The 72,089-nt window shown below is 36.4% G+C and overlaps 1 protein-coding gene and 1 pseudogene across 1 annotated transcript; one reads left to right on the top strand and one right to left on the bottom strand.

Moving 5' to 3' along the window:
• The first annotated feature begins 46,389 nt into the window (after positions 1-46,389).
• Positions 46,390-47,340, top strand: LOC143680767 (olfactory receptor 4C12-like). The gene has a single exon (XM_077157258.1). It carries the CDS (start codon positions 46,390-46,392, stop codon positions 47,338-47,340), a length of 951 nt encoding a protein of 316 aa, XP_077013373.1.
• Positions 47,341-60,018: 12,678 nt separating this feature from the next.
• On the bottom strand, positions 60,019-60,170 carry LOC143653516 (U1 spliceosomal RNA; annotated as a pseudogene).
• Between the last annotated feature and the right edge of the window lie 11,919 nt (positions 60,171-72,089).

Below are 72,089 nucleotides of genomic sequence, written 5' to 3'. Positions count from 1 at the left end.
TTTCCAAATATTGTCTCCCATTGTGTAGGCTGTCTTTCTACTTTCTTGATGAAGTTCTTTGATGCACAAAAGTGTTTAATTTTGAGGAGCTCCCATTTATTTATTTATTTCTTCAGTGCTCTTGCTTTAGGTTTAAGGTCCATAAAAAAGCCTCCAGCTGTAAGATTTATAAGATATTTCCCAACATTTTCCTCTAACTGTTTTATGGTCTTAGACCAAATGTTTATATCTTTGATCCATTTTGAGTTAACTTTTGTATAGGGTGTGAGACATGGGTCTTCTTTCATTCTTTTGCATATGGATATCCAGTTCTCTAGGCACCATTTATTGAAGAGACTGTTCTGTCCCAAGTGAGTTGGCTCGACTGCCTTATCAAAGATCAAATGTCCATAGATGAGAGGGTCTATATCTGAGCACTCTATTCGATTCCATTGGTCAATATATCTATCTTTATGCCAATACCATGCTGTTTTGACCACTGTGGCTTCATAATATGACTTAAAGTCAGGCAGCGCAAGACCTCCAGCTTCGTTTTTTTTCCTCAAGATACTTTTAGCAATTCCGGGCACCCTGCCCTTCCAGATCAATTTGCTTATTGGTTTTTCTATTTCTGAAAAATAAGTTGTTGGGATTTTGATTGGTATTGCATTGAATCTGTAAATCAATTTAGGTAGGATTGACATCTTAACTATATTTAGTCTTCCAATCCATGAACACGGTATGCCCTTCCATCTATTTAGGTCTTCTGTGATTTCTTTTTACAGTTTTTTGTAGCTTTCTTTATATAGGTTTTTTGTCTCTTTGGTTAAATTTATTCCTAGGTATTTTATTCTTTTAGTTGCAATTGTAAATGGGATTCGTTTCTTGATTTCCCCCTCAGCTTGTTCATTACTAGTGTATAGAAATGCTACAGATTTTTGAATGTTGATCTTGTAACCTGCTACTTTGCTGTACTCATTTATTAGCTCTAGTAGTTTTGTTGTGGATTTTTCCGGGTTTTCGACATATAGTATCATATCGTCTGCAAACAGTGATAGTTTTATTTCTTCCTTTCCAGTTTTGATGCCTTGTATTTCTTTTTCTTGTCTAATTGCTCTGGCAAGAACCTCCAGCACAATGTTGAATAATAGTGGTGATAGTGGACATCCTTGTCTTGTTCCTGATCTTAGGGGGAAAGTTTTCAATTTTTCCCCATTGAGGATGATATTAGCTGTGGGTTTTTCATATATTCCCTCTATCATTTTAAGGAAGTTCCCTTGTATTCCTATCTTTTGAAGTGTTTTCAACAGGAAAGGATGTTGAATCTTGTTGAATGCCTTCTCTGCATCAATTGAGATGATCATGTGATTTTTCTGCTTTGATTTGTTGATATGGTGTATTACATTAATTGATTTTCTTATGTTGAAACATCCTTGTATACCTGGGATGAATCCTACTTGGTCATGATGTATAATTCTTTTAATATGCTGTTGGATTAGATTTGCTAGAATTTTGTTGAGGATTTTTGCATGTATATTCATTAGAGAGATTGGTGTGTAGTTTTCTTTTTTTGTAATATCTTTGCCTGGTTTTGGTATGAGGGTGATGTTGGCTTCATAGAATGAATTAGGTTGTTTTCCCTCCACTTCGATTTTTTTGAAGAGTTTGAGGAGAGTTGGTACTAATTCTTTCTGGAATGTTTGGTAGAATTCACATGTGAAGCCATCTGGTCCTGGACTTTTCTTTTTAGGAAGCTTTTGAATGACTAATTCAATTTCTTTACTTGTGATTGGTTTGTTGAGGTCATCTATGTCTTCTTGAGTCAAAGTTGGTTGTTCCTGTCTTTCCAGGAACCCGTCCATTTCCTCTAAATTGTTGTATTTATTCGCATAAAGTTGTTCATAGTATCCTGTTATTACCTCCTTTATTTCTGTGATGTCAGTGGTTATGACTCCTCTTCCATTTCTGATCTTATTTATTTGCATTCTCTCTCTTCTTCTTTTTGTCAATCTTGCTAAGGGCCCATCAATCTTATTGATTTTCTCATAGAACCAACTTCTGGTTTTATTGATTTTCTCTATTGTTTTCATGTTCTCAATTTCATTTATTTCTGCTCTAATCTTTGTTATTTCTTTCCTTTTGCTTGCTTTGGGGTTAGTTTGCTGTTCTTTCTCCCGTTCTTCCAAGTGGACAGTTAATTCCTGCATTTTTGCCTTTTCTTCTTTTCTGATATAGGCATTTAGGGCAATAAATTTCCCTCTTAGCACTGCCTTTTCTACATCCCATAGGTTTTGATATGTTGTGTTTTCATTTTCATTCACCTCGAGGTATTTACTAATTTCTCTTGCAATTTCTTCTTTGACCCACTCGTTGTTTAAGAGTGTGTTGTTGAGCCTCCACGTATTTGTGAATTTTCTGGCACTCCGTCTATTATTGATTTCCAACTTCATTCCTTTATGATCGAGGGAGTGTTGTGTATGATTTCAATCTTTTTAAATTTGTTAAGACTTGCTTTGTGACCCAGCGTATGGTCTATCTTTGAGAATGATCCATGAGCACTTGAGAAAAAGGTGTATCCTGCTGTTGTGGGATGTAATGTCCTATAAATGTCTGTTAAGTCTAGCTCCTTTATAGTAATATTCAGATTCTCTATTTCTTTATTGATCCTCTGTCTAGATGTTCTGTCCATTGATGAGAGTGGGGGATTGAAGTCTCCAACTATTATGGTAGATGTGTCTATTTCCCTTTTCAGTGTTTTCAGTGAATTCCTCACGTATTTTGGGGTATTCTGGTTCAGTGCATAAATATTTATGATTGTTATGTCTTCTTGTTTAATTGTTCCTTTTATTAGTAGATAGTGTCCTTCTTTTTCTCTTTTAACTGTTTTACATTTGAAGTCTAATTTGTTGGATATTAGTATAGCCACTCCTGCTCTTTTCTGGTTGTTATTTGCATGAAATATCGTATCGCAACCTTCCACTTTCAACCTATGTTTATCTTTGGGTCTAAGATGTGTTTCCTGTAGACAGCATATAGAAGGATCCTGTTTTTTAATTTTTAATCCATTCTGCCAATCTATGTCTTTTGATTGGGGAATTCAATCCACTAACATTTAGTGTTATTACTGTTTGGATAATATTTTCCTCTATCATTTTGCCTTTTGTATTTTATATAGCATATCTGATTTTCCTTCTTTCTACACTCTTCTCCATACCTCTCTCTTCTGTCTTTTCATATCTGACTCTAGTGCTCCCTTTAGTATTTCTTGTAGAGCTGGTCTCTTGGTCACAAATTCTCTCAGTGACTTTTTGTCTGAGAATGTTTTAATATCTCCCTCATTTTTGAAGGACAATTTTGCTGGATATAGGAGTCTTGGTTGGCAGTTTTTCTCTTTTAGTAATTTAAATATATCATCCCACTGTCTTCTAGCTTCCATGGTTTCTGCTGAGAAATCTACACATAGTCTTATTGGGTTTCCCTTGTATGTGATGGATTGTTTTTCTCTTACTGCTTTCAAGATCCTCTCTTTCTCTTTGACCTCTGACATTCTAACTAGTAAGTGTCTTGGAGAATGCCTATTTGGGTCTAATTTCTTTGGGGTGCGCTGCACTTCTTGGATCTGTAATTTTAGGTCTTTCATAAGAGTTGGGAAATTTTCAGTGATAATTTCTTCCATTAGTTTTTCTCCTCCTTTTCCCTTCTCTTCTCCTTCTGGGACACCCACAACACATATATTTGTGCGCTTCATATTGTCATTCAATTCCCTGAGCCCCTGCTCAAATTTTTCTGTTCTTTACCCTATAGTTTCTGTTTCTTTTTGGAATTCAGATTTTCCGTCCTCCAATTCACTAATTCTAGCTTCTGTCTCTTTAAATCTACCATTGTAGGTATCCATTTTTTTTCCAGCTTTTCTACTTTGTCCTTCACTCCCATTAGTTCCGTGATTTGTTTTTTCAGCTTTTCTATTTCTTCTTTTTGTTCAGCCCATGTCTTCTTCATGTCCTCCCTCAATTTATCGATTTTGTTTTTGAAGAGGTTTTCCATTTCTGTTCGTATATTCAGCATTCGTTTTCTCAGCTCCTGTATCTCATTTGAACTATTGGTTTGTTCCTTTGACTGGGCCATATTTTCAATTTTCTGAGCGTGATCTGTTATCTTCTGCTGGCATCTGGGCGTTTAATCAGATTTCCCTGGGTGTAAGACCCCGCTATGTCTGAAAGATTTTTCTGTGAAATCTCTGGGCTCTGTTTTTATTATCCTGCCCAGTAGGTGGCGCTCGTGGTGCTCATCTGTCTGCGTGTCCCACCAGTAAAAGATGCTGTGGCTCCTTTAACTTTGGAAAACTCTCACTGTGGGGGGGGGGGGGTCGCCAGCGAAGCGACTTGGGGGAATGCCAATTCGAATCTCCCAGCCAACCCAGGGATCTGCATGTGGGGAGGGTCGCCGGCCTCTGTGGCTTGGGGGAGCGCCTGTCAAAATTTCCCAGCCAGCCTGGGGTGCCAAGCATGGTGGGGAGACGCCAGCTGCTGTGGCTTGGGGGAGTGTCTATCCACCATTCCCAGCTGGACCGGGAAGCCACGTGTTTGAAAGGGACCCCTGTCGCCATTCTCCATGGCTTGGGGATCTCCGATCCAATTCTCCCAGCTGGTCCAGGGGGCCGTGCATGAGGGGGGGCTCCAGCCGCTGCGGCTTGAGTGGACCACCTGTACAATTCTCCCAGCCGGCCCAGGAAGGAGGGAGGGAGGGACTCCGGCCGCCTGCCGCCCTGGCCCAGGGAAGCCCGCGCCCCTCGGCAATCTCACCGGAGCGGGTTCTCCCAGCCAGTCAGCTGTTCCAGAATGGGGTACGCTGTCTTCTTGGTCTGTGTCGTGGCTCCAGGAGCTGTTCTGTATCGTTTCTACTTCTCTAGTAGCTGTTCTGGAGGAGGAACTTGCTTTAAGAAGGCCAACGACGTTCAACGTTTCTCTCTCAGCTGGAAGGGCACATGGCGAACATGGGGTATATACTGGCTTTCATGTGGCTCTACAAAAAGGGCTTTCCACTACTATTACTTCAACAGCCTTTGGCCTGTCTTGATTGTGTTTCTTTATTCAGACTTAAGAACTGATTTTAAAAAAATTTTTATTAATAAAACCCATCAACATACCCATGCACATTCTTAACATATAAACATATGTGCAATTAATGGCTCACAATATCATCACATAATTGTGTATTCATCACCATGATCATTTCTCAGAACATTTATATCACTCCAGAAAAAGAAATAAAAAGAAAAAAGAAAAACTCATACATACCATACCCCTTACCGCTCCCTCTCATTGACCACGAGTATTTCCTTCTACCCAATTTATTCTAATATTTGTTCCCCCTATTATTTATTTTTAATCCATATTTTTTTACTCATCTGTACATACTGTAGATAAAAGGAGCATCAGAACAAGTTTTTCACAATCACACAGTCACCTTGCAAAAGCTATATCATTATACAATCATCTTAAAGAAACATGGCTACTGGAATACAACTCTACAGTTTCAGGCACTTCCCTCTAGCTTCTCAAATACACTTTAAACTAAAATAGTGATATTTAAATAATGTGTAAGAATAACTTTCAGGATAACCTCTTGACTCTATTTGAAATCTCTCAGCCAATGACACTTTTTTTTGTCTCATTTCTTTCTTCCCCCTTTCAGTTGAGAAGGTTTTCTTAATCCCTTGATGCTGAGTCTCTGCTCATTCTAGGATTTCTGTCCCACATTGCCAGGGAGGTTTACACCCCTGGGAGTCATGTCCCATGTAGAGAGGGAGAGGGTGATGAGTTTGCTTGTCATGTTGGCTTAGAGATAGGCCACATCTGAGCAACAAAAAAGTTTCTCTGGGGTTGGCCCTTAGGCCTAATTTTATGTAGGGTTAGTCTATTCTTTTGGGGGATAAGTTTCATATGAACGAACCCCAAGATTGAGGGTTTGAACTATTGATTTTGTTGCTCTCACTACTTGTGAGAATATCAGGCCTTCTCCAAATGGGGAGATTGAATTTTCCCTCTTTCTCACCATTCATCCAAGGGGACTTTGCAAATACTTTTGTATTCCCTGTTCAAATCACTCTGGGATTTATTAGAGCATCCGTATGGACATCCTACAAATTCTCATGCCCTATTCAAGGTTCCATGTACATATGGTGTTCAATTAAACTGTCCATATAAGTTATATTAGGAGATGCACTATTCAAAATATAAATTTGTACTAAACATTTTTTGCTTTAGTCTCACACATAAGTTAAAGTTTTAAAATATGAATTACCATCTATTTTCAACACCTGCAACATTGACAGTCCTTTGTTCTTTCTTATGCAAAAACATTTTTTAATTTCTACGTTTAGTCACTATCATTGTACACTCTAGGAATTCTAGATTATACCATCTTCGTCTTTATTGTATTTCTTTCCTTCTGATTTCATTTGTACCCACAGCCCTCCTCCCTCTATCATTCTCACATTCAGCCTCATTCAGTGCACTAACATTATTGCACTGCAGTCAGGTAGTATTGTGCTATCCATTTCTGAATTTTTACAATCAGTTCTCTTGCACAATCTATATCCCTTCAGCTCCAATTACACAATATCCACCCTATTTCTGTCTCCTGATGGTCTCTGTTCTTAACTGAATTTCTCCAAGTTCATTCATTAATGTTAGTTCTTATCAGTGAAACCATACAGTATTCGTCCTTTTGTTCTGGCTAATCTCACTCAGCATAATGTCCTTAAGGTCCATCCATGTTGTTACATACTTTATATCTTTATTCTGTCTTACAGCTGCATAATATTCCATCATATGAATGTACCCACCAGCTTGTTTAGACACTTGTCTGTTGATGGACATTTGGGCTGTTTCCATCTCTTGGTAATTGTAAATAATGCTGCTATAAATATCGGTATGCAAGTGTCCATTTGTATCCTTGCCCTCATCTCCTATGAGTAGATACCAAGCAATGGTTTTACCAGATCATATGGCAATTCTGTACTTAGCTTCCTGAGGAACTGCCAAACTGCCTTCCACAGCAGTTGTACCATTTCACGTTCTCACCAACATTTGATAAGTGTACCTCTTTCTCCACATCCTCTCCAGCACTTGTCATTTTCTGTTTTATTGATAATGGCCATTCTGGTGGGTGTGAGATGTTATCTCATTGTGGTTTCAATTTACATTTCCCTAATGACCAGGGAAGTTGAGCATCTTTTCATGTGCCTCTGTCCATTTGCATTTCTTCTTCTGAGAAGTGTCTGCTCATGTCTTTTGCCCATTTTGTAATTGGGTTGCCTTTTTGTTGTTGAGTTGAGCAATATCTTTATATATTCTGGATACTAGATCCTTATCAGATATATCATTTCCAAAGATTGTCTCCCATTGAGTAGGCTGTCTTTTAACTTTGTTGACAAAGCTCATTGATGCACAAAAGTGTTTAATGTTGAGGAGTTCCCATTTATCTATTTCTTCAATGCTTGTACTTTAGGCATAAGATCTAGGAAACCACCTCCTACTGTAAGATTTATGAGATATTTCCCTACATTTTCTTCTAAAATTTTTATGGTCTTAATCTAATGTTAGGTGTTTGATCCATTTTGAGTTAATTTTATATAAGGTGTAAGATATGGATCCTCTTTCATTCTTTTGCATGTGAATATCCAGTTCTCTAGACACTATTTATTGACGAGATTGCTCTGTCCCAGATGAGTTGGCTTGAATGCCTCATCAAAGATCAGATGAGAGGGTCTGTCCTATATCTGAACACTCTATTCAATTCCGTTGGTCAGTATATCTATCTTTATGCCAGTACCATGCTCTTTTGACCACTGTAGCTTCGTAATACACTTAAAATCAGGTAGTGTGAGACCTCTGACTGCATTTTTCTTTCTCAGGATATTTTCAGTTATTCAGGGCACCCTGCCCTTAAGATAAATTTGGTTATTGGTTTTTATATTTCTGAAAAATAAGTTTTTCAGATTTTAATTGGTATTGCATTGAATTTATAAATGAATTTAGGTAGAATTGACATTATAACTATATTTAGTCTTCCAACCCATGAACATTTACTTAGTAATGTTCCATTTACTTAAGTTTTCTATGATTTCTTTTAGCAATTTCTTGTAGTTTTTTTTTGTATAGGTCTTTTGTATCCTTAGTTAAATTTACTCCTAAATATTTCATTCTTTTGGTTGCAATTGTAAATGGAATTTTTTTCATGATTTCCCTCTCAGTTGTTCAGTACTGGTGCATAGAAACACTACAGATTTTTGAGTGTTGATCTTGTAACCTGTCACTTTGCTATACTCATTTATTAGCTTTAATAGTTTTGCCATGGATTTTTCAGGGTTTTCGACCTATATTATCATATCATCTGCAAACAGTGAGAGTTTTACTCCTTCCTTTCCAATTTTGATGCCTTGTATTTCTTTTTCTTGTCTAATTGCTCTGGCTAGAACTTCCAACACAATGTTGAATAACAGTAGTCATAGTGGACATCCTTGTCTTATTCCTGATCATAGGGAGAAAGTTTTCAGTTTTTCCCCATTGAGGATGATGTTACCTGTGGGTTTTCATATATTCCCTTTTTGATGTTGAGGAAGTTCCCTTCTATTCATGTCTTTCAAAGTGTTTGCAACAAGAAAGGATGTTGAATATTGACAAACGCTTTTCTATATCAATCGGGATGATTATGTGGTTTTTCTCCTTTGATTTTTTGATATGGTGCATTACATTAATTGATTTTCTTATGTTGAACCAACCTTGCATACCTGGGACGAATCTTACTTCATTATGGTGTATAATTCCTTCAGTGCAGTGTTGGATTCGATTTGCAAGAATTTTGTTGAAGATTGTTGCATGTATATTCATTAGAGATTGGTCTGCAATTTTTGTGTAGTATGCTTGTCTGGCTTGCTATAAGGGTGATTATGGCTTCATAGAATGAGTTAGGTAGCCTTTTCTCCTCTTCAGTTTTTTTGAAGAGATTGAGCGGGACTGGTACTAATTCTTTCTTGAATGTTTGGTAGAATTCACATGTGAAGCCATCTGGTTTTGGACTTTTCTTTTTTGGGAGCTTCTTAATGACTAATTCAATTTCTTTACTTGTGATTGGTTTGTTGAGGTCATCTATTTCTTCTTAAGTCAATGTTGATTGTTCATGCCTTTCTAAGAAGTTGTCCATTTCATCTACATTGTCTAGTTTACTAGCATAACATTGTTCATAGTATACTTTCATTACCTCCCTTATTTTTGTGGGCTCAGTGGTTTTGTCTGCTCTTTCCATTTCTGATTTTATTTATTTGCATCCTCTCTTTTCTTCTTTTTCTCACCCTCGCTAAGCGTCCATCAATCTTATTGATTATCTCATAGAACCAACTTCTAGTTTTGTTGATTTTCTCTTCTGTTTTCATGCTCTCAATTTCATTTATTTCTGCTCTAATCTTTGTTATTTCTTTCCTCTTGCTTGCTTTGGGGTTAGTTTGCTTTTCTTTCTCTCATTCTTCCAAGTGAACAGTTAACTCTTTGATTTTTGCTTTTCTTCTTTTTTAATATGGGCATTTAGGCCAATAAATTTCTCTCTTAGCACTGCCTTTGCTGCATCCCACAAATTTTGATATGTTGTGTTTTCATTTTCATTCACCTCGAGATATTTACTGATTTCTCTTGTAATTTCTTCCTTGACTGAGTGGTTGCTTAAGAGTGTGCTGTTAAGCCTCCAAATATTTGTGAATTTTCTAGACTTCTGCCTATTATTGATTTCCAACTTCACGAAGTTGGTATAAGGGTGATTATGGCTTCATAGAATGAATTACATAGCCTTCCCTCATTTTCAAATTTTTTGAAGAATTTGAGCAGGTTTGGTACTAATTTTTTCTTGAATGTTTGGTAGAATTCACATGTGAAGCCATCTGGTTCTTCATGAAGTTGGAAATGATCTGAGAAAGTGTTTTGTATGATTTCAATCTTTTTAAATGTATTGTGACTTGCTTTGTGACCCAGCATATATTCTATCCTTGAGAATGATCCATGAGCACTTGGGAAAAAGGTGTATCCTGCTGTTGTGGGGTGTAAAGTTCTATAAATGTCCGTTAAGTCTAGTTCATTTATTGTATTATTCAAATTCTCTGTTTCTTTATTGATCATCTCTCTTGATGTTCTGTCCATTAATGACAGTGGAGAATTGAAGTCTCCAACAGTTATGGTAGATGTGTCTATTTTTCTTTTCAGTGTTTGCCTCATCTATTTTGGAGCCCTCTGGCTGGTGCATAAATATTTATGATTGTTATGTCTTCCTGTTGATGTATTCCTTTTGTTAATACTTAGTGTCCTTTATTTCTGTTTTCATTGTTTTACATTTGAAGTCTAATTTGTTGCCTATTAGTATAGTTACTCATGCTCTTTTCTGATTGTTGTCATGAAATACTTTTTCCAAACTTCCACTTTCAACCTATGTTTATACTTGGATCTAAAATATATCTCCTATAGACAGCATATAGATAAGCCCTGTTTTTTAATCGATTCTGCCAGTCTATATCTCTTTATTGGGGAGTATAATCCATGAACACTTAGTGTTATCACTGTAAAAGAAGTGCTTTCTTCTACCATTTTGCCTTTGGATTTTATGCCATATCTAATTTTTCTTCTTCTTACCTTTACTGATAGTTTTCAATTCTACACTCTTCTCCACACCTCTCTCTTCTGTCTTTTCCTACCTGTCTCTATTGTTCCCTTTAGTATTTCTTACAGAGCCACTCTCTTGGTCACAAATTATCTCAGTGATTTTTTTCTGAAAATGTTTTAATTTCCCCCTCATTTTTGATGGGCAATTTTGCTGGATATAGAACCCTTGGTTAGCAGTTTTTCTCTTTTACTATCTTAAATATATCATCCCACTGTCCATGGGATGGTTTCTGCTGAGAAATCTCTGCATTGTCTTATTAGGCTTCCCTTTTAAGTGAGGGGTTCCATTTTTCTTGCTGCTTTCAAAATTCTCTCTCTCTCTTTGACATCTGGCATTTTGTTTGGTAAGTGTCTCGGACTATGTCTATTTGGAGCTATTCTGTTTGGGGTATGCTGCACTTCTTGGATCTGTAATTTCAAGTCTTTCATAAAAATTGGGAAATTTTCAATGATAATTTCCTCCATTAGTTTTCCTCCTCCTTTTCCCTTCTCTTCTCCTTCTGGGACACCCACAAAATGTATATTCATAAGCTTCATGTTGTCATTCAATTCCCTGAGTCTCTGCTTCTATTTTTCCATTTTTTTGCCCTATATTTTCTTTTGCTTGTCACGTTTCAGATGTCTCATCCTCCAGTTCACTAATCCTATCTTCTGCCTCTTGAACTCTAACATTATAGGTTTCCATTGTTTTTTTTTTATCTGTTCTACTGTGCCTTTCATTCCCATAATTTCTGTGATTTGCTTTTTCAGACTTTCAGTTTCTTCTTTTTGTTCAGCCCTTGCCTTCTTTTTTGTATCCTCCCCCAATTCATTCATTTGATTTTGATGAGGTTTTCCATGCCTGTCCAAACATCCTGAATTAATTGTTTCAACTCCTGTATCTCATTTGAATTGTTGGTTTGTTCCTTTGACTCAGCCATATCTTCAATTTTCCTAGTATGATTCATTATTTTTTGCTGGCATGTAGGCATTTAATCTCCTTAATTAATTTATTCTGGAGATTGTTTTCACTTTTTTTTTTTTTACCTGTGACTTTCTTGCTGGGTGACTTTGTTGTCTATCTGTTCTTTTACATTCAGTGCAGCTTATTCTAGACTTCTAGCTTAGGTTTTGTTTAGCACTTCAGAATTTTTCAGTTCTTCTTTTCTTGTTTCTTGCCCTGCCTGTATGGTGTCTTTTTCCCCCTGAGGAGGGTTTACTTAGGTATTATAGACCCCAGTCAGATTATCCCAAACCAAACTGGCCTCCTCTCTGGAGGAAAGAATCACCTGCATCAGTTTTTCCTGAGGGTGAGACCCAGCAGGTTGCAAGACCTTCCTATTAAGCTTCTAAACACTGCATTTTTCCTATCCTCCCAGAATGTGGTGCAGGTCTGCCTGCAGATCCCACTAGCATAAGGTGGCATGGTACTTCTAACTCCAGCAGTCTCTCCTTGCTGGGAGTGTGGTCGAGGCAGAGGAGAAGCTGTAGTATGGCTTTAATCACTTCAGTTTTCCAGTCCCTAGTGTCTGAATTTCTTGAAAGAGGGATTCCGCCTGAGCTGGGCCCCACCCCTTTCCTTGGGATGGTACAGCCTTCAGACAAGCGCTCTCAGACAAGCTTAATTCTGCTTTTGCCTGGGGCAGTTGCAACCTGAGAAGCCTTGCAGTTGTATCCAAAGAGCAATCAAGCTGTAGAAATAGCCACAAAAAAGAAAGGAAAAAAAAATTCTTTCCAGAGCAGGACCCCAACTCCTCAGGTTTTCCAATCAAGAGCTTAAGTTGGAATGATGCTTTGTGTCTCTCCAGGTCCTATGTGCCCCCTCCTTTCCTTCAGGGCCCAGACCCTTTCAAGCACTTTGTGCCGTCTCATCCAAAAACCTTTTTTTTCCCTTTTTCCATCAGCCCTGCCCCCTCTGCTCTGGGGCAAAACCCAGCAACCTCAGCTTTTACTTGAGATTTAGCTGAGTTGGGGGCCTACTTTTACTAGTCAGGATTTGTTAATTAATTCCACAGTTGGAGCTTGGTGGAGCTCAGTCTCTTGCTGCTAGTAAAGCCTCTTTCCTTTCCCCTCTGAGAAGCAGCTTGTGGGGGAGGGGCACCAACCTCCACAGCTTGGGGGACTCACAGTTCTGGGTGGGATTGCAGCTGGTCCAGCTTGTCCAGACTGATGTAGGCTGTCTGTCCAGTCACTATTGTATTGGATCCAGCAGTTGTTCTGTACTGTTCTTGGCTATCTACTTGCTGTTCTGGAGGATGAACTTAAACCCATGCCTCTCTGAGCTGCCATCTTGGACCCCAGAGCTAATTTTGATAAGTGAAGCTAAATCCTCCTACATGAGTTGTTACATTATGAGCATGATTTAGCTTTTTCCAGTTTCCTTTTTATAAGGAATAATTGTTCATTACCTTTAAAATGGGAACCACTGTCACTTTGGATTCATAAAATGGGATCTGTAATAATAACTAAAGTTTTACAAGTATTTCTTTAGGTGGCACATTGGTATGCACTGGCAACAAGCACTCCAGAGTTGGTGTAATTAACTTCCATATTTGAGCAGGAGTGTTCCTCTTGCCAATTTCCCTGTCACTATTTTTGGGATTATTTGTAAAGCAACTTTTTTTTACAAATTTCACATTAATTTTCAATCTGATTTAAACAGAAGAAGGTAAATCAGTCCCTCAGGTTTGTGCCCACCTGTGCATAGCTTGTGTTCTTAAATGTTCTCATTGCTGATACAGCCATTGTGCGAGAGCAGAGTCTTCTCCAGTAATGGTATTCACAGCAATCTTTTCCAAGGCATCTGTGGTGGTAATATACTCACATTCAGGTGAATTTAGGAGCAAGTAGGCATCTACATGAAGAATAGATACATTAGTACATTGAACAATTTCCCATATTTCTTTTTCCATAATGTTTTTTCCAATAGTTTTATCTTCCATGTATTTCTTAATTATTCTGTTTCTAGATAGGCATTCAAATAGTTAATTCATTAGCCACTGTTTATGAGTCAGTAAATCCTTTTCAAACAGTGTGATGATTTATTTTTCTTAGACATCTAAGGACATGATAAAGTTTACATTAAGTACAAGAAGTTATTCTGATGAAACAGAGTCTTTGTTTTTCCTACTGATTATTTAGGAAAGACTTTTATAACTTTTCACTAGACCAGGCCAACAGTCTAAGAAAATTTTGTCACTTTAACAGAAAGAAAATCAAGTTTTAGTCTTGCATCAGTATATTATTTAATATTAAAGATTTTCAAAAAAATTATAGTTAAAGCCATTAAATATTTCCTCATTTTGACCATAATTTCCTTTTCCACAAACGTTCAGCAACTTACCATATCTTTTCAGGCTTTGTCTTATACTTTCCTTATTCTGTAACAATCATTTATTTTATCTTAGGACAAAACTACCCTCTTTTTCCTTTTAATGAAAACACATCCTTTATGTCCTTCATAAATAAGTCTTTACTTTTCACCACGTATGATTACCATCAAAATCAAATTTGTCAGAATAATGTTAAATACTTAAAATGCTTTAGTCAATGCATATTTGAAACATTAATATACCTTTTTTAATAAGAAATAATGGCACATATCAAGACAGTGGTTTTTCAAAGTCAACTGATTTTTTAACTTAAAAGTAAAGAAAAACTGTAAGGGTAAAACTTGTGAGCAAAGAGTTTCTCAATATTAAACAGCTTCACAAATTCAAAAATATGAAATACAAAACCAAAAGGGAGGGTGGGCCATGGTGTCTCAGCAGGTAGTGTTCTTGCCTGCCATGCTGGACACTTGGGTTTGATTCCTGGTGCGTGTTCATGCAAAAATAAAAAATAAAAAACCAAAGGGGGGCCACAAATTTGGGGTCACAGATAATGGGATTTGGCCTAATTCCTTTGTCTTAATGAAAGGGACTAATTTAGGGTACAGAGGTGCTGATGGAGCTGGATGCAGGTCTTCTACCTTGCCAGGAGTAGGAGCATTATTAGTATTCACTTTACAGTTATAACTTGGTTTACAGTTTTCTTCATATATTCTCTTTATCTTATTATTTGGCAGACCATTAATACTTTCTTGGTTGACTCCAGCTTCTGGCAGTACTTGGACCATGTCTCTGCAGGAAATGCTGTTACTGGTTTGGGGAACTGACTCCTGTTATATCTCTTGGTATCTCCTTCTCCTGTATTCCAGTCTCCCATGTCTCCCAGCTCTGACATTTTGTCTAAGATTTTGCTAAGTGGATTACCTATTTCTCCTAACAATAGAAACATTATCAAGTGTTTATATGCTGGAGGTGCTATCTTAATGATAACATTTCTTTTTGAAACATTGACAGGGAAGAGGTGGTATGTGTCCACTTCTCCTAGTATGATTGCTGACTTCATTACTTCCTCTTTCAGTCTCTGCATATTATCTTGCAAAGTGTACCGGGACTGATCACTTCAAGGCCACATAGTTTCAATAGGGTATTGTTCTTTTATAGTGATTTTGAGAGTAGTTTAATTGCCCCATTTCTCTTCTTTTTGTCTTTATATTGGGCGAGTTCCTATTTCTGGAGAATATTTACACTTTTTTTCTGACAAAACCTCTCATCTAAAATATTCTCATCTTTTTCATCATCTTCATCATCATTATCATCTGAATCATCCCACGCATCACTATCCCTTTTATCAGGGTCCAAATCAGCAGTGGTAGTGGCTAGTACCATATGCACTTTCTTTTTGTTCACTTTACCATCTCTTTTAATATGTATTTTGGGCCAAATAGACTGCAAATTTTTCAGCTACTGACTGATAATTACAAACTTGATTTTCCAAAATAAAATTTTGATTCTGCAGGATAAATAGTTTTCCCCATAATTCTTCCAATTCCTTTCCACAATTAATTTTTTCAGAAATTGCCTGGTCTCTCTGTTCACACATTTTCCATATGTTGTTTACAAAGCCCATTCTCTTTGACACACTCCAACCATTTCTTTCCCTGTTTTGAGTGGAATGTTTTCTAGACACAGAGCAGCTTGAGTAGGTTCTCCCTATTTAATTCTGTTCCCGCAATCTTCACAGGGTACCATGCATTTTGCCCACTCCTTTGCAAGCAAGGAGTAAGGTGAATCATCCCATCCTGGGATTTCTTGGTTCTTTGCCTTGGGCTTAGAGGACTTTTTCAAAAATAACATTATCTTTTAGTCAATTTCAAAGCTTATGGCCCTCTATTAATTTATCTCAAGTAAATCTTGAAGAAGGGTTACTGACTTAAAAATTTCCAAATAGCATTAGAAATACAAACCAGTGAAACAAAATGTTCAAATCCAAAACAATATTCTGCATATAAAAAAGACAACGAACTGGCAAATTCAAATCTACCAAAAATGGCCCTGAAAAGGCATTCCAATATTCAGAAGAGCACAGTCCATATTTTCTGCCCAGATTTTCTAAAGCTTGTCTTACTGACCTTCCATGCTGAAATGTGAATCCTGCTCATAGTACCAATTTTGTTGCAAGAAAGGCAACGTAATGTTTGTGGCCACTTAATGTATAGGTTCAGATTCACAGGTAATGCAGACCTCAGTGATATAAAAACAGATTTTATTAGGAAAGTAATTAAAAGAGCTCTCAAAAATAAGGCATCATTACATCACCAGATAAGATGACACCAACACCTGGAAAGGAACTGGGAAGTCTCAGAGAGAGCATTTCAAATCTCATTAGTAAAAATCTGCAACAATCTTGGAGACAGAATTCAGAGTCTCCTTAGTTAAAATCCACAGCAAAGCATTCTTTTCCCAGATAATAGTCTGATGAGATGCTCTCTCTTTCTCATAAGATTCTCCTCTTTCTTTCTTCTTCTACTCATAAGTTTCTCCTCTCTCTTTCTAATTGCTTGCATGCAGCTTTTATGATATCTTTACACAATAGTGGCCAGATTCCAATTAGCTTGTGTGACCAGACCCAGTTGGGTCCTCTGGAAACTGGCTAGCATCCAAGAGAAACTTTCTGGGACCTATATATCTTTATCAAAGTACACCTCCTTCTAGGAGGATAGCCAGTCCTCCAAGCTAGAGTGCACACTTCAACTGTTTCTTATCAAGGTCATATAATAGCAACATTAGTTGAACAGAACAGACTCTACAAATTTATCTTTCCTTTACAAACAGCATGCTCATTATCAATACTGAGAGAAAGCTTGTATCTTTATTTAGAAATTCTATTGACTATTTTAATCACTGTGGAATCAGATGCCTTTAAACTTGTGGTCAGGAGTGCTAGATGTGGGCTATGAGGAGGTGTTTATAAGAATTCTATCATGAGCTTAATTTATGGCAAGATATCATTGCAGTGTGGTTTTATTATTATTCTCTAATGCACAGGTACCAAGATAGTGAATTTATCTTCTCTGTGGTACAACACCTTAAGATGGAGCAGATAAAGGAAAAGTGTTATATTGTCCCTAAGTGATATGAGATGTTGCTACACAATGACATCTGAAAGGTGATATATGAAAAGAAAACTCAAGTGGGCCATGATGGGTCAGCATGCAGAGTTCTCACATGCCATGCCAGAGACCCAGGTTTGATTCCTGGTAGAAGAAAACTGATCTATGATATCTGAGGCATGGTATGTACAAAAACAAGAGAGAACCCATGACTTACTGCAAATGGTCTTTGAAGATGTTTCATTTTGGTAAAGATGCTGGAATGAAATACAATAGAAGCGGGTTGGCTTTTACAATGGGGATTTATTAACTTTCAAATTACAGTTCTTAGCTCATGAAAATGTCCAGCTCATGGCATCAACAGGATAATACCTGGATTCTGAAGACAGGCTACTAGTATACAGGACATCTCTGTCACATGGGAAAGCTATTGGCTGGCATCTGCTGGTCCTTCACTCCCGGGTTTCATTGTTTTCAGCTTTCAGGTTCCAGAGGCTTCTCTCTCAGCTCCTCTAAGGGCTTTTTCTCTGAGTTTTTATGTGTCTTTGCTTGCTTCTATGGAGCTTTTCTCTCTTTGTTTTCTCCACTTTTTCTATCCTTCATACTCTCATAAAGGGCTCTGGTAAAAAAAAATATTAAGACCTGACTTGAATGGGAGGTGTCACACATCAGTTGAAAAAACCTAGCCAAAATATCCCACCCACAACAGGTCTACACCCACGGGAATGGATTAAAAGAATATGGCCTTGAGTGGTGCAATGGTGGCTCAGCGGCAGAATTCTAGCCTGCCATGCCAGAGACCTAGGTTTATTTCCCAGTGCCTGTCCATGTTTAAAAAAAAGACTATGACCTTTTCTGTAGTATATAAAAGATTCAAGCCAGCACAGATGGCTAACCCAGTTAATAAGAATGTATGGTTCATGGGAAAATGTTTCTGTTGGGAAAGAGTAGAGAATGATCCTTTAGCTTTACTTGATATATGGTGTGTTGAACACTAATCTTCCTGGTATAGTTCTGTGGTACAGCCAAAGGTTTGTAAGTCCATTGATAGGAAGTATTTTGGCATGTTGATTTGATTTTCTAGAGATGTATGGAATATCATTTACCAAAAAGGATGTGAATTCACCTTAGAAAAATTAAACCTGCTGTTAATTGCTAGTATTAATATGAAACAAACATTTTAAATAGATATGGTAATAAAGGAAAAGCCTAAGTATTTTAAGAGATTATCAAAAGACTTATGTAAGGATATGGCCATATTATCATGTTTTTGTCTTGAAATTCATATTTTCTATTGAATCGGTTCAAATCTTGGTGGTAATGAGGTGTTGGTAGGCTTGTTTTTCTGTGTAGTTTATTGTTGAAAGAATTACAAGACAAATTGCAAAGGACATTGTGGCATGGAAGTATTGATCAGGATCAGAGGATAGACTGGGAAGGAAAGGATTAGCAACAGGTCAGAATCCGTTTTCTCCCTTTACTATGGGATGTCTTGGGAAAGAAAGTGAGATGACTCAGTTAAAGGCCTTTTTAAGAACGCCAGTAACAGATCTTCTGGCTAATACTTTGGATATTTTCCAGAGGTAGAATCCTTACTGATGAAATACTTAAAGCAGGATGTACTTCATCTGTCTAGGAGAGCTTACAGTGAACAAAAATTGCAATCTTTGGATTTATGGGACATAGCTTTCTGAAAAATCTCAAAGAGTGATGTTTATCAGAATATAAAATGTTATGTTGAAAAAGTTCCATTTTGTATATACAATTGCATTAGTTTGGGGCATCCTATGCTATGTATCAACAATGTTTAACCTAATGCAATAAGAAATGACCTGGGGTGTAGCATGGGTGACCTTGGAATTCTCTATGCTTTTCCTGTGTCTCATGATTACTTATATCCATTAAATTACTCGCAAATCTTAATACTAGATAAGATCATGTTTTTTGTAAGTCTGACTTGGCAATCTGGCTGTTTTAGTATTTTTAGTCAATAAAGCCACAGTTTGTCCTTTGAAAGAATTAATACATAAAATGGCTAAATATCCTCAAAACTGATTATAAATTAAAGAGGGAGAATAAATGATCCATACCAGTAATAGGAAGGAGAATACTTCCACAGATCATATTGACATTAAAAATGATGGATATTATACAATATTATGCCAATAAATTTGAATTTTTAGATTAAATAAATTAAAGCATTAAATTATTATCAAAATGACAAAATAAGAAATAAATTTTTGAAAACTTCTGCATCTTTTAAATTTGATTCTGTGATTAAAATCTTCCCTCTGGGGCAGGTCATAGTGGCTCAGCATGTAGAGAGGTAGAGTTCTTGCCTGCCATGCCAGAGAAAGGGGTTTGATTCCTTGTCCATGAACTTCCCCACCAAAAAGCAAACAAGCAAGCAAAACAAACAAACAAAAAACAGACAAAAATTAGGTAAATGGTGCTGCAATAATGGGATACTCACATGGAAAAATAACAAAATGTGACCCTGCCATGCAGCAAAAAAAAAAAAACTTCTCTCTCAAAAAAAAATTAGGCACAGATAGCTGCACTTGTGAATTCCACCAAAAATTTAAGGAAAAAATAATAGTCATAATACAAAAACTTTTTAAGGACATAAAAATTGAACTTTCAAACTCATTTTATGAGGGCTTCATAACCATGATACTAAAACCTAACATGGGCTTTTGAAGAAATAAGATGAAGGACATTTTTTACATAAAGATAGACTCAAAATTCATTATCAAGGTGTACATTGAACCCTGCAAAATGCAAGGGATAAAATACCTTAATCAAGTTTTGCTTGCTTAAATAATACAAGGTTTTTAAACCTTATAAAAGTAATAAATATAATTCACCATCTTAATAGAATAAAAGAGAAATTTCAGAAAGTCATATAAATAGAGGCAAAAATGTGATGAAATAAACACAGGCTTGTGATTAAAAATTTCCACAAATATTAATAGAAAATGAATTAATTATTGATAACGAATGTCTACAAAAATTCTGTAAATTACAATGTATTTCATGTAAAAAAAACTTACCCATTTCTCAGTGAGTTAGCAAAGAGGTTAAGAATGTTAACTGTTATCATTTTTATTTAGCATAATACTGGAGCTGTTATTAATTTCAATAAAACAGGAAAAGAAATGAACAATATTAAGATTGTACAAGAAGAAATAAAACTGTCATTATTTACAAACAATTTGATTTAATACGTATAAAATCTGGAAGTATGTATAAACCATTAAACAAGTGATTTTAACAAACAAGTGGGAGGTGAAATTAAAGCAAATACAATAGCCCTGAAAAACATTAATTTGGGGAATAAATCTAATGATTGATATGAATATGCAAGACTTCTTAATTGAAAACTATAAAACTTTGCTGAGGGAAATTAAAGATACTTTGAATGCATAAATCTGCATTGGAGTGGAGAGAAAAGTAAACAATAATGAAATGTGAAATTCTGGAAAGCAGATAAATAGGTTGTTATTTCTAACATGCTTATACTCAAGAGTGAAAACTAATTTATGCCACAGGAAGTTGCAGGAATTTGCAGCACCAGCTACCCTTGAAAGTGCAGGTGAAATTAGGCTAAAATGTGGAGGACTGTCTGAAAGCAAAGGGTTAATCTTAACTCCCTCCTCAGCTCCATATGCATGGGTAATGCTTATTTCCCACAATAGCAGAAGAGGTTAAAACAGAGGGCATCTGATCTGTACATACCTGGTGTATTTAAGGATGGGCATATTGGACAAAAATCAATATGATTAAATGAATTAATGCATTCCAGCCATCCTCATTCACTTGGTTGTGAGGATGTTGTCAGCCATGCATTCACCTTCTAGGCAGAACAACGGAAGGGTCTTCTCTGGGAAATTTAAACAGCCCAAAAGGAAAAATCAACAATAATATTTTCAGAGATATAAGAAAAATATAGGCAATCCAAGGATGATGATGCTATGGGTTGAATTGTGTTCCCCTAAAACATAAATTGAAGTCCTAATATCCAGTACCTTTGCATGTAAGCTTACTTGGAAATAGAATCATTAAAAATTGAATTAGGAGGGTTAAAATGAGGTCATACTGGTAAGGGTGGGTTCTTAATCCAATATGACAGTGTTCTTAGAGAGACAGGGATAGAAATAGAGGAAACAATGTCATAAATTGTGAGAAAACATTCAGAAGCTAGAAAAGACATAAAATAGATTCTTCTCCATGGAACTCTGTTAACTTAGGATCCTAATGACCCATCTTTTTAAAAAATATTTTTATTGACAAATCTTCGCAAACATGCAGTCTATCAATGGTATACAATCAATGGCTCACAATATCATGACATAGTTGTGTATTCTTCATCATAATCACTTTTTTATGAAATGTAACCAAGTACAAACACAAACATTCTTACCATATGATCATTCCATTCTTCTTATATAATCAATAACTCAAAAAATCATCATATAGTTGTATATTTATTATCATAATCATTTCTCAGAACATTTGCATCAATCCAGAAAAAGAAATAAGAAGAAAACAGAAAAAGACTCATACATCCCATACCCCTTACCCTTCCCTTTCATTGATCTCTAGCATTTCAATCTACTAAATTTATTTTAACATTTGTTCTCCCTGTTACTTACTTATTTTTAATCCATATGTTCTACTCATCTGTCAATAAGGTAGATAAAAGGAGCATCAGACACAAGGTATACAGTCACATTGTGAAAGCTATATCATTATACAATCATCTTCAAGAAACATGACTACTTGGAGCACAGCTCTACATTTTCAGGCAGTTCCCTTCAGCCTTTCCATTACACCTTAACTAAACAGATTATATCTATTTAATGCATTAGAATAACCTCCAGGATAACCTCTGGACTCTGTTTGGAATCTCTCAGCCATTGACATTTTACTTTGCCTCATTTCACTCTTCCCCCTTTTGGCCAAGGTTTTCTCAATCCCTTGATCTTGTGTCCCAGCTTATTCTAGGATTTCTGTTCCATATCACCAGGAAGGTCCACACCCCTGGGAGTCATGTCCTATGCAGAGAAGGGGAGAGCAGTGACTTTGTTTTGTCATGTTAGCTGAGAGAGAGAGGCCACATCTGATCAACAGAAGAGGTTCTCTTTCGGGGTAACTTTTAGGCCTAATTTTAAGTAGGCGTAGCATATCCTTTGTGGGGTTAAGCTTCTTATGAACAAACCCCAAGATTGGGGCTCAGCCTATTGTTTTGGTTGTCCTCATTGCTTGTGAGAATATCCAGATAACACTTTGATTTCAAGCTTATATCCTTTAGATCTGAGGGTCAATACAATTCTATTCTTTTAACCCACAGAGTTCGTGGTGCATTTTTTGACAGCCCTAGCAAAGTAAGACAGGGAGTTAAGGTTTATAACCAATGCTGTGAATCACAGAGGCCACAGTGCAACTTTATGCCAATTCTTTGTGGAATAATATGCCTAGGGTTTGTTTGTGTTACTTATTGTCACAAAATAAATCACTTTAAAATGCTGTGTTCATACATTTGTAATTTGGCTGATATAGAGAGGCTTGGCTGGAAGCTGTTCCTTTTTTCCAAGATGACTGGGAGGCTCTGTTTCTCACTGCAGACCTGGGAGTACCTGGAGTAACTCTGCTTCACATGACTCTGAACATCATATGACTAGTGATTGAGTCAGGGAATGTCCTTGAAGAAGATAAGTCAAGTAAGAGCCTGAGATGTCCCTAATGTCTAGGCCTATGCTTAGAACTAGAAAACTATCATGACTGACCATATACCATTGTTCAATATTAATCATAGACCCAAACTCGAAGTCAAAGGATGAAGAAGTATATTCTGCTCACAAATAAGCATGAGAAGTGTGTGGATGCCAGAGGTATGAAGAATTTGGGGCACCATTTCAATTGACCAGACACTTATCCTAAATAATTCATCTCTGTTTGTTTTCCACAACAATTGAGGCTTGAATGAACAATCAATCAATTGATTCTGTACTTGTGACCCAGGGAGAGAGCAGAGCTTAGAAGAGAAGCATGGAAATAGATCAGTGAAATCTCAAATTAATCCTGGTTCTGGTTTGCTCACTAATTTGGTGGTTTCTTCCTAAACTCTAAAGTGGATTTAATGATATGTACTTTCAGGTTTAATCTGGGATTTAAGCAAAAACAAATCAAACACTGATTCCTGCCCTGATACATATAACTGGACATAGAACTACACATAGAACTCAATAGCTGACAGCAAAAGTGATGGAGTAAGGCCCTCCAAAATCTCTGTGCTACATAAAAGTAATGAGAATACTGAAAAAAATTGTTAGAGTTAAATTTTTCAGAATTTTGATACTTAACCAAAGTCTCATAGCAATCCAGGGAGTGTTTATTCAAGAGAAGCAACTGGAATCAGTATTAGTAGAACTGATAGCTGATATCAGTAGATATTAATAGAACTGGATATCAATAGAACTGGATAGCAGTAGAACAGTGAAATTTGCAGCATTTTAACTTGTCTTAGTTCCACATCCCTTCCCCAGATCTGCTGTAGATTTGAAAATCAACAACCTGCAATCACAGTGAAAGTCAACAAGTCAGCAGTGCCTGGGAGGGCAAGGAAGGGGTTGAGCTCCTTCAAAATCCTTTTCCTAGATGATTGTCATTGTTTGATCTGTCTGGAGGTTCCCTGAATGGCCCAACTCACAAGACTGTTTTCATTTGTTATGACCTGGAGCCCTTTCCCTTGAGACATTTGTTAGAAATGAGCATAGGCAATTTTTGAATATTGTTACTGCCTTAAAGGACGGATAACAATTGGAACAAATAATGGGTTAACCACAATTGTTATGAGATGTCCAAATGAAGCTTTAAAAATATTTCTTGAAATCTAAAAAGCCATGTACATAAGTAGAGCTGTCTACATGTCTAGGGTGTGCACATGCTTAAGAAGACTGATAAGAACCTATATTTTCAACTTTAGTTTAAATTGGAGCTCTGTGTAGGTATGAAATGAGATTTAAACTGTATGTCTGAAGGTCAAAGGAATGTCCCAATATATACAGAGCCAGTTGAAAAATATGGGGCAATTTGTCATCTCCAGGAATCTTAGGATATCTGTGGTCAAATATTAGCAGACCACTAAACTCATTGAGAAGAGACTTTGATAGCCTTATGATAAGTAACAGAATCTTCACAGAATTAGTATAGAGAGGTCACTAAACAAGCAATCACAATCAAACTGTAAGAACATTAATTTCTGTTGTTGTAAGCATATGTTGTGGTAATTTGTTATGATAGTCATAGAAAACAAATAATATTAACAAGGAAATAAAAGACAAATACCACTATAACCAACTAGATCTAAAAGTTATTTACAGAGAACTAACAATAGTAGATTATACATTCTTTTCCTGTGCACAAGGAACTTCTTACACATCAGACAATAAAATAGGTTATAAAGCAAGATGCAAAATTTGAAAGGATTGAAATCAAACAATGTATGTTCTCTGACTACTGTTAAATCAAATTAAAATCCACAGCAGAACTAATTTAGGAAATTATGTGGAAATTAATAAATATACTCCTAAATAAGCAATAAGGCAAAGAAAATATCACAAGGAAAATTGGAAAATCCCTTGGGGTGAATGAAAATAAAGACACAATGTAAAAAACCCATGTGACACATCTAAAGTAGTACTTAGAAGGAAGTTTATAGCTTTGATGCCTATATTTAAAAACTATAAAGAGCTAAAATCAACCACATTTTCCACCTTAAGGAACTAAAAAGGGCAAAAGATAAACTCAAGGTGAACAGAAAGAATAAAAACAAATTAGAGACTTTTGAATGTGGTTAGGGTGCAGTAGTACAATTGTAGCTGATGGGGTAACTGTAGGTTTCCTACAGGGGTAAGTCACAGGACATGATGATTTGGATATTCAAAGATATGCCAATGCACAGTCATTCATTTTATCTGTTTGATAATTTCCAGGAATGAAGGTGGGAGTTTGTGAAACTTAACTTTTACTGAAAGGAAGAGGTGTTGGAGAGAATAAGAAAAGCTACTTGGACATGGAACTGTGTCAGGGTGTCTGACCTTCTGATTTTTATTTTAATTAAGACAGGTCAACATGGGAGAGAGAAGAAAGATGGCATTTGGTTTCCTTTATATTGTAAGAGCTACAAAGGGAATGAAAATCTGCAAGGAAATACTAAATCTACTACCATGATTGGCACTTTCCATTAAATTGAAGACTCATGGGCACTTTATTTCTGAATCTTTCATACTTTGCAATATCTAATTCTAACCAGGTGAAACTTCGTTTCTGTACAATGGATACATTCACAGATGTATCACTGAACTGCTCTGAATCCTAGAACTGATACCTTATTTCTTAAACAGTCCAAGACAGGTATTGTTCAAATTGAGAGATGAAATTAATTATTTTGTCACCTTAGGGTGATTTTTACTTGTAAAGGCACATCTTAAGGGAAATAGATTGTGGTGGTGACCAAAACAAACAAACAAACAAAACTGTGTTGTTCATTAGTAGACTTCAATTCATGTTCTGGCTCTGGTTTGCCACTAACCAATTAGGGGTGTCTCTTGGACAAGTCACTTTACCTCTGTGATACTCAGTTTTCCCTTCTTTAAAGGAATTATCAGCTTGATAAAATGCAAGTTACCAGAGGATCTTTAATGTGTGATGATTCCAGAGCCCATTAGAGCCATGGTTTTATTAGCTTGTGAGTCTTTATTTCAGATTCTAGCAAGAGGATTGCCATGGATTTCATATGGTCACAGGTGGTGGGTCTAGGTACCAGCCCACTGGTGCACAATCTTTGGCAACACTATTTTCAAGAATGTAAATGGTTCCATACCAGAAGGGTCATTGAGTAAGTGGTTAAGAACTGGAGACTGGCATCTTAGGCTAGAATCCAGGCTCCTCTACTTTTTATCATAATGACTTTGGACAAGTCACTTATACTTTCTAAGCCCCAGTTTCTTCTATGAAATATGGATTAGACCACTTTATGTGTGATCTGTATCCTTTCTTGAAACTGGTCTGCATGAACACTCATATCCTTAGTCTCTTTGTTGCTGCTAATGGTGGGTTCATCTGTCTGTTAAACTTCTTCTTTCTGATGGCAATATATGTGGTCATCTTGCTTTCCCTAAGGACCTATAGTTTGGAGGGGAGGCACAAGGTACTCTATACTTGTTTCTCATACATCACAGTGGTTATCTTATTTTTTGTACTCTGCATATTTGTGTACATGAACCCAATGACCACTTTGCTGATAGATAAAGCTGTGGCTGTCCTTTATACTATGGTGGCCCCCATTGTTAAATCCCTTAATCTATACCCTCAGAAATATTGCAATAAGGAACATCTGGAGCAAAAACAGTGACTTCACATGATGATTAAACAGGCACTGAGTACTATTAATAGAAGTAATATAAGTAATCTGGTTCAACCTTCCTGGTCTTTAGATGAAGGACGGCTTTAAGAAAAGGATGGGACAATGATTGTACTTAGCTACTCAACCACAGGGCTAAAGTTTGGGCTGGAATCTAGATTTACTGTCTCCCATCTCATATTCTTATCATCACACTTCACTGTTTCTAGAAACCTGAAATGTGTATGGAAGTTAAAATGTATAACCTAGGATGTTGGATTGATAATACATAGTATTTGGTATAATATTGAGATGGTGGTCACTACTGATTATTGAAAACGACATGTTTGTGTTAGTCCTTTATTTGGGGCTCTGACCTCAATGTAAATTATTTTGTGAATTTTCTTGTTCATTTAGTGTTGGTTATATGTTAAGGCTGGCATTATATTTGATGCTTTCCATATCGTATTGGTCAAGATCCAAAAAGAAGACAGAATTCACAGTAATTTGAAATGGGAAAGTTTATATAAAATTACTAATTATTTGAGGGGTTTAAACTTAATGGGGTAAAGAGAATTCAAAATAATACCCTGGAGCTAACAGGAAGTATCCAAGGAAAGAACAAACTTAGGTGTTCACCCTTCCTCAAGGTTAGGGTTCTGGGTTTTTATAGAAGTATTTGTGTAGCCCATTGTGTGATAATGTTCACTGGGTTTTCCTGGGACAGACTAATTCACCCTAGGCAGCAAAGGCTAGCAGCCAAGAAGCTTGGCTGGGACTGGCAATATGGGAACCTCCAAAAAGGATGATGGTAGGCCAAGGCTGGAGAACAAGGAACAGCATCTTGGACAGGCAAACTGGAGACATCCCTCTGGGGTGCAGGTGAAACAAGGAAACATCCCACCAAGTGAAAATATCCCACCAAGTTGATAACAGGCTGTGTCAGAAAGCTGATTGTTGAAGTATCTGTGAGATTCACTGGAATCTGCTTGCAGAAGTGCCACTGATACTCAATGGGAAACCATCCATAGAGGTACAAATGAAACTTGATGGAAGTGCACATCCCTGGGGTTCCACCCCACATGCTATTGGCAACAACACAGTAGGAGCAAGATGGAAACAGAAGCATATTAAAACCAGATAGAGATGTCAATGCCCTCTAAAGATAAAGCTTAACATTGTGCAAAGTGAAAAGGAGACATGCTCAGAGTTCATCTTACTTACCTTGAGCAGACAATGAAGGTTGTCTTTGGTACTGAGAGGCAATAAATTGATCATTGGCCCAGTACTTTGTCCTTAATTACTTCAACCTATTTTACAGGTTACCAAGGCTCAGATGTTTGTCACAATTTGACCAAATGCAAAGTTAGTGACAAACTGATATATGACTCTTTATCTTGCATACTTTCTGCTTACTACGCATCCCCAAGTAATAATCCCATTTCTTTATTGGTAGTAATTGGATGTAATCATTATTTTGCCAATACTAAAATTTAATGAAAAGAGTCAAATTTATTGAAAGATTCTGTATAATCTATTTGGTAGTGATTTCATATAATTTTACCAAGTATCAGGGTGCACTCTGAAATTTTATTAATCCTTTCATTGTAGATGCATAACAAAGATTGGCAATTGCTTGACAACTGAAATGGTGAAAAAAGGGAGGGTAAACTTAGACTGTTGTCAATTATTATTTCAATGCTCAGTTCCAATGATTCAGTAAATGTAGCACTCCACAAAGTATGAAGGATCTAGTCTTTCCTTGTGTATAAAAAAAGGTTTAATGATGCTTCTATGTGGGATGGAGCCCTGGGAGTTAAAATTGGACACTAGATTAGGGATAGGAATGGTTACAGAAGGAGAAATTAAGGAAAAATTTGAAAGTGGATGGCATCCAGGGACAAAACCATAATTGAAATCCCCAAATGAAGGAAGTCACAGTTTGGCAGAAAAGCAAAACTCACACAAAAGGCAAAAAGACAGGTGCTTTACATCAAGATGGCCATGATATTTTAGAGTGGTGGATACAAAGTGGAGCCTGTAGAGATTCCTGGGCACAACTGTAAAGTGCTTTTGGACTTATTCTAGGTTTGTGAACAAATTAATGGACAGTAAGGAAAACAATGTATTGATAATGTTAGTTAAAAACTTTCTTAAAACATGCCTAGATGATCATCAGCATGCCTGGATGATCTCAGAGGTGATGTTTAATTGAACAGCCTTAATGAATGGTTATCTGTACTTACATTACATATCACTGTTTATATTATTTTAAACTTCTAATATGATTTTACTTCCCTTTGTTACAGGACAATTCCAATTCTCATTAAAAATAACCTGAAATTATTATAGCATCAAAGATATCTCACATTCAACTCCAGGTTAACTTTCCAGAAACCTACAACCTCCACATGGGTCCTTGGACCATATAAATCCTGAAATGCAGAGGGGTCAGTCTCTCCAGAACATCACCTAGTTCCATTCCCCTATCCAATATTATTGACTGCCCTTTCCAACATGAAAAAGTTAAAATGAGCATAGCCCAAATGCCCCTAAAGAGTGGGAGCAATATCAAAGCTGATTGTGGAGTTATACAGAGAAGCTATGATATGACAAATGAGTATAATTGCTGAAACCTTGATATTTCTCCAGTACCTTAGAGCAACTAGCAATAAAGATCCAAAACTATGGAATTGTAATGCATACCAGACTCTGAACTTTGTTCTACAATTAATCATCGCAACGTGCTTTGAAATTTATTCTTTTTTTGTATATATGTTATTTTTCACCAAAAAATGTCCATTGTGATGATAAACGCACAGCTATAGAATAATATTATGAACTATTGATTGTACACTTTGGGTGATCACATGATGATATGCGAATATATAATATATATCAACAAAAAAAGAAAAAATCACAAAGCACACAAGGAATACAGGCTCAATAAGGAAGAGTACCTCCACCCCAACTCCCAGGAAATTCAGAAAAATAGAAACTTCAAATTATGAATAATCAGACAACAAATGTAAAATAAATAATTTCAACTAATATAAAGATATAAAAGATGATATTTTAAATGTAATGTAAGAGTAAGTACAAAGAAAACAGAATTATTATTAGGCAGAATTGGAAAAATAAAGAAAACTTCTGGATATGAAAAATGTAACAATTGGAATTAAAGATTAATGGACATACTGGTAATAATCCAGATACATGGTAGTGTGGAATGCTGAGATGAAAAGTTTAAAGCTGGATTGATAGATATGGAAGATACTATGAAAAAAAGAATCAAAGAATGAGAATGTAAATCTAATGAGGAAAATACAATATTTGTGAGCTATCCAAAAACATAAATAAACTCAGGAAACTCAAGGACTCCCCAGTAGGATGAGTAAAAAACAAGCATATTTAGTTAGGGTTCTCTAAAGAAACAGAATCAGCAGGCAATATCTACAGATATAAAATTTATAAAAGTGCCTCACGTAACCATGGGAATGTAGAGTACAAGGTCTATAGGGCAGGCCTCAAGCTGGTAACTCCAATGAAGTTTCCCAATGAACTCTCAGGAAAGGCTGGTTGGACAGCCATGGGGATGGAAGAGTCAAAACCTGTAGGGCAGGCTGTGAAGCTGGCAATTCTGATAAAGGTTCTGGAAGAACTCTACAGGAGAGGCTCACTGGCTGAAGCAGGAAGAGTGATCATCTCTTCTGAATCTCTTTAAAACCTTCTGATGATTAGATTAAGCATCACTCATTGCAGAAGACACTCCCCTTAGCTGATTACCAATGCAATCAGCTGTGGATGCTGCTGATGTAATCATGATTTAAGTCCATGAAATTTCCTCACAGGAATGGACAGGCTAGCACCTGCCCAACCAGATGAATAGGCACCACCACCTGACAAGTTGACACATGAACCTGACCATGACAGTCCACCCCTGTCAACTTGGCAGCTATACACATCACTTTACATCATACTTAACTTCTAAATAGAAAGCAGTAACAGACACATTTTTTTCTCTATTTTTAGAATACTCAACTGCCCCATGTACAACTGGAAATGCATTAAATCTCCCCAGAATAGGGTGCAAGTCCTTGGGTAACATTCACTCTTAAACTTGATATCTTACAACTTATATAGTATAACATGAACAAAACAGCATTACAGTCCTTGTTTCTATAAGTTATCACATGACCATAGTTCATATTTATCACTACCTTCTTCCACTACCCATTCTATGTTCTCTTAACTCTCAGCAAGCACTTCAGCTGGCTGTGGTTCTTTGCCTGGTGCGGTGACCCAAGCCTTAATTCCTAAAGTTTCAGAGCCATAAGTAGTCCTGCCTGGATTGGGTTGTTACAGTTCTCCATTGATTTTAATAATAGAGCATGTTAGTACTAAAAGAGACCCTAGGGGAGCTCCTATTTTCCAGGAAAACTCTTATCTCCATTGTATAGTTGCAGTCTTATTTCCCCTTGATAGTCAGGGTCAATCACCTCAGCCAATAATCCCCTTCTTGGCTTGTTTGTCTAGGCATGGGCAGTCCAAAGTGATCAGGTGGCAGTCTTATATTCCAGTTCAATGGAATCATTGTTGTTTCTCCTGGTGGAAACATTCCCCCTTCTGGAACTAAAATCTGTAGATGAGCAGAGCTCAAGCTCACAGGAGCAGGAAGCAAAAATTTTCCTAGTGGATCACTAGGGGTAATAGTGAATGGTGCCATTTCCATTTCCAGCCCTTGGTTGCTGGACCCATGGATCCTGGCTGTGGAAGAAACAGCACCATATAGTGGATGCTGATTCAGAACACACACAGTCTCCAGGAGAATATCAGCCAGGCCTGCAAGGTATTGCCACCTAGTTGACACCATAATTGAATTTTCAAAAAGCCATTCTGCCATTATATCAATCCAGCTGCTGCTGGATGATGGGGAACAAGGTATGAACAGAGAATTCCAAGAGCATGTGGTCATTACCACAATTAATTTGCTTCTGATCAAGGAACTGGGTTCCTTGATCAGAAGCAATGCTGGGTGGAATACCATGATGATGGATTAGGCATTCTGCAAGTTCATGGATGGTAGTTTTGGTAGGAACATTGCATGCAGGGAAAACAAACCCATATCCAGAGTATGTGTCAATTCCAGTTAGAACAAATCCTTTCAATGATGGGACTGATTCAATGTGATCACTTGCACCATGTAGCCAGCTGATTACACTCAGGAAATGGTGCCAAATTAGGGGCTGAATGTGGGTCTCCGCTGCTGGCAAATTGGGCACTCAGCAGTAGCTGTAGGTAGGTCAGCCTTGGTAAGTGGAAGTCCATGTGGCTGAGCCAATGCATAACATCCATCCCTACCACCATGCCCACTTTGTTCATGAGCCCATTGGGAAATGGCAGGAGTGTCTGAGGAAAGAGGATGACTTGTATCCATAGGGCAGGTCATCTTCTCCACTTGATTATTAAAACCCTTCTCTGCTGAAGACACCCTCTAGTGCACATTCACATGGGACACAAATACCTTCATGCTTTTAGCCCACTCAGAAAGGTCTATCCACATACCTCTTCCCCAGATATCTTTGGCACCAATTTTCCAATCATCCTCTTTCCATATTCCTGACCATCCAGACAAACCATTAGCAACAGCCCATGAGTCACCATACAAATGCACTTATGGCCACGTCTCCTTCTAAGCAGAATGAATAACCACATGCACTGCTCGAAGTTATAACTTCTAGGAGGATTTCCTCAGACCACAGTCCTTCAGGGCCATCTCAGAAAGGGGTTGTAGTGTGACAGCCATACACTTTTGGATGGTATCTGGATATTTTGCAGAAACATCTGTAAACCAGGCCTGAAGTTTCTCTTCTTCAGTCAATTAAATGTAAGGAATGCCCCATGTAGGTTTTGTGGTGGGAATGCAGATCATGGGCATTTGGGCCACTTCCTTGTGTAGCTAACTTGTGCCATCAGGACCTGTTCTAGCCCTATCATGTATACACCATTTCCATTTTATGATGAAGTGCTGCTGTGCATACACAACTTTATAGCTTGGTGGGACAGACAACACCAAGCTCATGATAGGTGGCTCAGGTCTCTTGATAACTTGGTTGCCCATGTTTAAACATTCAGTCTCTACTAAGGCACAGCAGCAGGCCAAAAGCTGTTTCTCAAAATGAGAGTAGTTATCTGCAGCAGATGGAAAAGCTTTGTTCTGAAATCCTAAGGGCTGCATTGTGATTCTCCTATAGGTGCCTGCCAAAGGCTCTGAACAACATCTCTATTTGCCAATGACACTTCCAGCATCATTGGATGTGCTTGATCACATGGTCCAAGTGGCAGAGCTGCTTGTACAATAGCTTGGACCTGTTACAGAGCCTCCTCTTGTTCAGGTCCCTACTCAAAATTAGCAGCTTTTCTGGTCACTCAAAAAGTGGGCCAGAGTAGTACACCCAAATGAGGAATATGTTGTCACCAAAATCCAAAGAGACCAACTAGGCATTGTGCCTCTTTTTTGGTTGTAGGGGAGGCCAGATGCAGCAACTTATCCTTCACCTTAGAAGGAATATCTTGACATGCCTCACACCACTGGACACCTAGAAATTTCAGTGAGGTGGAAAGCCCCTGTATTTTTGTTGGATTTATCTCCCATCCTTTGACATGCAAAGGCCTTACCAGTAAGTCTACAGTAGTTGCTACATCTTGCTCACTAGGTCCAATCAACATGATATCATCAATATAATGAACCAGTGTGATGCCTTGTGGGAGGGAGAAATGATCAAGTCCCTGAACAAGATTATGACATAGGATTGGAGAGTTGATATACCCCAGAGGTGGGACAGTGAAAGTATACTGCTGACCTTGCCAGCTGAAAGCAAACTGTTTCTGGCAGTCCTTATTAATAGCTATTGAAAAAAAAAGCATTTTCCAGATCAAGAGCTGCATACCAGATACCAGGGGATGTATTGATTTGTTCAAGCAATGATACCACATCTGGAACAGCAGCTGCAATTGGAGTTACCACCTGGTTGAGCTTGCAATAATCCACTGTCATCCTCCAAGACCCACCTGTTTTCTGAACATGTCAAACAGGAGAGGTGAATGGGGATGTGGTGGGAATCACCACCCCTGAATGCTTCAAGTCCTTAAGAGTGGCAGTAATCTCTGCAATCCTTCTAGGAATCTGGTATTACTTCTGATATGCTATTTTACTAGGTAGGGGCAGTTCTAGTGACTTCCACTTGGCTTTTCCCACCATAGTAGCCCTCACTGCATGAGTTATAGAGCCAATGTGGGGGTTCTGTCAGTTGCTCGTATGTCTATTCCAATTATGCATTCTGGAACTGGGAAAATGCAGAGAAAGGACAATCTTAATTACTGAATATCTACATGGAGGACAACTGGATCACCCAACTCTCAGTTGATTTTTCCTGTTCAGGAAATAAAATGGCATGTGGTAAACTAATGAAATTTCAGGATTAATCAGTGACTGCAATAAAATGCATCATAATCTAATGCATAGAATAAATTTATCTTTACAAAGACCTGTAAATACAAATGAGAAACATATTAGCATAGCTTTTGCATCGTCCAGATTCTCCAATAGGGTAGAATGTATAAATAACAGTCCTGACAAAATGAAATCCAATTAGAGCCTCTCTCTACTTTGACATAACACACTACCCCAATTGGAATATAAGCCATAAACTTATGCACCACCCTTTTCCCTTTACCTGATTATGAAGGCAGTGCTGAAAGAAAAGTATACAATCATAGATTAGGGATAGCAACAAGAATTATGAACTCCAATATTAACTTATTCTTCAATCCTTCTTCAGCAGATTTTCTGGCTTTATGACAGTTCTCTCTTTACATATTCTTCTCAGCATCTGCTCCAACTTTATAGCGTGGTGGGCCACTGTGTAGACCATTGGAAAAGGTGGGAATGCCACTTTCTAAAGCTGAAGGATAGATGACTTCCAGACTTCGAAATCCAATGGAGTTTGCTCTGCAGGTTTTCATAACTATTTGGGTCTTGTGATATCTGTGTTCCTTCCAATTTTTTCCTATGGAAATGAAAACATGTGTCCTTTGACTGTCCCTCCTTTGCATATTGGCAGATAACTTGTTTTGAGACTCATAGGTCCACAGCCAGAAGAGAATTTTTGGCACTTTAATATCATTTAAAGTGATGCATATAGTTGCCAAGTTGACAAGGGGGGGGCATGTGATAGTTAGGCTCAAGTGTCAACTTGGCCAGGTGAAGGTGCCTAATTTTGTTGCTGTGGCCATAAGCCAATGGCATGTGAACCTCATCTGTTACTGATTACATGTGCTATCAGCTAGCAGGCGTGCCTGCTGCAATGATGGATATTTGATTTAATTAGCTGGAAACTTAAATGAGAGAGCTCAATGTAGCACAGCCCAAGCAGCTCAACATAAATCATCTCAGCACTTGCAGCTCAGCCCAGGCCTTTGGAGATGCAGAAAGGAATCACCCTGGGGAAAGTTGTTGGAACTAGAGACCTGGAGAGAAGGCCAGCAGAGATCACCCTGCCTTCCCATGTAAGAAAAAACCTCAGTTGAAAATTAGCTGCCTTTCCTCTGAAGAAATATACTTTTTTAACTAAATGAATCCCCTTTTATTAAAAGCCAATCCATTTCTGGTGTGTTGCATTCTGGCAGCTCTGGCAGACTAAAACAGTTAGATTCTTCTGCTCTCTACGGTTTCTGATGGTAAATTTGCAGTCATTTGCATTGCTGGTTCTCATTTTGATGTGTCTGGGTATATTTCTTTACATTCAAACAATTTTGAGTAAGCTGAGTTTTTATACTTGGAAGTTTATATCATTCACTAAATTTGGGAAATCTTCAATCATTTCTGCAAATATATTTTCCTGAACCTTATTCTTTGGTGATATGAATATGAGACATTTTTTAATTGTCCCACAAGTTTCTGTGATTCTGGTTTTGACTGTGTATTGTTTGCTTGTTTTTGCAATTTATTTTTCTTCTCTGTGGCTAAGATTAATAATTTCTATTGAACTATATTCAGATTTACTGAATCATCATTTATGATTTCCATTCTGCCATTGAGCACAGCCAGTGAATTTTGATTTTGGTTATTGCTTCTTCCAGCTATAAATTTTTAATATAGCTCTTCTTTATGTCTTCTACTCTTTGCTGACACTCTATATTTCCATTCCACTCAAGTGTGCTAGCCCCTACTTCTTGTAAGCTTTACAAGCAAGTCTTTATCTAATAATTCTAATATATGTGTCATTTATTGGTAAGAGTCTGTTGACTGCCTTTTCCCTTGCAAGTTAAGATTTTTTAGTTTCTTATATGTTGAATAACATTGTAGTATATTCTGAAAACTTTTTAATATTATGCTATGGTACTCTGGCTCTTATATAAATTAAGGAGAATGTTGAGGTTTTTTTATTTTTAGCAGGTAATTAATCTTGTTAGACTCAGGTTGCAATTTCAAGCCCATCTTCTTTGGTCTATGATTCAAATGTAAGTAGACCACCAATTCTTTGCAGTTTTAATCAGATCTGTCCCATATGCATGTCATCTAATTGCCCATCTGGGACCTGGATAGTGATCTATTATGTTATTCTGTTCTTGAAGACTTTGGTATGCTGTTCAGGCACAGATCCAAACAATTCTATCTCAGAGTTGAGCCCTGGAATTCACATATATTTTGTGGGATCACTTTCTTGAGTCCCCTCTTCTTGACCTCTCTGACACTTTCAAGGTCTGGAAACTCTGCTTTCATTTCCAAGTCATAACACACATTTTCCACAACTGTTTCTGTGTCCAGCACCAAAATTCAGAAGGACAGATAGAAAACAAATGCAACAGGTATTTTTCCCATGCTCTTGAGATCACAACTCCTCTGGTCAGATGGAAAGCACCCCTCTCCCTAGATGTTTTAGGCACTGCCTAGCCACCACACCATCACTATTATCCTTGTCATTCTTTCTATGCCATGGGATTTACCATAAATTTAACATAAATGTACTTCTGGCTGGGCAGACAACTGATTCAGAAAGCCAAAATAGGTTTTATTTTAAGAATTGTTGGTTCTATTAAAAATCAACTGATGATGGGTGGGCCACACTGGCTAGCAGGCAGAATTCTATTAGTATATATCAAATAACTAGTAATATGAAATTATGTCTTATTTGAATTGGTAATTCCAATGCCCGTAACAGGTTTCCTAGGAATGGATGCTTCATATACATTTTTATACATTTTTTACTGAGTGTATAAATAAAAGATTAATATTCTGATACATTAAAATATAGTTTAACTGTTTTATAGATAAACTATTTCTAAAATCTGAAATCAACACCTGTGTAAGAAAAGATGGAATCAAGGAAAAAAGTAAAGAAGTAAGTGGCTTGCTTACTTTGCCCTCCTAGGCCTCATACAGAATCCAAAGGAACAGAAAGTACTTTTTTGTTATGCTGCTGCTTTTCTACAGTTTGACACTGTGGGTGATTGCTAATTGTCAAACTAACAGTCAGTAAGACATCTGGATCACCCATATACTTCTTTCTTATTAGGTTATCCTTTATGGATATCACTTATTCCTCTGTCCATTCTACCAAATTATTCAGAGTTGTTGTTTGGACAAAAGAACTTATTCTTTCACATTGTATGATCTAAGGCTTTACAAAGCACTTCTTTATTAGATCAGAGGTCTTTCTTCTGTTAGTGGTGGCATATGACTGTTATGTGGCCATCTATATGTCATTGCATTATCTAATTATCATGGGGTAATGGGTGTGTGTCATTCTGCTAATAGTGTCCTGGATTTGAGGTGTTCTGCCTTTAGCAATAAAACTTAACTCTCTTTATGGACTCCCAGTCTGTGATCTCAATGCCATTGGCCATTTTATCTGTGTCATGCACCCTTTACTGAAACTCTTAGTGGTAACTAGCGAATGAATGAGCTTCAGTACTGGATTTCTGCTCTTACTCTTTGATATCATTTTGATTCCCTAAAGAATGTTAATCAGGAAGGTCGATGGAAAGGCCTATCCTTCTGTGTTCCTGCATTACTGTGTTTGTCTTCTTTATTACCTAAATTTTCAGGTGTCCAAGACCTCCTGAGACCATTGCAATGATAAATTGTTGATCAAATTTTGCATAATCAAATTCCATGCAGAATTTGTTAATGTACACTCTGAGAAATTCCATGACAAATACTATAGTGTAATTATAGAAAAATCATTTCAAGTAGTAAATAAGTGAATCATCCACTATGAAGAGAGTCATTTGACTTTAACACATTACTGATAATAATTCAGAAGACTGTTATGTCTAAAGTCCTCCTTCCTGTACTTTAAAGATCTTGTCATAATTATTATGAAATAATTAATGATAGGACTGGCTATTAATAATATATCTGCTAAAATGATAACTTTATAATTCATGTTTGTCATTGAATTCAGAAAGGTGCATGACATGTACATTATGAAGCCAATAAATTATATGTAACAAATGAATGAGTGAAATTTATAGTGTTATGCTTTTAAATTAATTTCTTCATTATCTTTATTAAATTTTCTCTCAGCCTTAGCTTTTCTGTAAATTCTATCATTTATACTTATTCTTTTTTTAACTGGTAAAATAATAAATGCTATATAGATGCCTTTCCAATTTCTTTAGCATTATGTATAATTTTTAATTTGCAATTCTTCCATGTTTTTAAATAAAAAAAATAAAGAACTAAGGTGCAAATTATGAAAAGCAATATCATAAACTATAAATATATGCATCCCTCATTAGAATCCCCTAGTGCTTCTGCCCAAATGTAATCACACTACATTTATATCAAGATTATTCAAGTAATAATCTTTGTGAATAAGGTATATTTACATTGTGTTTATTCATGCACGTTTGTACTCTTGTATGTAAACATTTGCATTTTATTACTCAAGATCTTGATAATCTTTTCATACCAGTCATTACCGATCTAACTTATTCTTAGTCATCTTCATACTATATAAAATTCCTTCATGAAGATGAACAAAAATGAACACATCCAGTTCTCTTCAAATTGTTTCCAACTTTTTATATGACAAATTATTCTGATAATACAGGTCTGTTTTGAATATATGTAAGTATGAATTCTTAGAAATGAAATGGTTGGATCAAACTACATGTATTTAAAAGAATGATTTTCATAGTTATGTCTAAAATGCCATGCATACACCAACTACCCTCCTGACCACAAGAATGAAAATGCCTGTTTGTTCAAATTCTAAACAATCGGTTCTAGATAAACATTTTTGCTATTTTGCAATATGATTAGAGACATTGTATTTCATTTGTATACTTAAAGAATCTTTCAATGTAATTGAGTTTTGAGCATTTCACACTTTGTTATTATTTGTGTTTCTTCCTGAATTGTCTAAAATTGTTTTAAGCGATTTTCTCTGATTGTTGACCTTTTCCCTGATTGTTATGACTTAATTTAAAAGATTTTGAGAAATTAAAAAAATATATTATCAGGTTTCTCATTTTACACAGAGCTATTAAGTTTGTGAACATATATGAAACTGCCCCAGATTTCTCTGAACTTATAATATGGTTCACAACAGTTGTGTGTTGTATTTTTTTGGCCATTTTTAAAATTAGAAAAGTTGTAGATTACAGAAAAAATCATAAAACAATACACGGTTTGCGTATACCACCTCTTACACATGCTGCTGTTCATTATTAACACTTTTCATTGCTGTGGTACTTTTTTTACCATTCAAAAAACATTTTATTATAATTATACTATTAAAAAGAATCCATACATTATATTAGTGTTTATTGTATGTGTTACACAGTCTTATGTGTTTTTAAACTTTGTTTTAGTAGCATATAAACAACATAAAATTTACCCCTTTATCCATATTCGAATGTATAATTCAGTGCTGGTAATTACATTCACAATGTAGTACTACATGGAGTGTTGTTATCACCACCACACATTATCAAAACTTTCGCATCACTGCAAACAAAAGTTTTGTACCAGTTAAGCATTTATGCTCCATTGTCTAACCCCATGCTAGTCATTGGTAAGCTATATTCTAGTTTCTGACTCTATTAATTTGCTTATTCTATTATTTCATATGAGTGAGATCATATTGCATTTGTTCTTTTATGCCTGATTTCTTTCACTTAACATGATGTCTTCAAGGTTCATCCAAGTTGTTGTATGTGCCAAAACTTCATTCTTTTTTACAGCTGAAAATTTGTCCAGCTGTGTATGTGTGTGTGTGTCACATTTTGTTTAATGATTTATTTGTTGAAGGACACTTGGGTTACTTCACTCTTTTGATAATTTTTGAAAAAATACTGCCCTCAACTTTGTTTACAAATATCTGTTTGATTCCCTGCTTTCAATATTTGGATATATAACTAGAAGAGAGGTAGCTGGATCATATTGTAATAATATACTTAACTTTCTGAGGAGACACCAAACTGTTTACATTCAGGTACAAAATTTTACATTCCTCAACAGTGAATGAGTGCTCCTATTTTGCCCCATCCCTCCAATATTTGTTAATTTCCATTTTTAATAGTATTTATTATAGTGCATGTAAAATTAGAATTCATTGTGGTTTGATTTGCAATTCCCTGTCAAATGATGTTGAACATCTTTTCCTGTGATTTTGGACATTTGCATATCTTCTATGGAGAAAGGCCTAAGTTTTTGCCCATTTTTAAAATTGAGTTTTTGCCTGTTTGTTGTTGAGTTTATGATTTCTTTATATATACTGGATATTAAACGCTTACTGGATTTGTTGTTTCCAAATTTTTCTGCCCTTGACCGAGTTGTACTTTTAACTTTCATAATGAAGTCTTTTGATGTACAAAAATTTTTAGTTTTGATGAAGTCGCATTTATGTATATATAAATTATATATATTTAATATATACACATTAAATATATTTATGTATATTTTCTGTTGCCCATGCTTTTGGTGTAAAGTGTAAGAAACCATTGCTTAACATAATTTCTGATTCTTTCCAATGTTTTCTTCTAATAATTTTATGTCTTGATTTGCCTATTTAGGTCTTTGATCTATTGAAAATTATTATAGGGTTGTGTGATGCTGGCTCAGTAACAGAAATCTTGCCTGCCATGCCCGAGACCCAGGTTCGATTCCAGTGCCTCTCCCTGCAAAAAAGAAAAAAAATTATAGAATTTGTAGCTTTACAGAAAAATCATGTAAAAAGTACAGCATTCCCATATACTCCCCCCATTATTAATACTTTGCATTAGTGTGAAATCTTTGTTACAATTGATGGAAGACTTATAATTTCAGTATTAACTATAATCAACAGCTTACATTTTGTGTACCATACCACCTTATTATTAACACCTTGCTTTAATTTGGTATATTTGACATCATTCATGAAATAACATTTGTTTATGATTGTATTATTAACTATAGTCCATCATTTACAGTAAGGTTCACTGTGCTGTACAGTCTGTGTTTTAATTTTTATTCTGGTAACATATATATGATGTAAAATTTCCACCTTTTAATCATGTTCATATATATAATTCAATCCTGTTAATTGTACTTATTACTTCCCAGTAGTTTCTTAAAAAAATTTACAATAGGTTTTCTTTTAACATTATATTAATGTGCTAAAAATCAATAGGTGGCAAATCAATTGTTTTTAACACTCTGTATCATATTGTTCAAAGAAAACCCTTTAACTCTTTGTGTGTAGAACAAGAAATAGAAAAGAGTCTATTTCTCTTTTTGTTGTCCTTTTGGAACTACCATAATGCATATATCGGTATGCTTGATGGTGTTACACATACCTCTTAGGTTTTTTTCACTTTTTATTTTTCATTAATTTTTCTTTTTGTTGCTCAAGCTGAATCACTTCAATTGTCTCATCCTAAAATTTACTAATTCTTCTCCCCCTGCTCCATCAAGGTGTTGACCCTCTCTAGGGAATTTTTCCTTTCAGTTATTGAGGTTCTCAACTCAGAATTTCTGTTTGATTCCTTTATAAAATTTCTGTCCATTTATTGATATATTTGTTTTGTTAATTCATTTCCTAGTGATATTCTTGAGTTCTTTCTCTGTGTTTTCTTTTATCATAATAAACATACTGTTCATTTTTTTAAAACCTTGTCCTATGTGTCCAAAATCTGGGCTCCTTGTTTGTGGTTTCTTTTTTTCTTGTGCCTTTGCGTGGACAATGATATCCTATTTATTTGCTTTTCTTGCAATCTTTTGTTGCACATTGTATGTTTTAATACTTTAGGGTTTAATCTAATATTCAGTATTTGAACTGTTTGTTATAATATTTAATATTTGAACTGCTTGTTCTCTACTGTATATTAACTAGTAATAATGATAGGGATTTCTGTATTGCTAGGAGCTAGCAAAAGCAAACAAACCAATACAAAAAAACACCTTTCACAGTCTTTGCAAAATGGCTCTGAGTTGGCTGGTGCTTTTCTCAGATTTATCCTCAGGTTACCCTTCTACTCCCTCTTAAATAGACTTATGGCTCTCCCAGGTAACCTTTTGTATGATTAAGACATTAATACTTTGCCCAGACCAATTGGAATTATTGTTTCTTATACTATTTTAGCTGTCCATAAGTTGCTTCTGCTTGCAGCGCAAGTTCTGGAAACTCAAGACAGAAATGAATTCAGTCTTTCAGACTGTCACCCATAAATTGCCACTAAGATATGGTAATACCAGCAAATATATGCAAAGAAAAGTATAGTATATGAATACATATTGATGTAAACAGGTCTTCATAGCAACCTGTCAATAATTCTAAAAAAAGTGGAAACTACACTGAAATCCATTCACCAACATTAGCTGTGAAGCACCAGCACCACCAGAAGCATTGCTGAAACCAAAAGAATGGATTCCAAAGTACAGCAGTTACAGATTTTGAAACATATTTCCTGAAGGGCAAACAGCTACAGGAAAACAGAGTGACCATATTGGTCATCTGTAGTAGGAAATACTTTATGAAAAATGTGTGAGAAGGTTGATTTCTTTAGTCACTTGAGTACCGATTTTCAACATGTTACTGGAAATTTCATTTCAAATTTGAAAACCTGGATTTCTTCAAGTTTCAAAAAATAGTATTTTCATTTATTAAATTCTTACTGTGGGCCTATTTAATCTTCAAAACAATGACATGCATTATTAGTCTTATTTTGAAAATGATCCAATTGTAGGAAAAAAGGGTTAGGTAACATATGTCAAGGTAAGAAAATAGATTCATGGCTCAGTTTCTATAAGAGATTGGATCTATATTTATCCATAAATTGTGTGGTTTCTACCAAGCTGTGTTTGCTTCTGTTTAGGTGAATAGTTTTATCTGGGATTATTCATTTAATGGATGTATTTTAAAATCTGCTCAAGAAAATTCCAACTAATTGATATTGACTCTGAAAACTTTTGGTGTAATTAAAGGTGACTTTTGGAATTGGTTTGCACTAAAAAGTTGCCAAAACAGTTCAATGGATTATACTTAGCTCCCAACAGAATGGAACTATGATGGGTTTATACAATTACCTGTCCATTTATCAAAAGATATGGTGTAGTTCTATTCACAAACTTATTAAACTTCCCAAATTCACACCTACCCCCCTAATCTAGGCTTTGGACAATATCTTTTGTTTTCAGTTAAAACATTGCTTATATAAGAAAATTGTCCTTGAATACCCCTAACCCTACCCCAATTAAGCTGTATCCCCATTATATAGACATAAGGCACCTTGTCCCTTTCTATAGTACTCAGCTCTCATGTCTCTTTGTTGTTTTAATAGTTGAGTTCTTGTGTTATAAAGGCAGAGATACTATTTGGGCCATTTAGGCAGATAGATATAAATCTTAGTTCAGTCAACTGCTTGCTTTTTCCTTGGGAAAATTACTTAAATTCATCATAATTCAGCTTCTTCATCTAAAAAAATGGAAACAATAATAATCCCCACTACAGAGAGAATCATATTTTATTGTATTTATATAGGAATGTAGCCATCAATAGCTGTTACTGTCACTGTTATTATTGAACAAAACTGTGCCTGGTCAATTTTAGATATTCAATAAATATTTGTTGAAAAATAGAAATAATCTATGTTCTCTCTCTAGCCTGATGATTACCCCAGTCCTGTAGATGATTTCTAACCCTCATCAAACATCCAACCCTTCTCTGGTTGGAGGGACAGACGGAATACGTGCTTGTTTGCCATTTTGTCAAAGCCTCCTAAGATTAATTAATCTTCCCTTGAGGAACTAGCCTAAGAATGAGTCACCTGCTTGAATAAAACTCTCTCTATAGCATGAGAACTCCCTAAATTAAGAAGGAAGGAAGGAAGGAAGGACTGTGAAGATTTTTGGTCAAAGCAGATCACAACAGCATCTCTCACTGACACATCTTGGAGCCACACATGGACTTTCAGTGAAACAGTGGGAGAACAGGATCAACATTTTGCCATTGGACTGAACACTTATACTCTAACAAAGGGCCAGAAGGATTGGTATCAGCAGATTTCTCATTCAGGGCACCTCTGCTGTATGGTTGATGTCTTGGTAACTGGATTTTTTTTTTTAGCTTTAAAATTGGATATACTGTTGTTAGAAGCCCTGTCAAGGCTATCAGTTTCATGTGAAAGTTTAAAAGATTTTAATGTGTCCAAGATTTCCATGGCTCCAGCAAAAATGTAAATGGGTGGGAGTAGCTGATCTTTCTCTTTCTAAAAGACCCAAATTCCTTTCAAACGCCAAAGCTGGATGAGTCTACTATCTGGGATAGTTTGTGATGGGAACAAGTTCAGGCTCAGCAAGTTCTTGACAAATAGATGAACATTGATGTGCATAAGAAACCCAATTTTATTGTTTTAATTTTACTTAATCTTTTAGTTTCTGGAAAGACTTTAACTTTTAGCTGACTAAATGAGCATAACCATGAATCTGGTGGCACACTGGATGAAAAATTTACAATAGGTTTTCTTTTAACATTATATTAATGTGCTAAAAATCAATAGGTGGCAAATGAATTGTTTTTAACACTCTGTATCGTATTGTTCAAAGAAAACCCTTTAATTCTTAGTGTGTAGAACAAGCTATGACATTTATTTTTCAGTATTTTTCCCTTACGTTCATCATAAGTTCCCTAATTAATTTGAATTTGATGAAATGTTTGGATTTAAAATATAGCACTTTTTTAGAGTATCACAAGATGTCTACTCTTTTAAAAATTAGTCTTTCTTAGCTGTCTTTTCTTAGGTCCATCTTTCTCCCCTTTCTCATCTCTTTCTTTCATTCTCTCTCCCTATGTTTCACATTTCCTCATAATCAGCAAATGCTTTATGGGACCTAACATTGGCCAGTACTGTAGACAGGTAAATGAATGGGTCTTAAGTCCAGTAAGGCATAGCATTATCCTAAATATTTATATGAATAGTGAACAGCTCTTACTGTTTTGAAAAACATACTCAATTTTTAGAGTCAAATTTAGAATGAATATCTGTTGGGTGAATCAATGAATAACATAAATAGACAAATGAAAAAAACCGCACCAGAAGCATTAAATATCCTGTTAGTAACTTGCTGATTTTTAAAAAAATCTTATGTTTTTTCCTTTGTGTTATTATTGTTCTCCCATTTTCCCTCAAATTTTTAGCTAAGTTTTCAAAACTTATGACTTTTAGAGATATTAAAAGATAGTTTTTCTGTTTTCTTTGGTGGTACTTCCATGAAAAAAGTAAAATATAAAAAATAATAGAAAGTTTTAGTCCTCACCACAATCCTATATATAATTATTCATTGTCTAATAGAAGAAAAAGTTGAGCAGTGATAGATACATTGAATTACCATTACATAGTGAATAAAGGAGAGCTCTTATTTCAGGATTCCAAACTGTATCTTTGGATTTAATGCCCAGTTTTTTTTCTTTTCTTTCCCATGTTTTTCTATCTCTTTCCATGTCACTTTCTTTATCTTTTGCCTTTTTCCTTTTTTCCTCTCAGCAAAGACTTTATGAGTGTTTACATTTTGGCCAGCCCTGTGGATACAAGAATGACTAAGACTACAAGAGTATTAGGACAAGATATGTGCCTCCACGGATCCATAGTGTTGGACACACAGAGATGAATGCAAGTGCAGTAAAGGACGTTCACATTATCTCTGCAATAGAAAGAATGTAGCACCACCCTGAAGTCTTGAAGAAACGGCAATGTTTTCAGGCAGACAAAACAGGAAAACGGCTGACTCATGAAGTGGGGAACCTGAAAGAATCTCTATATATCTTTGGATCTTTTATTTATTTGTTTATTTATTGACAAATTAGTAGAATGATTTAGCCTTTTCCCTGGTAAGTATATCCAACCACTTTGCTTTTTTCATGGAAGTAACTTTGGGTGTGATTGTATTGAATATATGACCAATAATTGATTGGCTCTTGAAATCTGATGCACAGCATTGTTATGCTAAATTAAAAATTATATATCTTGGTTACTGTACACAATTGAAATAAACTCAGTAAATTATAAAAAACGAAATAAGCACCACCTCGAGTGGACCATGCTGGCTCAGCAGGCAGAGTTTTCGCATGCCATGCTGGAGACCCGGGTATGTCTCCCATGCGTACCCATGTAAAAAAAAATAATAAAAATAAATAAAAATTAAATAAACACTACTTCTAGTGGCATCTAGTGAATAAGAAAATTAAAACAGTTTATATAAATTCGTATTTGTTTTGCATTAGGTAAAACTAGGAAAAACAAGACACTCCATGGACATTCATAAGGGAAAGAGCTGCTACTGAGGATAAGCTGACTTTTTTTCAGGTAAATTGTCTGGCACTTGAGCTGAATAGATGAAAAAGATGAATAATGTGACAGAATTCATCTTCCTGGGCCTGACCCAGAATGTGGAGTTTCAGGAATTTTCATTTGCTGTGTTTTTAATTGTCTATTTGGTGACCTTGACAGGCAACCTGCTCATCATGATCACAATCAACACCAGTAGGACTCTGGAATCCCCCATGTACTTTTTCTTGTCTTATTTATCCTTTATAGATAGCTGCTATTCTTCCTCCATGACCCCTAAGATGATAGCTGACACACTGGCTATAAGAAAAACCATCTCTTTCAGGGGATGCATGACTCAAGTCTTTGCCGAGCATCTTTTTGGTGCAGCTGAGATCATCCTGCTCACGGTGATGGCTTATGACCGCTATGTGGCCATTTGCAAACCCCTGTACTACACAAGCATCATGAACCGAAAGGTGTGTGGTCTCCTTGTGGGAGTGGTCTGGGCCGGAGGCTTTGTCCATGCAACTGTCCAGATCCTCTTCACAGTCTGGCTTCCCTTCTGTGGCCCCAATGTCATAGACCATTTCATGTGTGACTTGAACCCTTTGCTAAAACTCGTCTGCATGGACACCCATACACTTGGTCTCTTTGTTGCTGCCAACAGTGGGTTCATCTGTCTGTTAAACTTCCTCCTTTTGATAGTATCTTATGTAGCCATCCTGTGCACTTTGAAATCTCACAGCTTGGAGGGGAAATGCAAAGCTCTGTCCACCTGTATCTCTCACATCACTGTGGTCATCTTATTCTTTGTGCCCTGCATATTTGTGTATCTTCGCCCAGTGACCACCTTCCCCATTGACAAAGCTGTGGCTGTGTTTTATACCATGATAACTCCCATGTTAAACCCCTTGATCTACACTCTCAGGAATGCAGAGGTGAAAAATGCTATGAGAAAGCTCTGGGGTCAAAAGGTGATTTCAACTGAGATATATTCAAGACAATATAAAAAATGACTTTATCCTTTAAATGGCAAAGACACTAGGAAGTGACTGGGGTGTTCAAGACAAAGTGAACATTATTTGTCAAAAGTAGTTTAATGCTGGCCTAAAGGCCTTTGAAGAAAGGACCAAACAGGTAATGAAGGTATCTCATTTAGACTTAGCCAATAGGTTGGCTATTTAGTTGCCAATCATTAATGTTCTGTCAGAATCAGTTCTTAAAATACAGACACCAAAGATACAGTCCTAGAGACTCTAATCAGTGGAACTGTTTTTGGATGTCTGTAACCGTGCTTTAAACAAATTAACCAGACATCTCTGGAGCATGTGATATTTCACACATTTTGAGAAATAGTGAAATAGATTTTGTCCTCAACCTGTTTTGAAGTCATCGTATTAATGCATTTCTTGACAAGTATCCCACATAGCAGAAGTTATGAGATTCATGAAAACTCCCAAATCTTCATAATTCATGCAATACAAGCTTACTATCCTTGCAATTTCAGAACAAAAGGAAATACTCTGGGTAAATAAGAATACTTTCAGCTTTTGTTCTCTTTATTCTCTTATTGTGCCTTCTAATCCTTAGTCACATCTGGTCTGATTCTCTCTTTTACTTTTTCTTTCTCCCAAATAAAGGTTTTCCAGTTATAATTGCTGCATTATTTGGACTAAATCTCAATGTTATTATCTTATCTAATCTTTCACACTGAGAGTCTTGTTTTCAGCTTTACTGTATGTGAAGAGTGATTTATTTACCCGAATTTATACATAGTCTTTATCATAATCTGCATTCCATCTGGGTGAGCCCGTTGCAAATACAATCTCTTGAAGATGTTATTTCAGTTAAGGAATGGCCAACTGAATTAAGGTGGTTGGTTAATCCAGATTACTGGAGGTCTTATAAAAAGTTAGAAGGTAGAAGTCTTCTAACTTTAAAAGAAAAAAAAGAGCAGAAGAAGGGGTAGCAAATGACTATGTGATGGAAAATCAAAAAATTCCATGGATCATCTTCAGCCAACACCAGAATGATACAATCTTCAGGGAAAAAGCAGTCCTTACTGATATCTTCTGTTGGACTTCTGGCCTCCAAAACTAAGAACCGATAAATGTTTCTCATTTAAACCAACCCATTTGGGATAACACCTCAGGCAATCCAAGACAGTGTGTGAAGGAGATTTATGTTTCATATTTTGCATGCATGTTTTGGACAAATAGAGTATATGGTTTAGCATAGAGAAATAAGAGAGGTATTTTCAGGTTCAAATAGAATAACCTTGGTAGAATTCATAGAACTTCTACATGCTAAATAAATATTAGCTATAATAGACATTCTTTATTAACGGAATCCTAGAGTCCTGGAATATATAATAAAGCTACTCAGCTGGCCTTGAATGATACCTAATTTTTTTTTTAACTTTAGAAGAGATGACACATAATTTATCTGTCCCTGCTGTGAAAAGAATATTCTGAACTCCCTGACACTGTAGGAGTAATTGGGGACTTGAGTAGTCCCCAAACTCATCAACCTTTCCTGATCTCTCTTGGCTTTCTGAACTGCTTTGACCCTAAGTACCTGTAAGTTGTCTTAGTTTCCTAGGCTGCTCAAGGTACGTACCATGAAATGGGTTGGTTTAAACAATGGGAATTTATCAGCTTACAGTTTTGAGGCCAGAAAAATGTCCAAATAAAGGCATCAGCAAGGCAATACTGTCTCCCCAGACAGTGCTGTTCTAGGGCTGGTTGCTGGTGGCCCCTGGTTTTTAGCTTTTCACAAGGCACAGAATATGGCAGCATCTCCAGTCTCTCCTTCTCTTCTGGGTTTCATGTATTTCAGCTTCTTGCTCCTGTAACATTCTCTCTCTCCCCCCACCCCTTCATTCTGTTTATAAAGGACTCAAGAAATAAGATTAAAACCCATGTTGAATGGGGTAAATTACATTTTAACTGAAGTGACTTACACACACAGGAATGGATAAAATATTTAAAAATTTTGTTTTCTGTGGTGCATACAGTTTAAAACCACCAAATAAGGCCTTGAAGCTGATCTATTTGTGGGTCTTATTTCCTCCCACCAAACCCTGTTTCAAGGATCCAAGGGTCGTTTTCCAGGAACTTGCAACACAGCAGATAAACAGAGTATGAACAGACTTAAAATAAAAGGACATACATATCCAGAGGAGGTAACAAGGTGCAGTGTTTATAAGTAGACACTGGAATGTGATTTCCAGGATTTGAACATGACTTGGGCAACTTTTTTTCTTCATCTGTGAAATGATAATAGTACCAACCTCATGTAATTATTGGGCTAATAATATGAGTCAATATTTGTTAAGTGTTTATAATGGTGCCTGGCCCAAAGTAAAGTTTTCTGTTTTTATTTTTAAAAATAATAAACTTTGACTGGATAGAATGAGGCTTATATTTCTCCTAGAACTGACAGAAACATCATTCCTTCTGCCTGGGTCAGTACCTCTATGGATCTTTTCCTGGTCCATTTCTCCTTAAGTGTAAAAGGTGCCTTCTTGAATAATCAACCCTATGTGACACCACCTTTTCCTTTCTGGCCATGGCATTATTGACCTTTAGAGATATTATTCACCCTTTGGAAGTCCTGTAGGCACCTGAGTTTCAGAAGATGTGGAAGGATTTGTGGTTCTGAAGTCAACAGAATTGTGATTGAATTCCACGTCACTAGTCTATAAAACACAACATACATTTCACCTCTCAGACTTATTTTAATTTTAGTCATATGCACATGAAATGGTGTTATTTATTTACTAGAATTATCTTAAGCATTAGATGATGTAATGAGTGCAAAGTATCCAGGGAAGTGTCTGGAACCCAGTAGGTGCTTAATAAATATCAGGTTTTCCTCACTTTTTCATCAGTGTCATATTTCCATGTGACTTTTAAAAACCTGCACCTGTATGATTTATATTTATTACTTCACTGTATGCAGATATTAAGAGGCCAGAAGAAAGTTGCGTATTTCTCAAAGTAAACCCAATAAAATTAATGCAGTATGAATGTGATTAGCAATATGAAAATTTTAATTTAAAAATCTGAATTTCTGTCAAGTCAAAATCAGATTTAAGGGAGGTTCATGGGTAGTTCAGTGGTAGAATTCTTACTTGGCATGCAGGAGACCCGGGTCCAATCTCTGGTCCATGCACTTCTCAAACAACAAACAAACAAGCAAAACAAATAAACAAATAAAAATTCAAGTAATGGTGCTGCAATAATGGGATAGTCACATGGAAAAATAATGAAATGTTTTTTTGCATGCCATAAAGCATACAAAAGAAAAATCAAATCTAAGATGTCCACAAAACTTAATTAATTTTAAATGACATATTAAAAAGCTGAGTATAAAAATTTACAAATGTATTGAAATTTACTGTTTATTTGCTACACTGTGGTATGCTTTAAGCTATGAAGGCATTGTCTTGTTTAATTCCCATAAGAATCTTATGATGTGTACAACTGTTGTTGTTATTTTCAAGAGTTAACCAATGCTTAGATAATTTAAATGTAACCAAGCTGGTGAATGCATGAAGTAGTATTTGAACCCCTGTAGTCTGGTTCCAGAGACTACACAGTTGAATACTTTCTAGTTGAGAGAGAAAGGCATTAAATAAGTAAGCAGATTTTAAAAATGCATAAATTCAGTACATAAAATGCTAAATACGAAGTGAAACAAGTGATGTGTTAGAGAAGGCTGGTGTCAAGGAAGACCCAAGAGTAAGAATTTACGGTATTTATTTAACCATGTTCAGGAATGAGAAACAATGAGCTAAAAGACATGAGAAAAACAGAGGGCTGGCAAAGGGAATTTTATTTGACCTGAATAAGTATTATTATAAGCTCTGCTTATTCTGACTTGAAGATCAACAAACTTAAGCAAATTATAAATGATTAAGCACACATAAAATCAGGATGAATAGAAATAAAGCTAATTAACTGAAATAACTTCCTTCACCTAAAACATTATGTGTCTGTGCTATCCATTTCTGAATTTTTGCAATCAGTCCTGTTGGGCAATTTGTATCCTTTCAGCTTCGATTGCCCAATGCAACTAATCTAGATCTTCATACTGCTGACTTGTCATCAGCAGTAAATCTACAGTTCAAATTTCCTCCCCCACCTCCTTAGAGAGGACCTCCTTTACTACTCAATATAAAGCCCTCTTCCATCTCCTTGCATTATTCTCCATCACATCACCCTGTTACATTTTTTCGATGGCATTTTTCCAATTTGATTTTTCTGATTAATTTGTCTGCTTTCTCCTCCTTCTAAACTACAGCTTATTCCATAAAAGCAGAGGTAATGCCTGTTTCATTAACTGCTGCATCAGCAGCACATACAAAAAAAGCTTGTCACAGAATTAACACTTAATAAGCATTCACTGAATAAGTGGCAATTATCTCCACTTTACCATCTAAAGAGTAACTGCATTTGTGAAAAGGCCCTTGTTAACCGGAACACTTTTGGAAATGATGACATTCCAATCTTGGTGATAAACTGAAATACAGAAATTGTGGTCAGTTTGACATATCAGTCATTGTTCTTAGCTGAAGACACAAAATCGTTTCTAGCTGGTTTCATTTGAAGTGATGTATTGTATGGAACTAAATAGTTTAAAGAATCTTTGGAAGGGCTGGAGTTATGGAATTTTGGCTCCGCCAATAAGAGTTACATGCAACATCACACATGTACAACATGACATGCTAAAGGAGCTGCTGCTGTGACACAAGGCCTTGCAGCCACTGACCAATCAGGAAAATTACTATCACTTTCCCTGACTTCAGAACCATTCTGGTCTGTTGAGCCCTCATGGGCACCCAGCCTCATATGATTAATTTCCACCTCAAAGGCTGATGCAAATGCGTCTGTTTGGCAGAACTTAAATCACATGTCTGAACCCTACAGGTAAGGGGAGTTCAAAATGTAGTTGTTTGGGAGCATGGACTACATTTCAAGAAACTAACAAAATGTGCAAAGGGGCCTCTGAAAGATTTTTTGCTGATGCACACTACTGATGTTCACTGCAGTTGTTGATAAGAGCTCAAATATTGGATTTTATTTTCTCCCATAGGTAGTTGTTTACTTAATCAAAATTTAAGGGTCTACTTTTTTTCTGTTTGCCCTATATCAGAATATATTCTAACACAAATTACCTCAAGGAAATTAGAAAGTAGGAACTAAAGTTCAGTTTGTACCATACTCTCTGTGGTGGCTTGAAGTTGCATGTACTCCAGAAATACATGGTCTTTATCTTAACCCATTTTTGTGGGTATGAACCCATTGTAACCAGGATCTTTTAATGAGGTGACTTTGGTTAAGGTGTGGTCTAACACAGTCATGATGATTCTTAATCCTATTACTGGAGTCCTTTAAAATGAGAATGAAATTTGGGCAGATTGAGATACAGCCACAAGAAGCAAGAAGCTGAAGGTCAATGGATTCTGTAAGAACAGGGAAAGGCCAGGAGAGGATGTCAAGTACATTGACATGAAAGAGGACCGCAGCACCAAGGATTTCAGGCAGCAAGCCCCAGGACACCAGTCTTTGGGAAGAAAGTATTGTCTTGATGATTTGGGCAGTTCCTAACATCAAAACCATTTGCCAATAAGTTCCCATCCTTTAAATAACCCATTTGCTTTGGTAGTCAGAAAACTAAAATAATTTTGATATCAAGATAAGTTGCAATTATTGCAAGTGTAAAAAGAATTGGAACAACTTTGGAATTGGGGAATGGAGAGAAGCTAGAAGAATTACAAGCTGATTAACAGAAAAAGCCTAGAGAGCTTTGAAGAGACTGTTGGTAGAAATATAGAAACTACAGGTACTTCCAATGAGGCCTTAGAAGAAAATAATGAATCTGTGCCTAGGAATTGGAGGAAAAGGCAATTCTTTTTAAAAGTGAAAGAGAACTTGGCTAAATTAAGTTCTGATTGTGGATGGAAGACAGATCTTAAAAGTGATATACATGGATATTTAGCTGAGGAGATTTCCAAGCTCAATGTGGAGGTGCAACTTGGTTTCTACTTGCAGCTTATAGTAAAAGGAGAGGGGAAAGGGATAAGCTGAAAACTAAGTACAAACAAACCAGAAAATTATGATTTATAAAATTATGAACCTGTCCAGAAAGTGCACTCTAATCTTAGGGCCATAAATGGTTCTAACAGAGAACTCCCTGAGTTTCCAGAAAGTGAATCTCCAGGGTATAAGGCTCTATGTGATGTTTTAACAGACATGGAATGACAGTAATTTTGGTGTAAGTGAGGACTGGAAATGGTGTAAAGATCAGTGGATACCTCTCTTGCCCAATGGCTTGTACCCCTGTGAACTGCTGGCAAGGCCAAGTATTTTGTGCAAAATTTGTATGAGTGGAGTGACTGCCAGCCTAGACTAAAAGAAACAGAGGTGGGACAAATTGAAGGAAGAATGACTTCAAGGGCTAACCCATGGAAGACAAGATCTGGACCAAAAGGATGTTCTTAGGCAAGAGAATCAGCTCACCCATGGAAGGGGTAGGCTCATCCCTGTGGTTGGAGAGTCTTGTGCCCCATTTAATCAGGAAAAATGCTTCCCTTCAATGCTCAGAGATGATGGGGATCTGTCAAACAATATTTGAGGAGACCCTGGCCCATCCAGAGGCTTGGAGAGAGTGGAGCCTTTATCCCAGTGTTCAGGGAGACACGGCCACTGCACAAGTGTTTGGAAGGGTAGAGCTGTCTTTTCAACAGGCTAGAGGACAAAACATAATTTTTTTTATTAATTAATGGAAAAAAAGAAATTAACCCAACATTTAGAAATCATACCATTCTACATATTCAATCAGTAATTCTTAACATCATCACAGATGCATGATCATCGTTTCTTAGTACATTTGCATCGGTTTGGAAGAACTAGCAAGACAACCGAAAAAGATATAGAATGTTAATATAGAGAAAAAAAATAGAAGTAATAATAGTAAGAACAAAACAAAACAAAACAAATAAAAAACCTATAGCTCGGATGCAGCTTCATTCAGTGTTTTAACATGATTGCTTTACAATTAGGTATTATTGTGCTGTCCATTTTTGAGTTTTTGTATCTAGTCCTGTTGCACAGTCTGTATCCCATCAGCTCCAATTACCCATTATCTTACCCTGTTTCTAACTCCTGCTGGACTCTGTTACCAATGACATATCCCAAGTTTATTCTCGAATGTCGATTCACATCATTGGGACCATACAGTATTTGTCTTTTAGTTTTTGGCTAGACTCACTCAGCATAATGTTCTCTAGGTCCATCCATGTTATTACATGCTTCATGATTTTATCCTGTCTTAAAGCTGCATAATATTCCATCGTATGTATATACCACAGTTTGTTTAGCCACTCGTCTGTTGATGGACATTTTGGCTGTTTCCATCTCTTTGCAATTGTAAATAACGCTGCTATAAACATTGGTGTGCAAATGTCCGTTTGAGTTTTTGCCCTTAATTCCTTTGAGTAGATTCCCAGCAATGGTATTGCTGGGTCGTATGGCAATTCTATATTCAGCTTTTTGAGGAACCGCCAAACTGCCTTCCACAGTGGTTGCACCATTTGACATTCCCACCAACAGTGGATAAGTGTGCCTCTTTCACCGCATCCTCTCCAGCACTTGTCATTTTCTGTTTTGTTGATAATGGCCATTCTGCTGGGTGTAAAATGATATCTCATTGTGGTTTTGATTTGCATTTCTCTAATGGCCAGGGACATTGAGCATCTCTTCATGTGCCTTTTGGCCATTTGTATTTCCTCTTCTGATAGGTGTCTGTTCAAGTCTTTTTCCCATTTTGTAATTGGGTTGCTGTCTTTTTGTTGTTGAGTTGGACAATCTCTTTATAAATTCTGGATACTAGACCTTTATCTGATATGTCGTTTCCAAATATTGTTTCCCATTGTGTAGGCTGTCTTTCTACTTTCTTGATGAAGTTCTTTGATGCACAAAAGTGTTTAATTTTGAGGAGTTCCCATTTATTTATTTCCTTCTTCAGTGCTCTTGCTTTAGGTTTAAGGTCCATAAAACTGCCTCCAATTGTAAGATTCATAAGATATCTCCCTACATTTTCCTCTAACTGTTTTATGGTCTTAGACCTAATGTTTAGATCTTTGATCCATTTTGAGTTAACCTTTCTGTAGAGTGTGTGATATGGGTCCCCTTTCATTCTTTTGCACATGGATATCCAGTTCTCTAGGCACCATTTATTGAAGAGACTGTTCTGTCCCAGGTGAGTTGGTTTGACTGCCTTATCAAAGATCAAATGTCCATAGATGAGAGGGTCTATATCTGAGCACTCTATTCAATTCCATTGGTCGATATATCTATCTTTATGCTAATACCATGCTGTTTTGACCACTGTGGCTTCATAATATGCCTTAAAGTCAGGCAGTGCAAGACCTCCAGCTTCGTTTTTTTTCCTCAAGAGGTTTTTAGCAATTCGGGGCACCCTGCCCGTCCAGATAAATTTGCTTATTGGTTTTTCTATTTCTGAAAAATAAGTTGTTGGGATTTTGATTGGTATTGCATTGAATCTGTAAGTCAATTTAGGTAGGATTGACATCTTAACTATATTTAGTCTTCCAAGCCATGAACACGGTATGCCCTTCCATCGATTTAGGTCTTCTGTGATTTCTTTTAGCAGTTTTTTGTAGCTTTCTTTATATAGGTTTTTTGTCTCTTTAGTTAAATTTATTCCTAGGTATTTTATTCTTTTAGTTGCAATTGTAAATGGGATTCGTTTCTTGATTTCCCCCTCAGCTTGTTCATTGCTAGTGTATAGAAATGCTACAGATTTTTGAATGTTGATCTTGTAACCTGCTACTTTGCTGTACTCATTTATTAGCTCTAGTAGGTTTGTTGTGGATTTTTCCGGGTTTTCGACGTATAGTATCATATCATCTGCAAACAGTGAGAGTTTTACTTCTTCCTTTCCTATTTTGATGCCTTGTATTTCTTTTTCTTGTCTAATTGCTCTGGCTAGAACCTCCAACACAATGTTGAATAATGGTGGTGATAGTGGACATCCTTGTCTTGTTCCTGATCTTAGGGGGAAAGTTTTCAATTTTTCCCCATTGAGGATGATATTAGCTGTGGGTTTTTCATATATTCCCTCTATCATTTTAGGGAAGTTCCCTTGTATTCCTATCTTTTGAAGTGTTTTCAACAGGAAAGGATGTTGAATCTTGTCAAATGACTTCTCTGCATCAATTGAGATGATCATGTGATTTTTCTGCTTTGATTTGTTGATATGGTGTATTACATTAATTGATTTTCTTATGTTGAACCATCCTTGCATACCTGGGATGAGTCTTACTTGGTCATGATGTATAATTCTTTTAATGTGTTGTCGGATACGATTTGCAAGAATTTTATTGAGGGTTTTTGCATCTATATTCATTAGAGAGATTGGCCTGTAGTTTTCTTTTCTGGTAATATCTTTTCCTGGTTTTGGTATGAGGGTGATGTTGGCTTCATAGAATGAATTAGGTAGTTTTCCCTCTGCTTCGATTTTTTTGAAGAGTTTGAGGAGAGTTGGTACTAATTCTTTCTGGAATGTTTGATAAAATTCACATGTGAAGCCGTCTGGTCCTGGACTTTTCTTTTTCGGAAGCTTTTGAATGACTAATTCAATTTCTTTACTTGTGATTGGTTTGTTGAGGTCATCTATGTCTTCTTAAGTCAAAGTTGGTTGTTCATGTCTTTCCAGGAACCCGTCCATTTCTTCTAAATTGTTGTATTTATTAGCGTAAAGTTGTTCATAGTATCCTGTTATTGCCTCCTTTATTTCTGTGAGGTCAGTAGTTATGTCTCATCTTCCATTTCTGATCTTATTTATTTGCATCCTCTCTCTTCTTCTTTTTGTCAATCTTGCTAAGGGCCCATCAATCTTATTGATTTTCTCATAGAACCAACTTCTGGCCTTATTGATTTTCTCTATTGTTTTCATGTTTTCAATTTCATTTATTTCTGCTCTAATCTTTGTTATTTCTTTCCTTTTGCTTGCTTTAGGATTAGTTTGCTGTTCTTTCTCCAGTTCTTCCAAGTGGACAGTTAATTCCTGCAATTTTGCCTTTTCTTCTAGTCTAGCTCATTTATAGTAATATTCAGATTCTCTATTTCTTTATTGATCCTCTGTCTAGATGTTCTGTCCATTGATGGGAGTGGGGAATTGGAGTCTCCAACTATTATGGTATATGAGTCTATTTCCCTTTTCAGTGTTTGCAGTGTATTCCTCACGTATTTTGGGACATTCTGTTTCGGTGCATAAATATTTATGATTGTTATGTCTTCTTGTTTAATTGTTATTTTTATTAGTAGATAGTGTCCTTCTTTGTCTCTTTTAACTGTTTTACATTTGAAGTCTAATTTGTTGGATATTAGTATAGCCACTCCTGCTCTTTTCTGGTTGTTATTTGCATGAAATATCTTTTCCCAACCTTTCACTTTCAACTTATGTTTATCTTTGGGTCTAAGATGTGTTTCCTGTAGACAGCATATAGAAGGATCCTGTTTTTTAATTCATTCTGCCAATCTATGTCTTTTGATTGGGAAATTCAGCCCATTAACATTTAGTGTTATTACTGTTTGGATAATATTTTCCTCTAACATTTTGCCTTTTGTATTATATATATCATATCTGATTTTCCTTCTTTCTACACTCTTCTCCATACCTCTCTCTTCTGTCTTTTTGTATCTGACTCTAGTGCTCCATTTAGCATTTCTTGCAGAGCTGGTCTCTTGGTCACAAATTCTCTCAGTGACTTTTTGTCTGAGAATGTTTTAATTTCTCCCTCATTTTTGAAGGACAATTTTGCTGGATATAGGAGTCTTGGTTGGCAGTTTTTCTCTTTTAGTAATTTAAATATATCATCCCCCAGTCTTCTAGCCTCCATGGTTTCTGCTGAGAAATCTACACATAGTCTTATTGGGTTTCCCTTGTATGTGATGGATTGCTTTTCTCTTGCTGCTTTCAAGATCCTCTCTTTCTCTTTGACCTCTGACATTCTAACTAGTAAGTGTCTTGGAGAATGCCTATTTGGGTCTAATCTCTTTGGGGTGCGCTGCACTTCTTGGATCTGTAATTTTAGGTCTTTCATAAGAGTTGGGAAATTTTCAGTGAAAATTTCTTCCATTAATTTTTCTCCTCCTTTTCCCTTCTCTTCTCCTTCTGGGACACCCACAACACATATATTTGTGTGGTTCATATTGTCCTTAAGTTCCCTTATACCCTGCTCAAATTTTTCCATTCTTTTCCCGATAGTTTCTGTTTCTTTTTGAAATTCAGATGTTCCATCCTCCAAATCACTAATTCTATCTTCTGTCTCTTTAAATCTATCATTGTAGGTATCCATTGTTTTTTCCATATTTTTTACTTTATCCTTCACTTTCATAAGTTCTGTGATTTGTTTTTTCAGTTTTTCTATTTCTTCTTTATGTTCAGCCCATGTCTTCTTCATGTCCTCCCTCAATTTATCAATTTCATTTTTGAAGAGGTTTTCCATTTCTGTTCGTATATTCAGCATTCGTTGTCTCAGCTCTTGTATCTCATTTGAACTATTGGTTTGTTCATTTGACTGGGCCGTATTCTCAATCTTCTGAGCGTGGACTGTTATCTTCTGCTGCTGGTGTCTGGGCATTTAGTCAGATTTCCCTGGGTGTCAGACCCAACAAAGTTGTAAGATTTTTCTGTGAAATCTCTGGGTTCTGTGTTTCTTATCCTGCCCAGTAGGTGGCGCTCGTGGCACACGTTTGTCTCACGTGTTTGGAAGGGATCCCTCCGGTCACCAATCTCCGCAGCCTGGGGATTTCCGATCCAATTCTCTCCATTGGTTCAGGGGGCCACGTGAGGTGGGGGCGTCAGCCGCCACAGCTTGAGGGGACCCTGTGGCTGGTCGCCGGCCACAGCGGGCCCGGGGAATTTGCCACTGGACCAGGAAGTTGCCCGCGGGGGAGGGGCATCGGTCACCGGCCGCCGCCACCTGTGGAATTCCCCACCGGACCAGGAAGCCGCCCACAGGGGAGGGCCACCACAGCTTGGGTAGCCCTCTGATCCGAGACTCGTAGCCGGACCAGGAAGCCGCGCACAAAAGAGGGGCGCCGGCCACCTCGGCTTGGGAAACTTGCCTCTCCGAGACTCTCAGCCGGCCCAGGAAGGAGGGAGGGAGGAGCTCCAGCCACCACAGCTGCCGCTGCTCGGGAAATCACGCACCGCTCGGGGATCTCACCGCAGCCGAGTCTTGCAGTCAGACTAACCAGTCCAGACTGGGGTACACTGTGTGTCCATTCCCTGCTGTGGCCCCAGGAGCTGTTCTGCACTGTTTCAGTTCACCTAGTAGTTGCTTTGGAGTAGGAACTAAGATGTACCTACCTTACTAAGTTGCCATCTTGGCCCCCAAAACATAAATTTATAGATGACTGTTAGACCTTGAAATCTAATGGAGTTTGCCCTGCTGGAGTTCAGAATTGTTTGGCATCTGTGATCCCAGTTTCCCTTCCAATTTCTAACTTTGGAATGGGAATTTCTGTCCTATGCCTGTCCCTCCATTGTAAATTGGAAGCCAATAACTTGTTTTCTAGATTAACAGGTTCGCAGGCAGAAGGCAATTGTGCTCCAGGACAGATCACACCCATAACTGATTTTTTTTTCAGGTGAAAGTGAGAATGTGATCCTCAACTACCACAAATTATCCAGTCAGGTTGCCCAGATTTGGGGAAATCTCAGGGGTCAGTACATCTGAACTGCAGTGGATAAGCCTCTCCCTGGAAAAACCTTCATAATCATGGTATCTACCTTGCCAGGTCAGCATCACATAAACAATTGATATGATTTTGTACTTAGCATTGTCATTGAAATGACTTAAAGTTTTTATGATGTTGTATGTGATATATATATTTTGCAAAAGAAAGAATAATATATATGTATCCATACGTAGATAGATAGATAGATAGATAGATAGATAGATAGATAGATAGATAGATAGATAGATAGATAATTTGTCTCCTAAATCATGAATGCTATAGACTTTGAGTAAGGTAAAATTGATTTTGCGTTCCTACTAATGATTAGGTTAATGAAAAACCCAGTAGAATCATTTTGTATGGCATGTACACCAAGATTATTAATGGGGAGGAGATATTTACAAACCAATTTAATCATCAAGTAGCTGATTGGAGACTTCTTCAAGGCAAGTTCAGTATCATTGAAAAATAGGGGGAGAAAAGTAGACCCAGAATAAACCCTGAGCATGATGAGTTTTGCAGTAAGCTATGAGACTGAGATAAACTGCTATCTAACCTACATAGCAATTACTATTATAATTAAATAATTTACCACAAGATTGGGCTATTAATAAATTTCCCTAATAGAAGATAAGTTGTATAATGTCTTACTTGTCACTGAACCTAGAAAGGTATAGTGAATGTATAGTAAAGAGTCAGTAAAAAACATGTAATAAATTAATGATCGTAAAAGGATTTTACAGTTTTCTTGATTATAATTATTTTTTTGCACTTTCATTATTAATTTCTTTCTTATCTTTAGTCTTGCATTATTTAAACTCTCATATAAATTTTTTTTTATTTTACTCATTAAAAGATTTAATGCTATGTAGCCTATCGCCTTTATTCAATTTCAGCTGCATCACAAGTTGCAATACTTTTTTTGTGATAAAAAAGTACATGTAATAGTAACATGTAGTTTAAATGGAAGCCATTCAAATTGGCATAATTTTAAAAGTAGATCTATCTACTGTTCACTAGTCTCCCAGGGCTCCTGTCCAGAGGGACTCAATGAGAGTCTATTTTCAAAAATGTTTTAAGCATTATTCCTTGCAAATACAAGCATATTAACCTATATGTTTGTTTTTATTTTACACATGTAAAAGTTTTCTTTTTACTACTCAGCATCTTGAAGGTCTTTCCATACTAATTGATTTAGAACTAATTCCTTCTCAGGAATCTTATGCTGCATAAACACCTCAAAGAATTTTCCCAGAAGAATTGTTTCCAATTTGCTTTATGTTGCTTCCAATTGTTTTCTATGACAAATAATTTTGTACTAGATATGTCTTTTTGCAAATGTACAGATATGAAATCCTAGAAATGGATTTGATTCTTTTGTAGGTCAAATTGTGCATTTATTTTAAATTTTTGATGCTGGAAGTTATGGCATCCATGATTGCACCAAGTATACCCTTCACGCAGTCTGTGAAAATAACTTTGTCTACTTTCTTAAGGACTAGTGTTTCACAAACATTTATGGTATTTGAAATCTGATTAAAGATATTATATTTAAGTTTTATACTTTGTTATTCTTAAAAATAATTTGAACATTTTTCACATGTTTAAAATTCTATGTATTTCTTTACTTGTGAATTATTATTAATGTCTTTTTTCTTCAATTGTTGATATTTTCCATACTAATTTGTACAAGTTAATTATAAACTGAATAATTTATTGCTTCTATACATGTAATTATTATATTCTCAGCTTGATTTGTTTTTCATTTTTTTGTGCTATGTGGAGGAATTTTGGCCATGTAGAATAATTTTATATTTACATATCTACTTTACCAAAATTATATGATTTTATCTTTTTATAGAAATATATTTTATATTCACATACCAATATAATCATCCAAAGTGTACAGTCAGTGGTTCACAGTATCACCATATAGCTGTGCATTCATCACAATTGATTTCTGAACATTTTCATTACTTAAAAAAATAAGAATAAAAATAAAAGCAAAAAAAAACCCCAAACATTCTATCCTATCTACCCTATTGCTCATTTATTAATTTATTTTTTATTTTTTTACAGATGACTAAAATTGTATATTTTTATATCTCCCTTAGAGACTTTCTATTCCTCTAACAAAATGTTCTTCTACAATATTTTTTAGTATTTCATCAATAATATTTTTTTGTATTTTATTTTACATTTACGTTTTTGATTCACCTGGATTTTTGTTATTGTTGTTATAAGAAGTTAGATAGGGTTTGAATTTTACTCTTTTTTCAGGATATCTTTCTAGTTGCTTTAATTGCCTTCTGTCCACTGACTTGCAATTATAGGACTTTATTCTGTCCCATTTATCTTATTTTTATTGCCATTTCATACATGATATAATTGCATTTGATCTGTAATACATTTTGACATTTAATAAGGCTAATATTCCCTCATTATTGTTCTTTTTCAGGATTATGCACATTCTTGCATATTTACATTTCAAATGAAATGAAGTAAATTATAATCTAGTTATAAAACAAAGCTCAGCTTGTATTCTCAATGAGATTTTACTTAGGAAGGGTAAATATCTTTCAAAAATTGAGAATTTTTATCCATGTCCAGGGTTTGCCTTTGATTTAATCAATTTTTTCCTTTATAATAATCTTATTAGTCATTAATATTTTCTCCTCTCTCATGCTTATCCTTTATAGATGGATTCTATCTTCATCCATGATTTTTAAAATGCCTAGCTGATATACTTGCTATAAAGAAAAAAAATCTTTTTAAAGGTATGTATGTCTCAAGTCTTTGGTGAGTACCTTTTTCATGCTACTAAATTATGCTACCAACAAATGCAGGGAAAGCCAGTATTTATTTCCCACAATGTGGCAGATGCTAAGAAGGCAGTGTTGTTTGATTCTCACAAGGGACTTATGAAGTAGATAACTATTGTTGCTGTAGTTCCAAAGAGTTAAATGAAGCCTAGATGATTTAAATTTTACCTAAATTAACAAGCTAGTGAATACTTAAGGTAGAATTTGAACATATATGATTTGGCTTATATTTAAACACTTAAACTTTAAATATTTAAAGCCTACAAATTTAAACACTTTTTAGTGGAAATAGATGGCCATTAAATGAGTAAACATAATACAAAATAAATTTAGTGTGAAAAGTGTTAAAGGGAGTGACACAAATGAAGTGACAGAGAGTGAGTTAGGGCAGCAAGGGGCCACTTTAAATTGGGTGTCAAAAGACCCAAGAGCAATAATTTACTGCATTTATCTAACTATGCCCAAAGATGAGAGGCAACAAACTGAGAGGTCATGAGTAAAACCATTATAGAGGTGTTTATTGGATGAGTAAGGGAATTTTATTTGACCCACATGATTATCATTATCCACTGTCTTCCATTTGGACTAGAAAACCAACAGCCATACTGTATTATTAATTCAGCTTCAAATTCAATTCAAGATAAAGATAAATAAAGCAGGTTTCTTCCAGCATCCATCTTTTCCTAGTAACTGTGTATGACCTTTCTGGCAGTCTTTCTGTCTAGTGGCTTTTTTAGTGTAGCTCGTGGCATTGATCTCTATCCTATTTTTAGACACTTTTTACCCCTATGTAAATTCCCTGTATTCACTCAGAAAGACTGAGCTAAGAGGATTGGTAGAAAGGATGCTCTGTTTAACCAAATCTACACTCAATTCTAATTGACTTTTTCATGGCTTGCAAGGTCCTGCAAGGTCTTGCAAAATTGTTATCCATTCAAATACTAGTTTCTCTGCTCTCATATTGCCCCACTCTCTCGTGTTCACTGATCTCCCAACACCATAGCCTCCTTCTTGCAATCAAGTCCTTTTACTAGCTCTTCTAGCTTCCTGAAATTCCTTCCTAGAGCATAACATTGCTGATTTATCATTTGTTAATCTACAGTTCAAATCCCTGTCTTATGGAGGACTTCTTTAACCACCCATTGTAAAGCCATTTTGATGGTTCAGGGGTCAACTGAGCCAAGTGATGTTGCCCAGTTGTTCTGTTGGTGTGGTGCCATATCTGAGCCTGAGTGTGGGTTTCTGCTGCTGCCAGATTGGGCACTCAGCAGTGGCTGTAGCCAGGTTGGCCTTTGTGAGTGGAAGTCTATGCTGCTGAGCACATGCATAACCTCCATCCCTACATCCATTCCCCAAGGTGATCAGCCTGTTACCTGGTGGAAGCTTGATTTTATTGGACCACTTCCATCATGGAAAGGCAGTGATTTGCTACAACTGTAATAGACACATACTCTGGATGTGGATTTGCCTTCTCTATATGCACCTCTTCTTCCAAAACTATCATCCATGGACTTTCAGAATGCCTTTTCCAACATCATGGTATTTGTGTTACTTAGATTCAGTTGTCAACTTGGCCAGGTGAGCATACCTAGTTCTGTTGCTGCGGACACAAGCCAATGGTATGTGAATCTCATCTGTTGCTAATTACGTCTGCAGTCAGCTAGGAGGCGTGTCTGCTGCAATGAGTGATGTTTGACTTAATTGGCTGGTGCTTAAATGAGAGAACGCAATGTAGCACAGCCAAGCAGCTCGGCATTCCTCATCTCAGCACTAGTAGCTCAGCCCAGGCCTTTGCAGATGAAGAAAGAAGTCACCCCGGGGAAAGTTATTGGAACCCAGGGGCCTGGAGAGAAGACCAGCAGAGACCATCTTGTGCCTTCCACGTAAGAAAGAACCTCAGTGGAAAGTTAGCTGCTTTTCCTCTGAAGAACCAACAAAATAAATCCCCTTTTATTAAAAGCCAATCCATCTTTGGTGTGTTGCATTCCGGCAGCTAACAAACTAGAACAGTATTCCACAAAGAATTGCTTCTGATCAAGGAACCCACTTCAGGACAAATAAAATGCAGAAATGGGTACGTGCTCATGGAATTATCTGGTCTTACTATGTTCCCCATCATCCTGAAACAGCTGGATTGATAGAATAATGGAACGGCCTTTTTAAGACTCAATTATGGCACCAATTAGGTGGCAATACCTTGCAGGGCTGGGATAATGTTCTCCAGGAGGTTGTGTATGCTCTGAATCAACATCCACTCTATGGTACAGTTTCTCCCATTGCCAGGATTCACAAGTCCAGGAATTAATGGGTGGGAATGGGAGTGGTACCACTCACTATTACCTCTAGTAAGACACTAGAAAAATTTTTGCCCCTGTGTCTACAATCTTGAGCTTTGCTTGTCTACATTTTTACTTCCAGAAGGAGGAATGCTTATACTAGGAATCACAATAATGATTCCATTGAACTGGAAGTTGAACTGTGCCTGGCCACTTTGGACTTCTCTTGCCTCTGAATCAATAGGCAATGAGGGAATTACTCTACTGGGTGGAGTGATTGATCCTGACTATAAAGGGGAAATTGGACTGTTGGTTTTGGTTCCCTGGAGAGCACTGACTACTACAGCCATCTTCTATTTACTTCTACACTGGAAGTAAAGAGTTTTCCTGGAACACAGGAGATCTCTTAGGGTATCTCTTAGTACTACCATGACCTGTGATTAAAATCAATGGAAAATTGCAACAACCCTTACTAGGTAAGACTACCAATGGCCCAGAAACTTCAGGAATGAAGTTTGGGGCTATCCATGACTAACTGAGGTGCTTGCTGCAGGTAAAGGGAACATGGATTGGGTAGTAGAAGAAGGTAATGATACATATACGAACTATGACCAAGAAACCAGTTGCAGAAATGAGAACTATAATTGTATGAATATTTCTTCCTTGATTTTTATGAGTATGTTTGTATTTGTACATAAAGAAATACCTTTGTTTTACTCTTTATTAACTCCTTTTATCATATGACATGATTTGTATTGTTCATGTTATAATTGTTAAGTTATAGGATATCAAGTTTAACGTGGTGATTATGAAAGAACCATCACCTTATTCTGGAAAGTATTAGTGCTTTGTAGGCAAAAAAAAAAAAAAAGAGCATCATTGGGTGAAAAATTTGTTATTTTTTTTTCATTTAGAGATTAAATCTGATTAAAGGGGATGTGTATAGCTGCCAAGTTGATAGGGGGTCAATTTGGTCAGGTGATGTTGCCCAGTTATTCTGTTGCTGCAGACCTAAATCATCATCATGTACATTTCATCTATGGATAATTACATCTCTTCTTGGCTAATGTGGGGTGGCTTTCACAATGAATGATGTTTTAATATAATCCACTGGACGTTTATCTTTCCATTTTGGCTGGCCAATCTCTCTTGGGTAATTTATCAAAGACCTTCAATGGAGTTTCAGGTTCATGACCTGGCCTGTGGAATTTTCACTCATACATCATCATGGTTGAGTGAGACACTTTTTATAGAGATTGTTATTTAGGGATATCTCCTGTTGGTTTTGGTTCCCTGGAGAACCATGACCACTACAGCTATCTTCTATTGCCATGAGTTGTTTTCTATTAAATCACCCTCTTATATTTTCTCAAAGGCAATTTTACAATCTGATTTACCTGATGCACTTATTTATTGTCTCTCTATTTCCTTGCCTGAGTGAAAAAAAAAATAGGCATTGACTGTTTTAGCAATTACTGCCTTTGCAGCACACAGAACAAAGTAGAGAATATGGGTTTAATAAACATTTCATGAATAATTGGCCATCACCTCCTGTATTAGTTAGAGTTCTTTAGAGAAACAGAACCAACAGGAGATATCTGTAAATATGAGATTTATAAAAATGTCTGATGAATCAGTGGAAATGTAGGAGTTTAAAATCTACAGAGCAGGTAAAGAGGCTGGCAACTCCAATGAGGGTCTGGAGGAACTTCACAGAAGAAGCTCACTGGCTGAAAAAGCATTGAACATTCTCTCTTCTCCCTTAAAAGTTTTCAACTTATTGGATTGAATCCATCTGATTGCATTCTCACATTTGTGGAAAAAATACCCTTTGTTGGTGTGCTGGTTTGAAATGATGTATGGACCCTAGAAAAGTAATGTGTTAATCTTAATCCCATTTTGTAAATGAAGCCATTTCTTCTAATCCTTATTCAATATTGCATGTTTGAAACTGTAATTAGATCATCCCCCCGGAGATGTGATTTAATCAAGAGTGGTTGTTAAACTGGAATAGGTGGAGGCATGTCTCCACCCATTTGGGTGGGTCTTGATTAGTTTACTGGAATCCTATCAAAGAGAAAATATTTTGAAGAAAGAGGAGATTCAGAGAGAGCAGAGAATGCTGCAGCAACATGAAACGAGAGTCTACCAGGCAGTACTTTGGAGAAAACACCTCCCATGGAGCTTCATGAAATAGGAAGCCAGGAGAGAAAGTGCACAAATGATGCTTTGCTTGCCATATGCCCTTCTAGTTGAGATAGTAACCATGACTGTGTTCACCATGTGCCTTCTCATTTGAGAGAGAGACCCTGAACTTCATCGTCCATCTGGAGCCAAGGTATCTTTCCCTGGATGCCTTTGATTGGACATTTCTATAGACTTGTTTTAATTGGGACATTTTCTCAGCCTTGTAACTGTAAACTAGTAATTTATTAAAGTCCTCTTTTTAAAAGTCATTCAGTTTCTAGTATACTGCATTCTGGCAGCTAGCAAACTAGAACAGTTGGTCATAGATGTAATCAGTCATAGATGCAATCAACTGACTGATGATTTACTAAACCAGTCTTCTGGTTTATCAACCAGCCATGAAATATCCTTGCAGTAATGGTTAGACCAGAGCTTGTCTGACCAGGCAACTGGGCACTATCAACTGGCCAAGTTGATGTCTGAATCCAACTGTCACACCTCCACTTACCCTTCTGAAGAGTAATTATTTTTGTGGAAAGGGACCTTGTTAGCTGGAATGCTTCTGAAATTGATGAAATTTCAATATTGGGTGAAAAATTGGAATAGAGAAATTTGTGTCAATTTAGTATACCACCTATTGTTCTCAGCTGAAGATATAAAATAATCTTTTACTAGTTTAAAGTAAAGGGATTTATTACAGGCAGTTAAAAAGTTTAATGAATCTTTTGAGGGTGCTGGGTTCAGAGTCTGGGTTTAACCACATGAACTACCTGCAGAAGCCCACTGGTATGAAACATCATGCTAAGTGAGCTGCTGATGCTGGCAACAACGCTTTGCTGCCTCTAGCCTGGTGAAAAACTATTATCCCCAGATCTCAGAACCACTCTCATTCATTTGAGTCCTGAATTGTACCCAGCCTCATATGACTAATTTTAACTAAAAATTTTCACAGATGAACTTGATTGGATTGGTGGAACCCAAGGCACATGTCTGCGCCATAGTAGCAGGGGGGACTGGAAAATATAGTTGCTTGGATTTTATGTTGTGAAAATGAATTCAAATGTTGGGACAAACAAATGTGCAGGGCATCTTCAAAATATTTTTTTGTAGCTACATACCACTAATGTTCAAAACAGTTGGATTTTTGAGTTATATAATTGATTTTATTTTACCCTATAAATAGTTTTTGCTTTTAAAAATATTTCTACCAAACATATGGATTCCTTGCTTTTGTTTGCCCTGTGCATAGGGAAACAATAGACATAAGGGCTCTAGGGAAGTTAGACAGCAGGAAAATTAACTCAGTTGACCCCATAGAGAATTATATCCATATATTCATCAATATTTTACTAAGTATTTGCATCAAAGCCTTGTATTTAGAATGGAAGCAGAAAGACAAGCGAATAAGATAGTTCTTAAGTTCCAGACGTTAACATAATAGAGCATATAATTTGGTAGCAATTCTCATAAACTCTTCTACACTAATTTTGAGATTTTTGACCTGACGGAAGTGTCTTCAATTAAAAATCTTGCTTATCTAACTTTATTTATTCTTACTCTAAAAACATAGGAAATAAAAGTTTCTTGCCAAATTTTATATTGCCCTTAAAGTCTGTTCCCACTTCATCTTTTCAGCCTTAGTTTGTTTTATTGTCTTCTTTCTTATTTACCTTCCAGAGACACTGATATTTCAGAGTCCTGATTTTGCCAACCTCTTTTCAAAGTTGGTCTTTCTGCATGTAGCAACACTTGCCATGGTGAAACTTCTCATATTTTGCATGTCAGCATTAGATAAACTATAAAATCAGCCTTTTTCTGACTACCTTACCCACTATAGAGTTCTTCCTTGTATTTTCTTTACAGAATTTATCACAGATTTTGATTATTTTTTGAGTCATTCCCTTATTTATTGCCTGACTCTTTAATAGGAACATAAGGTCAATGCAGTTAGAATATTTTTTCCTCTTTTATTAACTATTGCATCCCAAGTTCAAAATATAGCTCCTGACACAAATGGCTCAAAAAAAAATTTAAATGCAACCAATAATTAGATAAGCAATTAGTTACTACATCTAAATTGAAAATAAAATTTTAACATGTATAACCATATTTTAAGGCAGTTAAAATTAAGTAATAAGTAAAAGAATGGAAAAATTTGCATGGACAAATGAGGAAATAGGTGCTAAATTCATCTTATGCAAGAAGAGTAGACTAATATTTTATTCTTAACTGCAAATAAACCTCTGATGGTTATAAAACTGTTTGGTACATTTCCATAACACCAATTATGTGATTGGTCTAGCAGCTTCTTTACATGTTGATATTCTTCCAATTTATGTGGAAACTCATTGTCTCAACAAACAAGAAACAGTCATGCATTCTCCATTTGCTGTACTCAGTATTAAATACTGACATGTGAAAGGAAAAAATGTCTATAGTCCTTTGTCCCAATCATGGGAAGACCTATCTTTCTCAAAACTGCAATAACTATTTCAGGAGATGCTTTATTAGACTTAAAGTACAACATAAACTTGCAAACTAATACACACAAATGTCATGTATGGTCAAAACAACTCAATAAAATTGTAAGGGCAAAAACCTTAGTAGAAAATTTTCATTTTCAAATTATTGGAAAAGAAATAACTAGGAAAAATTTACCCAGGTAAATTGCTAGTTATTTATATAAAGTTATAGAATTTGCACTTTTAATAAATTATAAGATAGGAAAATTTTTTGTTTGTTTGCTTGTACCACAGAATTAAAAAAATAAATCTATGGTGCAAATCATACTGTTCTCAAATATTCCGAAATACCCATATGAAATCAAATTTCAAAGAGAGAATGCTGATTTTTGCGATATTTGGTCACATTGGAGTGGAAGAGGGATTTCTGGGCCCTTGTAAATGGGATTAAAAAAATCCTCTTTCTTGAAGTAGAACTTCCCCTATCTGTAGATGATGTGAAGGTTAATCTATATACAGAAAATCCTTACTACACAAAGCTGCTAGAACCAATACATGAATTCAGCAAAGAGTGAGGGTAAAAGATCAATACACAAAATCAGTACAGCTACTATGATGAATAATTGGCAGAAGAAATCAAGAAAAAATTCCATTTGTAATAGCAACTAAAAAAATCAAATACCTAGGAAGGAATATATCAAAGGACATAAAGGATTTGTAAACAGAAAACTACAAAACATTTTTAAATTTTCTTTAAAAGACCTAAGCAAATGGAAGGATACTCCATGTTAATGGATTTAACAAACTTCTTTGCAGAAATGAGAGTCTATCATCAAATTTATATGGAATTGTAAGGTGTCTCAAATAGCAAAAGCCATCTTGAAAAAAAAGTAATGAAGTTGGAGGACTCACACTTCTTGGTCATTAAACTTATTACAAATCCACAGAAATCAAAACACAAGGACAGTCAAATTGACCAAGGGGAATGAAGGAGGGTTCAGAAATCAATTCACACTTTTATGGACAAAATATTTTTGACAAGATTGCTACCTCCCTGAATTGTAAAAGAAGAGTCTCTTCAACAAATGGTGCTAAGAAACCTGGATATCCATATGCAAAAGAATAAAAGTGGGCCCCTATGTGTTAAGCAATGGTTTCTTAGACTTTACATAAAAACCACTAGCAACCAAAGATATGTATATATGTATGAGACTTTATCAAAATTGAAAACTCTTATGCATCAAAGTACTATGTCCTGAAAGTAAAAAGACAATTTATTCAATGGGATAAAATACTTGGAAACCATATATCCAAAACAGTTTTAGGGGGCCAAGATGGCAGATTAGTAATGTGCACGCATTTTTAGTTCGTCCTCCAGAGCAACTACTAAATAACCAGAAACAGTAAAGAACAACTCCCGGAGCCACAACAATGACTGGACACACAGCGTACCCCAGTCTGGACCAGCTGGACCGGCTGTGAGTCTCCGGAACAGTGAGTTCCCCAAGCCACATGGCGCACAGTTCCCAAAGCCGCAGCGGCCAGTGCCTAGCGCCCCTCCCCACAGGCGGATCCCAGAGGGGGGATTAAATATGCCGCAACTGCCCCAAACGCAGAAACAAGCTGCTTTCAGGGCTGTCTCCCACCTGAACCTTCCCCATGGGAGGGGTGAGACGCAACTCAGGTGGAATCCCTCTCTCAAGGAATTCAGAACCCAGGGCCTCACAATTTGAAGCCATTAAAACCAGCCTACAACCTTTCCTCTGTCTCCACCATGCCCCAAGCAGGGAGAGCCTTCCAGAGTTAAAGGAGCCACAACATCTTTTACTGGTGGGACCCACAGACAGACAAGTGCCACATACTGGGCAAGATAAGAAAAACAGAGCCCAGAGACTTCACAGGAAAGTCATTCAACCTGCTGGGTCTCACACTCAGGGAAAACTGATGCAGGTGATTCATTCCCTCTGAAAGAAGGCCAGCCTAGTCCAGTAAAACCTGGCTGGAGTTGGTAATACCTATGTAGACCCTCCTAAGGTTTGGGAGGGAAAAGGCACATTACAAGCAAGACAAGAAACAAGAAAACAAGAACAGAAAAATTACTCTCTATTAAACAAAACTTAAGCTAGAGGCCCAGAAAATGCTGAACTGAAGGTCAATGAACAGATAGAAAACAAACTCATCTAGCAAGAAAACCCTAGGTAAGATAAGTGAAAGCAATCTCCAGAATAACTAATTAAGGT

This window comes from Tamandua tetradactyla, chromosome 1, assembly GCF_023851605.1.
Source record: "Tamandua tetradactyla isolate mTamTet1 chromosome 1, mTamTet1.pri, whole genome shotgun sequence".
NCBI lineage: Eukaryota > Metazoa > Chordata > Mammalia > Pilosa > Myrmecophagidae > Tamandua > Tamandua tetradactyla.
Note: the sequence above shows the minus strand (reverse complement) of the source record. Positions and strands in the feature narration are given on the sequence as shown.

Bases quoted from the DNA above. Each gene is read 5' to 3' on its own strand.
- LOC143680767 (XM_077157258.1), top strand. From the start codon at position 46,390: ATGAAAAAGATGAATAATGTGACAGAATTCATCTTCCTGGGCCTGACC.